At 45.8% G+C, this 72,089-nt stretch overlaps 3 protein-coding genes and 2 non-coding genes across 6 annotated transcripts; 2 read left to right on the plus strand and 3 right to left on the minus strand.

Moving 5' to 3' along the window:
* Positions 1-24,624: 24,624 nt before the first annotated feature.
* Positions 24,625-29,859, plus strand: LOC123102569 (eukaryotic translation initiation factor 5B). 2 transcript variants are annotated; one of them, XM_044523968.1, is made up of 7 exons: positions 24,625-24,915; positions 26,949-27,446; positions 28,151-28,757; positions 28,839-28,939; positions 29,023-29,103; positions 29,191-29,318; positions 29,391-29,859. In XM_044523968.1, exons 2-7 carry the CDS (start codon positions 27,018-27,020, stop codon positions 29,515-29,517), a joined length of 1,473 nt encoding a protein of 490 aa, XP_044379903.1. In that variant the 5' UTR covers positions 24,625-24,915; positions 26,949-27,017; the 3' UTR covers positions 29,518-29,859. The 2 variants fall into 2 exon arrangements, with proteins under 2 accessions (XP_044379903.1, XP_044379904.1); XM_044523969.1 differs by having other exon boundaries at positions 26,952-27,446.
* Positions 29,860-29,964: 105 nt separating this feature from the next.
* Positions 29,965-30,036, minus strand: TRNAP-AGG (transfer RNA proline (anticodon AGG)). Its single transcript has one exon. It is a non-coding gene; the product is annotated as a tRNA-Pro (tRNA).
* Positions 30,037-32,702: 2,666 nt separating this feature from the next.
* LOC123102570 (cytochrome c oxidase subunit 5C) lies at positions 32,703-33,195 on the plus strand. Its single transcript, XM_044523971.1, has one exon. The coding sequence runs from the start codon at positions 32,735-32,737 to the stop codon at positions 32,924-32,926; it is 192 nt and encodes a 63-aa protein (XP_044379906.1). The 5' UTR covers positions 32,703-32,734; the 3' UTR covers positions 32,927-33,195.
* A 733-nt stretch (positions 33,196-33,928) lies between these two features.
* Positions 33,929-35,308, minus strand: LOC100136996 (ocs element-binding factor 1). The gene has a single exon (XM_044523970.1). It carries the CDS (start codon positions 34,700-34,702, stop codon positions 34,229-34,231), a length of 474 nt encoding a protein of 157 aa, XP_044379905.1. The 5' UTR covers positions 34,703-35,308; the 3' UTR covers positions 33,929-34,228.
* Positions 35,309-58,644: 23,336 nt separating this feature from the next.
* Positions 58,645-58,742, minus strand: LOC123109131 (U6 spliceosomal RNA). Its single transcript, XR_006452427.1, has one exon. It is a non-coding gene; the product is annotated as a U6 spliceosomal RNA (small nuclear RNA).
* Positions 58,743-72,089: the final 13,347 nt, after the last annotated feature.

The following is a 72,089-nucleotide window of genomic DNA, read 5'->3' on the forward strand; positions in this document are numbered from 1 at the left end:
ACCGATTATTCGTTCTTGATCCGTACCTTGTTGATTTATTTCTCTACCTTAATTCTACGTGGCTTCTCAATTTATGGATATGTGACCATTTCAAGAGGAATGCATTCGTTCATTTTGTTCGGATGTGAAGACTATATGTTGCAATTTTCATTCCGTTGGATTCAGCTTCAATATTTATCTGTCAATGTGCTAATGGTGGTCAACCTCTTCAGGATGGCTCCTCCAACGCGCACGACTCCGAATCCTGATCCGCCACCACCTCCACCTCCTCCAGAGGCATGGCAAGCTGTGATGGCCGCAACCAATGCAAACACACAGCTGATCATGCAAATTCTTCAAGAGCGCAATCAAGGCAGTCAAGGGAATCAAGGCAGCAATCAGAGTCACTTTGCTACACTCAACCAGTTCCTTGCTAACGGGCCAAAGACTTTCAGCAATTGTGTTGAGGCAACCGATGCTGACGATTGGCTTGTGGATCTGTGTAAGCATTTCGAGTGCAGTAACGTCAGGCCTGAGGACTTTGTCAAGTTCGCTTCCTTCCAACTCAAAGATCAAGCTGCAGAATGGTTCCAGCAGTACAAGGACTCCAGAGGTGGACGTGTTATCACTTGGGATGATTTCCGTCGAGATTTCCGAGCTCATCATATTCCGCAGAGCGTGGTTGAAAGCAAGCGTGAGGAATTCCGCAATCTGAAGCAAGGCTCTTTGTCTGTCTATGACTACAACAAGTTGTTCCAGAAGCTCGCCCGCTTTGCCAAGCAGGACGTGCCTGATGAGAAGAGCATGATATATCAGTTCAGGGGTGGTCTCAGAGAAGAAATTCAGCTCGCTCTTGTCCTCTTTGAGCCCTTGAGATACGATGAGTTCTACAACATGGCACTGAAGCAAGAGGCTGCTCAGTTGAGGTGTGATGCTTCCAAGAAGCGAGTCAGAGATGTTACTCCTTCTTCCTCTACTCAAGTGGCCAAGCAGCAGAAGTTTTGGCTTCCTCCTCCTCCGTTCCGTCAGCCGTATCAGCAGAAGAGCAAAGGTGGCAGTGGTTCTTCCCACCCACCCAACCCTGGCTTTCAGAACAAGACTTCGTCTCAAGCTCCAAGATCGAGTGCTCCGTATCACCGTCCGCTTTCAGAGGTCACGTGCAACAAGTGCCAACAGAAGGGTCACTATGCCAACAAGTGTCTCAACCAGAGGCGTCTTCCTCCTCCTCCTCCTGTCAGATCGGCAAGTACAGCTGTGGTCAAGCATAACCCCAAGCATGCCAAGGTCAATTTGATGAATGCAGCTCAGGCAGAGGACTCGTCAGATGTGATCATGGGTAACCTTCCTGTTAATGATATTCCTGCAAAAGTTCTTTTTGACACTGGTGCATCGCATTGCTTCATCTCGAGACCGTTTACAAATAGGCATGAATTGGTTTCGCAAGTTTTGCCTAGTCCTTTAGCAGTTGTTTCTCCCGGTAAGCGCATGCAGGCTAACTCCATCGTTCCGGATGTTTCTATCACTTTGGGTGACTACAAGTTCTTGGCTTCTCCTACGGTTCTCGGTGACTCGGATATTGATCTTATTCTCGGAATGGATTGGCTTTCTAAGCACAAGGCTCAGCTTGATTGTGCAGCAAGGCAGATTCAATTGACTCATTCGTCTGAGGATGTAATTGTCTTTGCCGCTCGTGATGATACCATCCGTCTGTTTTCTCTCAATGAGAAGGGTGAATTGGATGCCATCTCTCAAATTCCAATCGTTTGCGAATATCAAGATGTCTTTCCATAAGAGCTCCCAGGAATGCCTCCGCACCGGCCAGTTGAATTCGTTATTGATCTTGAGCCTGACACAGAACCTGTGTGCAAACGTCCTTACAAGCTCGGACCTGAAGAGTTGAAGGAGCTGAAGAAGCAACTCGATGAGCAAGAAAGAATGGGTCTCATCCGGCCTAGTTCTTCTCCGTGGGGTTGTGGTGTTCTTTTTGTGAAGAAGAAGGATGGAACGGACCGACTTTGTGTTGATTACCGTCCAGTGAACAAGAAGACCATCAAGAACAAATACCCACTTCCCAACATCAATGAGCTGTTCGAACAACTCAAAGGTGCCCAAGTATTCTCCAAGCTTGATCTCCGTATGGGTTATCACCAGATTCGCATTCGTGAAGAAGATATTCCCAAGACAGCATTCAGAACAAGCTTTGGTTCATATGAATACACTGTCATGTCTTTTGGCCTCGCCAACGCTCCTCCGACGTTCTCTCGCATGATGAACTTCATCTTCAACGCCTACACCAATGACTTCGTTTTGGTCTATCTCGACGACATTCTGGTTTTCTCGAAGAACAAGGAAGATCATGCCAAGCACTTGCGTTTGGTTCTTGATAAGCTCAGGGAACATCAGTTCTACGCCAAGTTCTCCAAGTGTGAATTTTGGCTCGATGAGGTTCTTTATCTTGGTCATATCATCTCTGCCAAGGGCATTGCCGTGAATCCTGAGAAGGTGTCTGCAATTGTGAATTGGGAACCTCCTCAGAACGTGAAGCAACTCCGCAGTTTTCTCGGTCTCGCAAGCTATTGCCGAAGATTCGTTGAAAACTTTTCTAAGATCGCGAAGCCTCTCTCTAATCTTCTTCAGAAGCACGTCAAGTACGTTTGGTCTCCGGAGTGTGATATTGCTTTCAACACTTTGAAAGAGAAGTTGATCACTGCTCCAGTTCTGACTCCGCCTGATGAATCCAAGCCGTACGAGGTCTTTTGTGATGCCTCTCTCCAAGGTCTTGGCGCAGTATTGATGCAAGAGAAGAAAGTTGTTGCTTATACATCTCGCCAGTTGAAGCCTAATGAGAAGAACTACCCCACTCATGATCTCGAGTTGGCGGCAGTTGTGCATGCTCTTTTGACTTGGAGACATCTTCTATTGGGAAGAAAAGTGGACATTTTCACTGATCACAAGAGTCTCAAGTACATCTTCACTCAGCCTAATCTCAACCTCAGGCAAACTCGATGGGTCGAAATGATTCAAGAGTATAATCCGAGTATCGAGTATACTCCAGGCAAGGCCAATGTGATTGCTGACGCTTTGAGCAGAAAGGCTTACTGCAACAGTCTGATTCTTAAGCCTTATCAACCCGAGCTTTGTGAAGCTTTCCGCAAACTTAATCTGCAAGTTGTTCCTCAAGGTTTCCTCGCCAACCTTCAAGTCTCTCCTACCTTAGAAGACCAGATTCGCCAAGCCCAGCTTCTTGATGCTATGGTGAAAAAGGTGAAGATTGGGATTGCCAAGAGTCAGTCCAAGTACAAGTGCTACCGCCTTGATGACAAGGACACTCTCTTCTTCGAGGATCGTATTGTTGTGCCCAAAGGTGACCTCCGTAAAGTGATCATGAACGAGGCTCACAATTCTCTCCTCTCCATCCACCCTGGGAGCACGAAGATGTATCAGGACCTCAAGCAAGCTTATTGGTGGACTCGAATGAAGCGCGAGATCGCTCAATTCGTGAATGAATGTGATGTCTGCAGAAGAGTGAAGGCAGAACACCAAAGGCCAGCAGGTCTCCTCCAACCTCTTGCCATTCCAGAATGGAAGTTTGACCACATTGAGATGGACTTCGTGACTGGGTTTCCAAAGTCCAAGCGTGGCAATGATGCTATATTCGTTGTCATCGACAAACTCACCAAAGTGGCTCACTTTCTGCCTATCAAAGAGTCGATCACTGCAGCTCAATTGGCGGAACTCTATACCTCTCGCATTGTCTCTCTGCACGGTATTCCTCAAGTGATCTCTTCAGACCGTGGCAGCATCTTTACCTCGAAGTTTTGGGATTCTTTCCAGAAGGCCATGGGCACTAACATCCGCTTCAGCACAGCTTTCCATCCTCAAACAAGCGGTCAAGTCGAGCGTGTCAACCAGATTCTTGAAGATATGCTCAGGGCTTGTGTGATCTCCTTCGGCATGAAGTGGGAGGATTGTCTTCCTTATGCTGAATTCTCCTACAACAATAGTTTTCAAGCAAGTTCGGGCAAGGCCCCATTTGAAATTCTGTATGGCAGGAAGTGCCGTACCCCTCTCAACTGGTCTGAAACCGGTGAACGTCAGCTTTTGGGTAATGACTTAATCACAGAAGCAGAAGAAATGTGCAAAGTCATTCGTGATAACCTCAAAGCAGCCCAATCCCGCCAGAAGAGCTACTATGATAGTAAGCACCGTGATTTGGCTTTCGAGATCGGAGATCATGTTTACCTCCGTGTCTCTCCTATGAAAGGTACTCGTCGCTTCGGTATCAAAGGGAAGCTTGCCCCTAGATACGTGGGACCTTTCAAGATTGTCAGCAAGAGAGGCGACCTCGCCTATCAACTCGAGCTTCCTTCAAACTTTGCAAATGTTCATGACGTGTTCCATGTCTCTCAGCTTCGAAAGTGCTTCAAGACTCCTGACCGCACCGTCAACTTCGAGGACATTGAGCTCCAAGAAGATCTCTCTTATCGTGAGCACCCAGTTGCTATTCTTGAAGAGACTGAACGCAAGACTCGCAACAAGTCAATCAAATTTCTCAAAGTCAAGTGGTCACACCATTCCGACCGTGAAGCTACCTGGGAACGCGAGGATCACCTCCGTTCTGAGTACCCGGCGTTCTTTCAGTCCTAGATCTCGGGACGAGATCCTTTCGTAGTGGTGGAGTGTTGTAACACCCCGGATGTAACTTTCCCTATTTGTACTCCAACTCTTGCCGTTTCCGGCGTCAAGTTATATTTATTTCCTCGGGTTCGGGTCTTTGTCTCCGTGTGTTGTTTTCTTTGTCATGCATCTCATATCATGTCATCATGTGCATTGCATCTGCATACGTGTTCATCTCATGCATTCGAGCATTTTCCCCGATGTCTGTTTTGCATTCCGGCGCTTCGTTCTCCTCCGGTGGTCATTTCTAGCTTTCTTTTGTGTGTGGGGATTAAACATTTCCGGATTGGACCGAGACTTGCCAAGCAGCCTTGGTTTACTACCGGTATACCGCCTGTCAAGTTTCGTACCATTTGGACTTCGTTTGATACTCCAACGGTTAACCGAGGGACCGAAAAGGCCTCGTGTGTGTTGCAGCCTAACATCCCTCCAATTTGGCCCAAAACCCACCAAACTCTGCTCCATGTCCTAGAGCGTTCGATCACGATCGCGTGGCTGAAAACCGCACCTCATTTGGACTCTCCTAGCTCCACTTATGCCTATTTAAAGACCCCTCCGTTTTCGGATCTCCCCTCTCCCCGAAACCCTAAAAAACAGATCTCCGCGCGGCCGGACGTGTCCGCCCGCCGCCGGACGAAAATCCCGCCGTCCGCCGCCACGTGGTAGCCTCGCATTCGCCGCGCCCGGTCCCCAGTTCCCCGCCGCCGCCGGCCCGGGAGGCCCAGGAGGGGCCCCCGAGGCCCGTTGACCGCGCCGCCGCCCGGGGCCTTCGTCCCCGCTGCCGATCCGCCCCGCCGCCTCCTCAGCCGCGCCCCGCCGCCTCCTTTGCCGGCCGCCGCCGCACCGGGCCGCCGCGACCGCCGCCGCCTCCACGCGTCACCGGCCGTCGCGCATCCCGAGGCTCCCTGCCTCGCCGGAGCACCGGTCCGGCCTCGGATCCGGCGAGATCCGCCGCCTCCTCCTCCCCTCGTCAAGGTCCGGCCGCCACCGCGACATTTTCGGCCAGCTATAGTGCTCCCTCCGGCGAACATCGTAATCCGTGCAGATCTGAGATCTGGAATCTCGGTTGACTTTCCCTCCGAACCCTAATTTTTTATGCATACTTTGACCGGCTATATCTCCGCATCCGTAGCTCCGTTTTGGACATATAGTATATCGAAATGTTCGCCTCGATGAGTACATCATTTCATTCTATTGCATCATTTTCATTTGAGTTCATATTGATGCCCGAAATGCTGTTAGTAGGAGGCTTCGTGAGTTAATTGTCAGATCTGCTAGTTCATCTTAGACTTTTGTCATTTTTGCCATGTTTATTGTGTGCATGATATGCCTGTGAGTCCTTCATATGTTTTGTTAAGGATTTTGTCTTCTTTTTAGAGGTGCAACCCATGCATTTTTAGGATGTGTGTGGTGACTTGTGCAAGCTTGCAAAGTGAGGCACCCGGTAAATCTGTTTTCTGGGACTTAGTAGTTTTCACTAAGTCTGGGATTATTTAGTTCATGATGCCATATGTTTAGCATGTTTCCTAGTGATCCGTGCCTCTTTTGAGGATGATCAGTAAAGGAGTTTTGTTAATCATGTTATGCTCTATCCATCCGTGTCTTTACTTGCACTTATGGAGCACCCTAGCTTGAGTCAATCGAGCTCTACTTTTGCTTCGTTGTGAATCTGGGCAGATCGTCAACTTGTTTGCGATTTTGCCGATGTTATTGTAGTTGGCCCGTGCATGCTATGCCATAGTTCTTGCCATGTATAGCTTGTATTTTGTGCCTTCTTTATGGGTGTATGCTTGCCTTTCCATGACTTGCACCGTAGTGAGTGCATCGAGCTCATTTACATGCCTTCGTGAGTTATGTTTCAGCATGTCCCAGTTTTCACTAAGTCTGAAAACTGATTATGTTTTTGCTATGTTCGTGTGCTTGTTAGTATATTTTGTGATCCCTTTTGGCTCAAGGTCACTAAGGGACTTTTGTTAAGATTGTTGATTAGCTCCATGCCATGTCTTTCTTTGTCATGTTCAGGTCCTGTAGCATGTTGTTTTGCTGCTCCGAAGAGGGCTTTATGATCTGAAATTTCAGACAAGTGTTAATTTCACTAAGTCTGAAATCTGTTTTGCATTTGCATTTTTGCCATGCTTGTTTGAACCTCATAATGGATGAATTGGCCATGGCTCAGTGCTAGTCTTTTGTTAAGAATCTTGTGTGCATCCCTGCCATGTATTTTGGTGTCATGTTTGGGTGTTGTAGCATGTTCATCTCGTTGCATTTAGATGCCTACTTGCTGTAAATCGCAGACCGGTGTCATTCTTAAATCGCTTGCCATTTCCAAACCGTAACTCCGATTCCGGCGTTCTTTATATCGTTTTCAAGTGATTTCATCTCATCTTTCCAGTGGCACCCTTGGAATTCCAAGTTGAGGCCAGCTTCATGCATTTCCTGTCATATCTTGCATTTTGCATCCCGCATCGCATCCCGCATAGCATATCATCTTTGCATCGTGTTGATTGAGTTTGCACGTGGTTGATTGTGTCCTTGTTGCTTGTTTGTCTTGTTTGGGTAGAGCCGGGAGACGAGTTCGCTAACAAGGAGCCCGTTGAGTTTGCTCTTGAGGATCAAGTCAACTCTGACAACTATGCAGACAAGATGATCATACCCTCTAAATCACTACTATCTTTGCTATGCTAGTTTGCTCGCTCTTTTGCTATGCCAATGCTACGATGCCTCCCTTTTGCTTGTCAGCCTCCCAATTGCCATGTTGAACCTCTAACCCACCATTGTCCTAGCAAACCGTTGATTGGCTATGTTACCGCTTTGCTCAGCCCCTCTTATAGCGTTGCTAGTTGCAGGTGAAGATTGGAGGCCGTTCCTTGTTGGAACACCATTTATTTACTTGTTGGGATATCATTATATTGCTATGTTATCTTAATGCATCTATATACTTGGTGAAGGGTGGAAGGCTCGGCCTCTCGCCTAGTGTTTTGTTCCACTCTTGCCGCCCTAGTTTCCGTCATATCGGTGTTATGTTCCCGGATTTTTGCGTTCCTTACGCGGTTGGGTTATAATGGGAACCCCTTGATATTTTGCCTTGATTAAAGCTTTTCCAGCAATGCCCAACATTGGTTTTACCATTCGCCACCTAGCCTTTTCTTTCCCTTGGGTTCTGCAGACTCAAGGGTCATCTTATTTTAACCCCCCCCCGGACCGGTGCTCCTCTGAGTGTTGGTCCACCTGTCAGCTACCGGTGGCCACCAGGGGCAACTCTGGGCTGGCCTACCCGTACCTAGGACAATCTGAGTGTGCCCTGAGAAAGAGATATGTGCAGCTCCTATCGGGATTTGTCAGCACATTCGGGCGGTGTTGCTGGTTTAGTTTTGACCTGTCGAAATGTCTTGTTGTACCGGGATACCGAGTCTGATCGGTGTGTCTTGGGTGGAGGTCTATTCCTTCGTTGACCGTGAGAGCTTGTCGTGGGCTAAGTTGGGACTCCCCTGCAGGGATTGAACTTTCGAAAGCCGTGCCCGCGGTTATGGGCAGATGGGAATTTGTTAATGTCTGGTTATAGATAACTTGAATCTTAATTAATTAAAATCAAACAACTGAGTGTGTTACCGTGATGGCCTCTTCTCGGCGGAGTCCGGGAAGTGGACACGGTGTTGGAGTAATGCTTGCGCATGTTGTTCCCCTAGTTTTTCACGCTCGTGCTTTGCCTCCTCTTCTCGCTCTCTTTTGCGAATAAGATAGCCACCATATATGCTAGTTGCTTGCTGCAGCTCCACATATATTTGCCTTACCCCTCCTATAAGCTTAAATAGTCTTGATCGCGAGGGTGCGAGATTGCTGAGTCCCTGTGGCTCACAGATACTATAACTCCAGATGCAGGTCCAGGTGATTCCGCTCCAGGTGACGAGTACGAGCTCAAGTGGGAGTTTGACGAAGACTCTCAACGATACTACGTTTCCTTTCCCGATGATCAGTAGTGGTGCCCAATTGGGGGTGATTGGGACCGTTGTCGCATGTTGGGTTCTCTTTTATTTTGGTGCCGAAGTCGGGCCATGAGTGTTTGGATGATGTAATGTTATTTATGTACTTGATTGACGTGGCGAGTGTAAGCCAACTATGTTCTCCCCCTTATTATTCATATTACATGGGATGTTGTGAAGATTGCCTAACTTGCGACATATGCCTTCAATGTGATTATGTCTCTAAGTCGTGCCTCGACAAGTGGGAGCTATAGTCGCATCGAGGGTGTTACACTCACGGAGCCTCTTGGAGGCCAAAGGGGGTCATACCGACGTTGTACTGCATCATCCCTTCCTCTTTGGGGAAATATCGATGCAGTTTCAAGGGACATCACTCCTCTCGCAAGCATCCGCAACTGCAAAAGAAAAATTAAGATATATCTAACCATAGCATTAAAATATGGATCCAAATCAGCCCCTTCCGGAATAACGCATAAACTAGGGCTTAAACTTCCCTCACTCTAGCAACCAATCATCTATTTATTACTCCACAATGCCTTCCCTTAGGTCCAAGTATGGTGAAGTGTCATGTAGTCGACGTTCACAAGACACCACTAAAGGAAGCAACAACATACATATCATCAAAATATCGAATGAATACCAACATCACATGATTACTTATAATAAGACTTCTCCCATGTCCTCAAGAACAAAAGTAATTACTCACAAATCATATCCATGTTCAAGATTAGAGGGGTATTGAATATGCTTAAGGATTTGAACATTTAATCTTTCACCAAATTAACCAACTAGCATCAACTACAAGATGTAATCAACACTACTAGCAACCCACAGGTACCAATCTAAGGTTTTGGGACAAAGATTGAATACAAGAGATGAACTAGGGTTTGAGATGAGATGGTGCTGGTGAAGATGTTGATGAAGATTAGTCCTCCCAGAATGAGAGGATCGTTGGTGATGTCGATGGCTTCGATTTTCCCTTCCCGGAGGGAAGTGTCCCCGACAGAATGCTCCACCGGAGAGCAAAGGTGCTCCTGCTCAGGTTCCGCCTCGAGACGGTGGTGCTTCATCCCGAAAGTCTTCTCTTATTTTTTAGGTCAAAACCCCTCATATAGCAAAAGATGGGCACCGAAGACCAGCCGTGGGCCCCACGAGGCATCAGGGCGCGCCCAGGAGGGTGGTCGTGCCCTATTGCCTTGTGGACAGCTGGTGGCCCCCTTTGGTATTTCTTTGCTTCAGTATTTTTTATATATTCAATGAAAAACCTCTGTGAAGTTTCAAGTCATTTGGAGCTCTGTAGAATAGGCACATGTGTTGTAGCTCTTTTAGGTCCAGTTCCAGGTGCCGGTAATCTCCCTCTCCACGTAAATCTCGCAAATTAAGAGATAAAAGGCATTAGAATTGCATCATAAAGTGGAATAATGACCAAAAACAATATAAATAACAGTAGGAAAACATGATGCAAAATGGACGTCTCAGCCTCCATAATATTCTCCCGTAGATCAACTGCCCAGGTAAAATGTACTCAGAAGACAAGGTTTAGGGACTAACAACCCTGCCAACGTGAGGCATGGAACCAAACAACCTTGGCAACAAGACATGACCAGAACAGGAGTGTTAATGACTTGGACTCATGCATGCAAAGCTGACAGAAATACTCATTGGTCAGCCTCTTATTTGCAGGCAATCAACACACTATATGTGGTTCAGGTGAAGGAGCCATATGAAGAACTTGCACCTAGCAGGCGCCCAAGACGTCCAAAATGAGGACTTAAAGGTGGAGAGAGTCCTGCCTTGGAAGTGCAAGCTATAGTTTGAGCTTGTGGAGTAGGTGTTCTGAAATTCCAGGTGATGGAATCAATCACATCGTCTCTTAGCTGAATATTTATCTTCCAGATGAGCTTCCAGACCCAAATAAAATTCCTTATGATGTCAAATTTCAGGTCATGCCGCAGATCTCGAATCCAATTTTGCTCCCACAAGACACTTGTGTGAAATTACATTTAGTTGTATGTGAATAGAGCTTGTCTTTGTAGCGTCACTCTTCTTCTAATTCATTACTCCCTCCAATCCATATTACTTGTCGCTCAAACGGATGTATCTAAATGTATTTTAGTCCTAGATACCACTCGCGGAGCCCCCTGGAGGCCAAAGGGGTCATGACCCTCCTCCCCCCTCCAAGAGTGAAAATATTTTTTGTATACGTTTTCGATACATTTTATCAGTGAAGTATGTTGATTTTAGAGCATCAAATTGATTTACCGAAAGGATACACTGTCAGGACCCCGATCCTAAGTCACACCGATCTAGCATGTAACACATCATATCACTTTGCGGCCTCACGCACGGTATTCCCACGGGTGCCACATTACCTGGCCCGGGACCATTTGCGCTTTTGGCTCACGTATATGATAGTGCCGCTAGCATCCATATGACAAAGAACCCGGGCTGACATGGCTAGTCGTGAACCCAAAGTGGCACTAACTTATAGGGACAGGCATCCATGACCCAGCATCGAACGTGTCGGTCATCAGCGAGTGAATCCAGGCTGTAGCAACTGGGCTAGCAGGACTCCGGTGAACCGGGCTGTAGCGGGCTAACAGGACTCCGGAATTCATCGCGTGACATTTCCCCGAGGGGACAGACACAGGAACGAAGAAGGACACATGCCGGCCAGCCTAGGTGTTCCGGAGCAGTAGCGAGCTACCATGGCTCAGTGGAAACACTAGGAGACATTTCCCGGTAAGAGAGGCTACTAAGGATAAACAACTAGATAGTCAGATCCCACACATACCAAGCATTTGAATAACATACACACAATATGCTCGATATGTGCAAATACAACATGGCATCACAACAGGACTCTACAACTCAAGTATTTATTCAATAGGCTCTGAGGAGCGAGATATTACAAACATGGGTCTCATGACCCAACAATCAGAGCATACAAGTCAAAGCACATGCGGAAGCTTAACATGTCTGAGTACAGACATCTAGAAATGAAAAAGGCTGAGAAGCCTGACTATCTACCAGATCCTGCCGAGGGCACAAGATCGTAGCTGAGGTAACAAGCTAAACGTCGAAGTCCACGCGGTACTACTAGCGAGACTGAAGTCTCTCTGCAAAAACATAAATTAAGCAACGTGAGTACAAATGTACCCAGCAAGACTTACATCAGATCTATCTACATATGCATCATTATCAACAAGGGGGTGGTGGGGTTTAACTGCAGCAAGCCAGCTTTGACTCGGTGGCTAACCTGAACTACGACTGCAAGTAACTCTTTTGAGGTGGCGCACACGAGTCCACATATTCACCATATCAATACACCACTATGGATCCGCTCCCGTCTCCCTACGAGAACGCCATCCATAGCACTCACGCTTATCTTGCATATTTTAGAGTATCCACTTTCACTTGTCTATGAACTGTACAGGCAACCCAGAAGTCCTTTACCGCGGACACGGCTATTCGAATAGATCATATTAACCCTGCAGGGGTGTACTTCTTCACACACGCTCTCGCCACTTACCGCAATGTACACCTCATGTATCTCGGCAACCTTCAAGAGGAAGCCTGGCGAGGGAGTCGGCCACGACCTGACTAACCACACAAGTCTCTCGTCCAGGTTTATCGCCTATTCGGGTTCCATCCGCAAGGAGATCCGGCCGGGGTGTCGCTCACGGCCCCAAACGATGTGTGCAGGGTTCCCAAGTCCACCATCCGGGTGCCACTTGGTACACCGGGCCACTGTGCCTAGTCTGTCCCAAGCCCACCTGTACCGGGTGCCACTTGGTAGACTACTAACACTACCTACAAACACCAGAAACTAGTTGCAACTCCTGGACAGAGATCATGTTGATTAATAAGTCGAGAGGGGTCGAGTTACCAGAACCCAATGTGTGGTAGTAACTGGTCATGGATCACAAACACAGAACTCAGTTCCTGAAGACGGCTGCAATGAGACAACCCACCATGTACTCCTACATGGCCTCTCACCGCTACCTTCACCAAATCGTGTTCACACACTTAGCTCTCAACGGTAGGACATGTTCACACACCTGTGATTCATCCCCGATGAATCAGACCTGACTCAACTCTAAGCAGTAGCAGGCATGACAAACAAGCATGAATGAGTAGGCACAACAGGGCTCAAACAACTCCTACTCATGCTAGTGGGTTTCATCTATTTACTGTGGCAATGACAGGTCATGCAGAGGATAAAGGGTTCAACTACCGCAACATGTAATAGTTGAATCAGTGTTGTCCTAATGCAGTAAAAGAGAGCAGGAGCGAGAGAGTGGGATTGTATCAGAATGAACAAGGGGGTTTTACTTGCCTGGCACTTCTGAAGATAGCATTGAGTCTTCATCAGTGTCAACGATCACATCATCGGCACAACGTCTATCGAGGGGGAACAACACCGGCAAACACAGAAGAAACACGATCAATGCAATGCACGATATGATGCATGCTATGACATGGCAATATGAATGTGTTTTGGGCTAATGCACCTAGCTATGATTTAAATGAAGTTGGTTTGAATACATGATTCAAATTCCAACTCCATATATGATTATTTAAATGCCCTTTATTTGTTTTGTCCAAAACAGAGGACAAACATTGTTCAAACATGCATGAAAATGGTACAGATGGATTCCTTGAATTTTTCTGATAATTTTTCATATATAAATTATTTCATTCTGAGCTACGGTTGAATTTATATGATTTTTAGAAGTTTTAAACATTTCCTGGAAATAATAAATCATTTAAGATTTATTTAAATTCCAGAAAGGAATTATTGCGTCAGCATGACCTCATAGTGACGTCAGCAGGTCAACAGGTCACTGTCCGGTCAAACCTGACAGTGGGTCCCGCGTGTCAGTGTAATTAGTCTAACTAATTTTTAGTTAACACTAATCCTAACCTAACTAACAGGCCGGCCCCACCTGTCATGGACACAGGGGGGGTCCCGCCGTGGTCAAAATGGGTCAAACCCACCGGCGGCTTGACGCCGGCGAGGCTAGCCGCGGTGGCGAGCCTCGGGTTTTGCCCACAGGGCTCGGTTTGGCGCGCGGAGCACAGCTTCGGGACGCGGACGCTCGTCCGCATCCAACTATGGTGGTGGCGCGGCCGAGGAGTGGCCGTAGTGGTGCCGGCGACGAGCTCGGCGGCGGCCGAAGCTCGGGTGCAAGTGGGGATGGGGCTGTGGTGCGCAAACGAGCGCGGCGAGGTGCCATGGAGGCTCTACGCGATGCGGGGAGCGCGTTGGGCGCATGCCCGGGACCAAATGGTCACCGGAGCATCACCGGCGACGAGTGCGGGGGGCAGCGCGTGCGGTTGGATGTGGTGCGGCAGCTACGACGTGCGAGAGAGGGAGCGGAGAGGGGGAGCAGGAGCAGGAGCTCACGGCGGTTGCGACGAGGCGAACGGCGAGCTCGGGGAAGCATCGGGGCGAGCGGGGCGGCGAGGCGGATCTCCGGCGGCCGAGGAGGAGAAAAGCATCGGGGCGGCGCTTCGGGGCCCTTCCGGTCGTGTGGCTCGGTGAGGAAGTAGGGAGCGAGGTGGCGGAGCTCGAGGATAGCTCGGGGCGGCGCTTCGGGGCCCTTCCGGTCGTGTGGCTCGGTGAGGAAGTAGGGAGCGAGGTGGCGGAGCTCGAGGATAGCTCGGGGCGGCTCGGGGATGGCCGTGGCCGCGGTGGTGCACGTCGGCGGCGGTGGGCATGCTCGGCCATGGGGAGAGAAAGCAGAGGAGCAAGGGGGAGAGAGAAGCAGAGGAGCAAGGGGGAGAGAGAACCAGGGAGTGAGAGAGCGTCGGGGGTCGCGTGGCGTCGCGGAGGGAGTCCAAGGCGATGAGGGGGCAGCAGGAGGTGGAAGCAGGAGGTGGTGCTCGGGCGCGGGCGCGTTGACACGCCTCTGCCTACTGGCAGAGGTTGAAGACGGTGGGGAGCTGGGCTGGGCCTCAGCCGCATTGCTGGGCCAGGTGGGGCGCTAGGTGGGCTGCAGGTAGGTGGCCCAGGTAGGCTTCCTCTCTCTCTTGTTTTCCTATTACTTTCTGTTTTCTAGTTTTTGCTATTTGTTTTGAATTAGTAATAATACCAAACCATTTCATAAAATCCTGGAAACAATTATGGGTGCTTTCTGAATTATTTCAGTGACCCTTAACAATTTCCAACATTTATTTGAACATTTAAATTATTTATAGTATTTAAATGCCCAAAGTCAAATACAACAGGATTTAATTCAAAAATCCAGAATGGCCTAAAAATATGTGCATCATTTTTGGCAGAGGTTTTCACCTTTAACAAAAATAATGAACTTTTCTAAAGGGCATTCTGGGTTCATTGAAAATATTTTTATTTTGATCCTAATTGCATTTTATTTAGTGCTAGGGTTTGTCATCCCCATTTCAAGTTTAAAAGAAATTTAGACATGATGCAGCAACCAAGCTAGCCCAAGTGCATAGCAAGGCCAGGGATGTGACAACTCACCCCCACTAAACAAAAATCTCGTCCCGAGATTCAAGCGTAGGGTAAGGTGAAGGGGGAACGCAAACTAGCACAATCTTCACGATCCAGGTTGCACTTCAATTGAACGTTGATTCGTTCACCATCATTGTCTCGAAGTCTTGCTCTGAGAACTCCAACTATCATGACAACGAGAGGAAGGAAAACCCCTAAAAGAATCGTTCTTCTCGAAGGTCGAACAACTCAGGATTAACTCACGGAATGAGACATAGCAGCATCTCTTGAGCTGAGAGACGAAACACACCTCTAGCGGAAAGGAGTGGAACAAATGACGGAGGTTTACCAGGTAGACTACAATTCCACACTTAACAGGGTGGTAAACGGTTGTCAGCGCAGCGAGGAGTTGAGTTGCCATGATACCACAACGAGGCACCTTAGGGATGGTGACTCGTAGATATATCCCCTTAAGTGGCAAAAAGAATTACCTTTGATTCAGAGATCATTGAAACTCTTTAAACCAGCCTAAGGCAATTCTCGAGCGATCGTTTGGAGGGGGTCGGTAGAATGGCATACTCGGACTTGGATGATGTGGATTACCTTGTTGAAGACAACGTAATGGATGAATTTGCTTACCACCGGAAATGGAAGAGACCCATGGTAGAATGGCACATTGGTGGTGCAAGCTGGGAACAAAATGCAAATGCTGGGAATGATTCTGGTAACTGGGGAAGAACCCAACAATAGAGAGTGAATTCACTGTTTGAAAAGGTCATAGCATTGCCGAGGAAACTGAGAGGAATCCCAGTTAGTGCCGATGATAACATCCGTGTCAAGGATCCTGGCAACACAACATACTACCATGATGGTTAATGATGGGTGATGCAGATGCAAAGGAAGATAACACCTTCTCAGATTTCACCTTAGCGAGGCCAAGGAAACAAAATCTGGATGATCGACCGAGAGACATTTAGCACTCCGCTTCTAATGTTCTCCTTGATGTGCTAGCGTATCCCATTCATTGAAATGGTTTGGTATCTAGAACATCAAGTAAAGGTCGGACTTCAGGAACACAAAAATCCATAAGGAACAACTAGGGAGTAGATCCTACGAAATCCTTATGGGGAGGTGGCCAACTTCTTCTATCAAGATACTACAATAATAGGTCTTCCGGCTGGGTGTGTTGGCCCCGACATCCACCTTACCGGTTATCAAGGGACCAATATTATAGTTCTTGGGAAATGTTCCAACCATCATAACTGCCTAAGATTCAGATCTGGTTGGTGTCAGGATATTCCAGACTCATCGAGTCTAGGAAGAAAATGAAAGTTTGCAACACAAATCGACGAGATGATGTTGCGAGATTCTCGGGAAATGAACTACGATAGCAAGCTCCAAAACATGAGCTGGTTCTGCTACACATGTGTGAACACGCTGCCTCAGACAAACATGATCACATGGTAGTCTTACAATAAAACACTACCGAGTTCTGGTAGGGAACCATCACCGTGGATAACGAAGTCCTTGCATAAGTCATATGATTAGCTCTTATGAAGGAACTTCTTCTCCTTGAACAAACCAATCAGTGGCTTGGTGTGCTCGGGACACATATGGAATGAAGGTTGCAAGTCTCCAGACCACAGAATACTTCGCACGTGTGCATGACTGACTTGGGATGATTCCAGAGGAAGCAAAACTAACTTTCTCAAATTCACGGCGGCAACTTTCACCAAATGCACGTGTATAAGAGGAAGTCACTTCTTTCATCCGAACATATACCTCATGCATGGAACACGTAGGTAATGTTTACAAAAGTCTCCGACACTAGATGGATGTTCAACATGATCATGGAGAAGATAAAATGCTGTTGATGGGCTCAATAACAATTCATCCAGGTTTCCATAAAAATGTAATTCCATAATTATGAGAACAAGGTGATAGTATTGGTCAGACCAAAAGATATAATGGTGTATGCTCGAGGGACAGCCACGAGTAAGACAACATTACGAACATCATTGGTTCTGATTTGATTTAACGATAGCCCATACTCAAAGCAAAGGTTTTATAAGATAATAGGTCCAACAACTGATCACAGGGACTAATCAATGAAGATATCATCTTTCTTCAACTAACACACCAATACCAGGATATCCCTTGGAAACGACTAAGTTAGGTAAGCTTTTATCTTCCAACTCTCCAAGTTGTCGTTTAGCTTAACCAACTAGCTCAGGGGTATCCAACACGGATTCTTGGAGAAGGGGTGGTTTATAAGAAAACCAACTTGATCACGAGCTCAACATAACAGTCAGGTGACAACCTGGTGATACTACCGAGAAGATATTCAGAAAATCACGAACCACCGATATGCTACTAAACTCGAGAACAATCTTGCCTTTTAGGGCAAGACGATATGATCAAAAGAGCGAGGGACCGATACGATCCCAACTCATTGATTGAAGAGTGTACCCGGAAATAAGGACTAGGTAGCACAATCTATCTTAGAATGACGATTCGAGATCCAACACGCTAAGAATGAAATTATTGTCCATTAACTACCAAGCAACAAAGTTGCTAGGAGTATTGATTCCACACATCATAGTTCATCCGTCGGCATTCCGGTTGCAACAACACGGAAGCCGAGAAATGAATAATGATGGCGAGAAGTATCACTGCAACAAGAATTCATAAGAGGGTGTGCAATTCCAATGATATTCCTGATATAAAAATGGTAATACCTCAAGGTAGAACAGACCAGAAGCTGGATTGCAACTTGATCTGCGGAACACAACTGCTTTGACCCAATCCTGGAAATGGAAAAGGGTACTGGAGTTTGTTTCTCCTAGTTATTCCGGAATAGAATGGCTTGACGGACCACAAGAGTAATAGGCCTCGATAAACGAATGCACGCATACTCTTGACTATCAATTGATAGATGAGGGTCGGAAGACAACTAAGAGGGACAACTCAAAGAACATATAATTTTCTGAGTTATGGATGCATAGATTAGTATGTCGAACCAAGTTCAACATGTTTCTTCCGGATAACCCATGCAGAGAGGTAGAACTGGCAGATTCACAATATAGAATGGAGAACTCATCAAAAGCACTCTAGTTGTGATCTTTTGGTTCAAAAGAACTCATGCCAAGAATGGTTCATGGTATTTGGAAGAACGATATACCACGGACCTCGAGGACTATCGCAAAGGTTACTAATATCCTAAAGGCACTAGCAATTACTATCAACATGAAGTAAGTAGGGTGAATCTTGGGCTCAGAAACCCAGGAGTAGAATACCTACTACTAACTGGCATCACGGGATGCTTTCGAGAATGATAGCCAGAATCGTCACACTGGGAACACAAGGCATGACTGGATTACTAGGTGATACTCTAGACACCTAGGGTCATAATAATAACTCCAACATATATGTCAAGGCAGCAGAGTACCTCAACTCACCGATTAGTGTGGTTAATCTGGCCCAAAGGAACATCGAAACGGGAGGAAGGGATTTGCAAATTGCTTCAGACTATTTAGAAACCTGGGATGACTCGGACAGCATAACGGCTGTAAATGCTCGAAAAGATTTGAGACATGCTACAAAATGGTGGCATAACCACTTGATCATCATAATACCAAGGTTTGGAGATCAACAGTTAACATACAGAAGTAGTAGGAACTGAACTGAGACTTAAATCCAACAATCTTATAAATCTACGGATTACTAACACGTGATCCTAATAGAAATAAGAGTAAGCCTGGTTCCTTAACCCCGTAGGAAAGATAAGATGACTCAGATCAGAAGGGCATAAGGTATAAGGAGTAAAAAGAGCCTTACGTTCCATCCCACAATCAATTCCCTTATATAACTAAAGCATTTCTGGACTCAACTTCGACCAGTTTGGCTTGGTAATCCTACAGGCAGTCAAGCTCTGATACCAACGCTGTCAGGACCCCGATCCTAAGTCACACTGATCTAGCATGTAACACATCATATCACTTTGCGGCCTCACGCACGGTATTCCCACGGGTGCCACCTTACCTGGCCCGGGACCATTTGCGCTTTTGGCTCACGTATATGATAGTGCCGCTAGCATCCATATGACAAAGAACCCGGGCTGACATGGCTAGTCATGAACCCAAAGTGGCACTAACTTACAGGGACAAGCATCCATGATCCAGCATCGAACGTGTTGGTCATCAGCGAGTGAATCCAGGCTGTAGCAACTGGGCTAGCAGGACTCCGGTGAACCGGGCTGTAGCGGGCTAATAGGACTCCGGAATTCATCGCGTGACATTTCCCCGAGGGGACAGACACAGGAACGAAGAAGGACACATGCCGGCCAGCCTAGGTGTTCCGGAGCAGTAGCGAGCTACCATGGCTCAGTGGAAACACTAGGAGACATTTCCCGGTAAGAGAGGCTACTAAGGATAAACAACTAGATAGTCAGATCCCACACATACCAAGCATTTCAATAACATACACACAATATGCTCGATATGTGCAAATACAACATGGCATCACAACAGGACTCTACAACTCAAGTATTTATTCAATAGGCTCTGAGGAGCGAGATATTACAAACATGGGTCTCATGACCCAACAATCAGAGCATACAAGTCAAAGCACATGCGGAAGCTTAACATGTCTGAGTACAGACATCTAGAAATGAAAAAGGCTGAGAAGCCTGACTATCTACCAGATCCTGCCGAGGGCACAAGATCGTAGCTGAGGTAACAAGCTAAACGTCGAAGTCCATGCGGTACTACTAGCGAGACTGAAGTCTCTCTGCAAAAACATAAATTAAGCAACGTGAGTACAAATGTACCCAGCAAGACTTACATCGGATCTATCTACATATGCATCATTATCAACAAGGGGGTGGTGGGGTTTAACTGCAGCAAGCCAGCTTTGACTCGGTGGCTAACCTGAACTACGACTGCAAGTAACTCTTTTGAGGTGGCGCACACGAGTCCACATATTCACCATATCAATACACCACTATGGATCCGCTCCCGTCTCCCTACGAGAACGCCATCCATAGCACTCACGCTTATCTTGCATATTTTAGAGTATCCACTTTCACTTGTCTATGAACTGTACAGGCAACCCAGAAGTCCTTTACCGCGGACACGGCTATTCGAATAGATCATATTAACCCTGCAGGGGTGTACTTCTTCACACACGCTCTCGCCACTTACCGCCATGTACACCTCGTGTATCTCGGCAACCTTCAAGCGGAAGCCTGGCGAGGGAGTCGGCCACGACCTGACTAACCACACAAGTCTCTCGTCCAGGTTTATCGCCCATTCGGGTTCCATCCACAAGGAGATCCGGCCGGGGTGTCGCTCACGGCCCCAAACGATGTGTGCAGGGTTCCCAAGTCCACCATCCGGGTGCCACTTAGTACACCGGGCCACTGTGCCTAGTCTGTCCCAAGCCCACCTGTACCGGGTGCCACTTGGTAGACTACTAACACTACCTACAAACACCAGAAACTAGTTGCAACTCCTGGACAGAGATCATGTTGATTAATAAGTCGAGAGGGGTCGAGTTACCGGAACCCAATGTGTGGTAGTAACTGGTCATGGATCACAAACACAGAACTCAGTTCCTGAAGACGGCTGCAATGAGACAACCCACCATGTACTCCTACATGGCCTCTCACCGCTACCTTTACCAAATCGTGTTCACACACTTAGCTCTCAACGGTAGGACATGTTCACACACCTCTGATTCATCCCCGATGAATCAGACCTGACTCAACTCTAAGCAGTAGCAGGCATGACAAACAAGCATGAATGAGTAGGCACAACAGGGCTCAAACAACTCCTACTCATGCTAGTGGGTTTCATCTATTTAGTGTGGCAATGACAGGTCATGCAGAGGATAAAGGGTTCAACTACCGCAGCATGTAACAGTTGAATCGGTGTTGTCCTAATGTAGTAAAAGAGAGCAGGAGCGAGAGAGTGGGATTGTATCGGAATGAACAAGGGGGTTTTGCTTGCCTGGCACTTCTGAAGATAGCATTGAGTCTTCATCAGTGTCAACGATCACATCATCGGCACAACGTCTATCGAGGGGGAACAACACCGGCAAACACAGAAGAAACATGATCAATGCAATGCACGATATGATGCATGCTATGACATGGCAATATGAATGTGTTTTGGGCTAATGCACCTAGCTATGATTTAAATGAAGTTGGTTTGAATACATGATTCAAATTCCAACTCCATATATGATTATTTAAATGCCCTTTATTTGTTTTGTCCAAAACAGAGGACAAACATTGTTCAAACATGCATGAAAATGGTACATATGGATTCCTTGAATTTTTCAGATAATTTTTCATATATAAATTATTTCATTCTGAGCTACGGTTGAATTTATATGATCTTTAGAAGTTTTAAACATTTCCTGAAAATAATAAATCATTTAAGATTTATTTAAATTCTAGAAAGGAATTATTGCGTCAGCATGACCTCATAGTGACGTCAGCAGGTCAACAGGTCACTGTCCGGTCAAACCTGACAGTGGGTCCCGCGTGTCAGTGTAATTAGTCTAACTAATTTTTAGTTAACACTAATCCTAACCTAACTAACAGGCCGGCCCCACCTGTCATGGACACAGGGGGGGTCCCGCCGTGGTCAAAATGGGTCAAACCCACCAGCGGCTTGACGCCGGCGAGGCCAGCCGCGATGGCGAGCCTCGGGTTTTGCCCACATGGCTCGGTTTGGCGCGCGGAGCACAGCTTCGGGATGCGGACGCTCGTCCGCATCCAACTGTGGTGGTGGCGCGGCCGAGGAGTGGCCGGAGTGGTGCCGGCGACGAGCTCGGCGGCGGCCGAAGCTCGGGTGCAAGTGGGGATGGGGCTGCGGTGCGCAAACGAGCGCGGCGAGGTGCCACGGAGGCTCTACGCGATGCGGGGAGCGCGTTGGGCGCATGCCCGGGACCAAATGGTCACCGGAGCATCACCGGCGACGAGTGTGGGCGGCGGCGCGTGCGGTTGGATGTGGTGCGGCAGCTACGGCGTGCGAGATAGGGAGCGGAGAGGGGGAGCAGGAGCAGGAGCTCACGGCGGTTGCGACGAGGCGAACGGCGAGCTCGGGGAAGCATCGGGGCGAGCGGGGCGGCGAGGCGGATCTCCGGCGGCCGAGGAGGAGAAAAGCATCGGGGCGGCGCTTCGGGGCCCTTCCGGTCGTGTGGCTCGGTGAGGAGGTAGGGAGCGAGGTGGCGGAGCTCGCGGATAGCTCGGGGCGGCTCGGGGATGGCCGTGGCCGCGGTGGTGCACGTCGGCGGCGGTGGGCATGCTCGACCATGGGGAGAGAAAGCAGAGGAGCAAGGGGGAGAGAGAACCAGAGAGTGAGAGAGCGTCGGGGGTCGCGTGGCGTCGCGGAGGGAGTCCAGGGCGATGAGGGGGCAGCAGGAGGTGGAAGCAGGAGGTGGTGCTCGGGCGCGGGCGCGTCGACACGCCTCTGCCTACTGGCAGAGGTTGAAGACGGTGGGGAGCTGGGCTGGGCCTCAGCCGCATTGCTGGGCCAGGTGGGGCGCTAGGTAGGCTGCAGGTAGGTGGCCCAGGTAGGCTTCCTCTCTCTCTTGTTTTCCTATTACTTTCTGTTTTCTAGTTTTTGCTATTTGTTTTGATTTAGTAATAATACCAAACCATTTCATAAAATCCTGGAAACAATTATGGGTGCTTTCTGAATTATTTCAGTGACCCTTAAGAATTTCCAATATTTATTTGAACATTTAAATTATTTATAGTATTTAAATGCCCAAAGTCAAATACAGCAGGATTTAATTCAAAAATTCAGAATGGCCTAAAAATATGTGCATCATTTTTGGCAGAGGTTTTCACCTTTAACAAAAATAATGAACTTTTCTAAAGGGCATTCTGGGTTCATTGAAAATATTTTTATTTTGATCCTAATTGCATTTTATTTAGTGCTAGGGTTTGTCATCCCCATTTCAAGTTTAAAAGAAATTTAGACATGATGCAGCAACCAAGCTAGCCCAAGTGCATAGCAAGGCCAGGGATGCGACATACACACTTGCGCGTGCAAAGCTAGCTACCTAAAGCAGCTAGATTGATTTTTTTGTGTGAGTCGGTCCTGTTTTCAACCATATTCTGCTTTTGGTTCAAATTTTATTCTGGAAAAGTATTCCTTCCAACCGACTGATTTCTCAGCAAATCAGCCGCCTGCTGCGCCCTCCACGTGTCCAGTCGGACCCATCCACCTCCCGCACAGCCTTATCTCCTCAACAGCCGCATATTTTTTTCTTTCGTTTCCTCCGTCTCCTACCTCTGTCGCTATTGTCATCCCCACCCCTCTTCCTCTCGGCTCCCTCTCTAGCATAAGGTCGGCGAGCACCGGAGGCCAGGACCACCGGAGCTCTCTCCACCTTATTTCCCCAACAGCCGCTCCCTCTCTCTCGTATCCCCCAATTCCTCCACCGATGACGCAACATCGAGACACCACCGGCCACCAACGATGCAAGGGGATGAAGAACGGTTGCTTCCCGTTCCCGACCACCGGCACTACAAATCTGTTGAGGCGGGTTCGGGGCTGTGAGTCGGGGATGCGGGCTGCCTCGTCGATGGGCGGCGGGGCTACAATTGAGCGAGCGTGCCACTGCATGGGGACGACGGAGCTGCAGCGCAGGTTGTCGGCGGAGGAGCTGCAGTGCAACGGCCATGGTGTTGCGCGTCGGCGGTGGAGACGCAGCGCAACAACCATGGTGTTGCGCGCCGTTGGCGAAGCTACAATGCAACACGAGGTGAGCGACGGAGTTGCAATGCCATGGGGTCGTGGTGTTGTGCACCGGCGGAGGAGCTGCAACGCAACGCGCCAGTGTTGCTATGCAGAGTCGCCGGGGGCTGCCGGGGTTGCTATGGAGAGTCGTCAGGCGGCCGATGTTGTATTGGAGCATCGCCGGAGGCCGCTGGTACTGCGATGAAACATCACCGGGCTGCCGGTGTTGTATTGGAGCATCGCTGGGACCATCGTGTGCCGCCCGGTGCTGCGATGGAGCTCCGTCGGATGCCCATCGGTGTTGCATTGGAGCTTTGCCATGCCGCTCGGTGCTGCCATGGAGCTTCCATGGAGGAGTAGCTCCACCTTGCACGGGACTGCCATGGAGCATCAAGACAACAGGGGGAGCGTGGAGCAGCAATGGAGAAGACAACGGGGGTAGCATTGTTGAGGGAAGTGTGCTCCAGCTGTCACAGATCAGACGCACACGCTGACTTCATCGAACGGTCGCCAAGGCGGTTTATAAATCGTGTCCATCATCCGACTTACGCCTAGCAGCGGCCTTTTATTCTCCTCCCTCCTTAACTGTGTGTCACGCTTTGTCGCTGCTAAATACACTCATTTAAGAAATAAGTAATATGGATCGGAGAGAGTATTATTTTCAGGTTGCTATTAGCTTCTTGTAACTCCCTATCCAAACAGAAAATATAATAATTGTTTGCAATGGTTTCTTTTTCTCGGGCACAGATAAAGATGAGATCTTCCGGGTGGAGAAGTTTACGAAGCTCCCAAACGGGCCCTGCCCCTGCCCCTGCCGCTAGCGGTTGAACCCGTGGAACTTCGTCTTTCTCGTCTCCCCCAAATCGACAAGCAGGGCGGGCGGAATTCCAGGGCGAGCTCCTCGCCCCTCCCCCTCCCTCCTCACTCGGCAAGTCGCCGGCGCCCAGCGCCCAGCGGCCAGGCCGTTGCCCCCGGCCCTCCTCCCGGCCCCAAATTTCCATCCCGCGACGCCGACTTCCCAATCCTCGGATCTCTCGCCAGCCGTCTGGTCGCTCCCAAAGTGGTAAGGTCTCATCCGACTTTCTCTTCCTGCCAAACCCTCTCCTCCCCTCCCGTCTCGTTATTCATCATCTGCTCCCCTACCCGCGGAAGGTTTTGGTAGCAGTCGCTACATACATGATACACCTTGTTCCTTGCGTTTCAAGGGGCTAGGGCTAATGTAATTTACCAACAAATCTAGGTGCGTATGCTGCCTTGGCGAGGAAGTATTTAGAAACGACCTTATTACAAAATTACGAGTGTATAAACAGGCTGCTAGTCCTGATCTTCAGGAATTCTCGTCGGCTGATAATATTTCTAGGTTGTCCAAGGATGATCATCTTTGGGGTTTCATTCTTTGCTAGGTTGTTCACGAATTGAATTACTGGCGATTGATTTGTGTGCAGTAATATAGTTTTTCTGTTTGACTTTGATTCAAGTAATATAGTTTTATGTTCTGCACTGCAGTTAACTCGCCAACCATTCCTATTGTGCTTTAGCACCGTAATTTTTGCCCATAATTCAGTTGTGTTAATCAGTACAAAACTGCCTGATACCTATCCATTAGGTTATTATAGCTAACCACCTGATGCTGACTGAACTTGATATTACATTATTGTTGCAATTGTGAAGAAGATATGTTACAATTGTAAAGTAGCTAAAAAAATTAATTGTTGCATTTGTGAAGAAGATATGCTACAATTGTAAAGTAGCTATAAAACAATTGTTATGCTGCTTTGCGGAGGAAGTATTTAGAAATGACATTATTACAAAATTAAAAGTATCTAAAATCTAAACAAGTTGGTGGTCCTGATCTTTAGGAATTCTCTTCGGCTAATAATATTTCTAGGTTGTCCAGGATGATCAACTTTGCGGTTTCACTTTTTTGCTTGTTTGCGAATAAAATTAGAAGTGTCTAAACAAGTTGCTTGCTAGGAATTCAAGGATGATCAACTTTGGGGATTCATTTTTTGCTCGGTTGTTCATGAATTGAATTTCTGGTGATTGATTTGTGTGCAATAATATATTTTCTGTTTGACTTTGATTCAAGTAATTAGTACCATGCAGTACAAATATCATAATTTTTTTAATTGAGACTATGACCACTTATTCGTGAGACTCGTCTTCATCCTTGAGGTTGAGGGAGGAGAACATGAGCAGGGAGAGCATCGGATTTATTCTACTCCAAATCTCCAACTCTAACTAAGTTTAGCGACATGTTCTTAAATGTCTTTTTAACATTGTTGCTGACTTGTTGTGTATCTCAGTTTTACCACCAGCTATTGTTATGTTTTTGCATTGCAGTTGTGTTAGTTCAGTTACCTGATACCTATCCATTAGGTTATTAAAGCTAACTACCTGTTGCTGACTCAACTTGATGTTACCTTAATTTTTCAAATAGAAATAAACTCTAGTTTAAAGATAGGTGATGGTAATAAATTTCTAACCGTGTTCCATGTCGTGTAAAGATTTATTTAAGTTGCGTACGCATAACAGTAGCTATTAACATTGTCTGGCCCAACTCTTGGAGTGGTCCTTTCACCTTGGCCATTCTCATTTTCAAATGCCACACTTCATGGAGGTGTTCATCATCGCTGCTTGGAACGTTTGGTAGCTAAGAAATGCAAAGATCTCTGACATTGTTGTCCCTGACCTTACATCCTGGAAATCCTACTTAAGAATAGCTAAGGCGCCATTCAAGGTTTGGGTTTGCTCTCTAACCTGAATCTTATCTACATAAGTTTTGCTATGCTTTGGATAGTTGTTGTGAACTCTTACTGTGGGGCCTCCCCTAGAGTTTTTAGTCCAAAAGAAAGGTGACGAGCCATTAAAAATAGTATTAAAAACCATATGTGTACTGTTATTATTCTTGTAAATTAATAACCTTTCCTATAAGTACCATTATTTTTGAGCTTGCAGCATTGTGGTGGTGCCAGCTTCACATTCTGTAGTCATAAGATGCATCATGCAATATATTTTCCCAACATTTTTTACTTACACTCAACATTTCCAGTAAAGACATGCCTTTTGTTTATGTGTGTTGTCTTATTTGGTTAGAAGATCCACTGGACCAGCACAACGAGGAGACCCAGGCCAGAGAGCAATCCTGCTGTGAAGTAGTCATCTATGTCATCTAGGAGTAATTCAAAGAGGCTGCCCTCAGATGACAATGTTGCCTCTGACGGAGGACTCCGACGTCGAGAGTTTTATCTGAATGGACCTTCCCTGGACCGTGCTTCCAAGCGTATCACCGAGGGTGTTCTGTCCCCTCCCAACTTGAAAAACTCACATAAGAGCAAGGGGAGCCACCAGTTGCATTCTGAGGCATCAGGAAGTAACTCAAGAAAGGGTGAAAGCAATCATGGGATACATGTGTCAGCAGGGAATGATGATTTGTCAACCACGCAGAAACCAAGGAAAGTGAAGCTCAAAATTGGTGGAATCAGTCGGACCATACCGGCAAAACCAAACCCTGCTATACCAGATTCCAGGTCTTCAGCTGCAAAGCCTACACGGCCAGGAGATTCATCGCACCGGCAAAAGCATGGTAATCAGGTAAACAACAAGTGATCATATCTTTTGTTTCGTAGTGTACTTGAGACCTGAAAAGAAGGATCATTTTGAAGAAGAAAATTTGCTAGCTTGCTAAATTCAAGTTCTGCAACGAAAACTGGATGGTGTTATTAGGACATACACATGCAGTTTCTATCGAGATATTTCTTTTATCTCATAGTCTTGGCACTATACCTGTTCTGATTATACTCCCTCCATTTTATTTACTCTGCATATTAGCTTTGACTGAAGTCAAAGTTTATAAAGTTTGACCAAGTTTATAGAAAATAATGCTCCGTATAAACTTTCACAATAACAAATACTCCCTCCGTCCCGAATTACTTGTCTTAGATTTGTCTATATACGGATGATCTGTATCTAGACAAGTTTTAGTGCTAGATACATCCGTATCTAGACAAATCTAAGACAAGTAATTTGAGACGGAGGTAATATATAAGATGCGAAAATATATGCAATGATGATTCTAATGGTACTTATTTGGCACTGTGGATGTTAATAAATTTTTGTATAAACTTAGTCAAAGTTTACAAAATTTGACTTGAGACAAATCTAATATGCAGAGTAGATAAAAACGAAGGGAATATTTTGCAAGTCATGATGTTATGTTGGTTCTATGCATGTCCTGTCCCTTTATTTGCTTTGCTATCCATAATTGATACCCAATTAAAACGATAAATTACTTTCAGACTGAAGGTGCCAAAGATTCAAATAGGTTGCCCTCTTCTCAAGACAAGAAAACAAGAAAGCTTTGGAAAATTGAAGATACCTTGACTCCGGAACAACCTGCCAAAGTTCAGAGAGAAGCGTCTTCGGATCCTGTCCGGAAGAGTAGAAGGATTGCTAAGAAATCCAACATGGACAGTGAATTAGATGAGGAATATGGTTTAAGTACTCCTGAAAATCATGGAGCTTCTAATGATAATGAGGGTCATATTCGTGAACCTAAAAACAAAGGAGGGAGTAACCCTAAGAAGAATGCCTCGAAGAAAGACCGGAGCAGGAGCACAGTTTATGAGGTTGATAATGATTTTGTTACACCCCAATCAAATAGAGATGGCAAGAAAAGGTCAAGAGATTCTACTGATGCTGATGAGGATAATGCAGAAGAGGAGCTGGCCTCTGATAATGATCTTGAAGCTGAAAACAAGAAGCAGAAAGCAGTCACTGAATTGTCTGCCAGTGTTAAGAGTGAACCTCTCACAACGCGTCGCCGAGCCCTTCAATCATGGATGGATGGGAACAGCAACAGTACCATTGAGTTCCCCGATGGTTTACCAGCAGCTTCATCAAGAAGTACATACTACCTTGTTGCCTATTGTAACTTGACTGAAGTCTTGCGCTGATTTAATTTGAAACATTTTTCTGTGGCTCCAGGCAAGAAGGAAAAGCTCTCTGATGCTGAGATGCTCGCGAAGAAGGCTGAGGCTGCTCAGCGGCGCAAGATGCAAGTGGAGAAAGCCACTAAAGAAAGCGAGGTTGGAGAAACATTTGCTTGATTTCTTTTAAACTTCCTGGAGTAGGTTCAGTTCCTAGGAGTTCTTAAAAGTGTTAACTGCAGGCTGAAGCTATAAGGAAAATACTGGGCCTGGACACCGAGAAGAAGAAAGAAGAGAGGAAGCAGAAGGAGCGAGAGGAGAAGGTCCATTGCATCATTTGATCATATGCCCATGACACTCGCGTTTTCTACTACCATTATCTTCTGACAGAATCATTCCTTCTTACTCAGGAGAAGGCAGCCAGAGCGCAAGAACTCGCCAGGAGCTCCATCCGGTGGGTCATGGGGCCCACAGGCACGGTGGTCACGTTCCCTGAAGAAGTAGGCCTCCCCAGTATCTTCAACTCCAAACCCTGCAGGTAACCAATCCTCGCATCCCTCCCAAATGTGCGCCTCGGATAACATCGTCTCACTTTGCCTTCATCACCTAGCTACCCTCCGCCGCGTGAGAAGTGCGCCGGACCGTCTTGCACGAATGCGTACCGGTACAGGGACTCGAAGCTGAAGCTCCCCCTCTGCAGCCTGGAGTGCTACAAAGCTGTCCGCGGGAGCGCTTGATTTTGAGGACGCCGGGGTGGCGTCAGAGGTCCCTATTTTCGCAGCCGCATTCATTCATGCACCTTCACAATAAGAGAGGACGGCCAGTCCTGACGATGCAAATTTGTTGGTTGGTCGAATAAGCGAGTTACAGAATAGTTACACATAGCTCTGTGGGTAAAAGATTATGTGTACTGCACCAGTTTGTTTTACTACACCGTTGAGATGTACTGAACCAGTGATGTTACCGGATGGTTTCTAAGTATAGATATTACACATACATATAGAGAAGGCAGCAGACAAAGATAGCTTCATTTTTCCTGGCGACTTTTCGTTTTATATAAACCTTAGTGAGTTGGTGTCTGTATTTTGGAAGCAAGAAACAAAAGGCACAGACAAATTTATTGCTGCAAATGTGAAGGAAATTTGTTACGATGGCGAAAAAAGCTAAAAGAAATAAAAAAATTGGGGGCATTCCGAGAATTGAACTCGGGACCTCTCGCACCCTAAGCGAGAATCATACCACTAGACCAAATGCCCTTTGATGAAAACAAAGGTTTATAATAACTCTAACGTAGGTGGTTGACTGGTGGGCATGCCGATGGACCCTCCACTCGCTCAGAGCCTCAGAGGCTCAGACCACCCGTGTGGACCGGGCCCGTCCGCGAATCTCAGCCCTTAAATGGGCGTTTCCGCAAAAACGCCATCCCCGTAACAAATCGAAGAGTGGGTCTCTCTCTCGCGGCGGCGCAGGCGTCTCTCTCCTTCTCCTCCGGCGGCGGCAAGGTCAGACCCCTCTTCCCACACCGCTCGAACCTGCTCCGTTCAATCGATCCCTCGGGTCTCCGTGTCCTGGCGCACGGCTAGGCTCCTTCGTGGCCTTCTCGCGGATCGGATCCTAGGTTTCCCCCCTCTAATTTGTTAGGAACCGTTCCAGATCTGGTCGCTCGGTGCCTGGATGATCCATTTCGCTGGGGCTGTCGACGGCATCAACCGACGGGCTAGAAATTTGGGATGTTGCGCGATGATTTAGGGTAGCAGGATGCGTGTGATTTGCGAGGCGGTATTATTATTTTTTTCGTGTGAATACGGCATATTGTTCGTAACCACGGCGTGCGCTGCCCACATGCGGTGCGAATTTTTGGCCATGTTTTTGTTCATCATAGACTCGTGATTTGAGGGCTGTGCGATTTGGATTGGGAGATGGTAGCTAGGAAAGAAACATCGTTTGCTCCAATGAGATGTGAATATGTATGTATCAGATGATATATCTGGGACCTAGGAGGTATCTTTTGGCGTCGTACCATAGCTGCTGCCTGTGGATCGTTTGGCTCAGTGCTATCCCTGACTAGCTCATGTTCAGTTTTGATTTGAGGGCCATGCGATTTGGATTGGGAAATGGTGGCTAAGAAAGAAACATCGTTTGCTCCAATGAGATGTGGACATGTATGTATCAGATTATATACCTGGTAATTAGGAAGTATACTTTGGCGTGGTACCATAGCCGCTGCCTCTGGATGGTTTGGCTCAGCGTAATCCCTTACTAGCACATTATATGTTCACTAGTGTGTCATCTTTGGTTTCACATATGAAGTTAGGTGTGCCTTCTATTGCACTGTCGCAGCTTCTAACATCCCGTATCATTATCAAACTCTGTTATCTTTTTGCTCAGCAACCTGCATCATGTTCATGATGGTGTTGTGACTTGTGTAGTTCTCGACTTTGCCATGCACATGAATGAGTGGTGTTGCAGGACTGTGCTTTTATTATTATTCTAGTTAATTCATATTCTTAGAGCACCAGTAATTTCTCTCTGCTGCACTTAGCACATTACAATTATACATTTTCCTCTCATTTTATGTCAGCATAACTCTTGTAAGATTTTTCAAGTATCTTAGCGACTGTCTTATATCTGCATATGTTTTCATATGTGTAACTGTTGTGCTATCCGCGCTAACATTATAGGTTTTGTGAGGTATCACTATTGCGAATAACCTGCTGATATGGCGCTCTATAAAATGCCATTAATCTATGTGAGTGGGGTTCCAGCTGGTGTTGTGGTATTAGTTCCTTTATGAACGTATCAGCACAACCATATTGCCGTGTTGGTAGAGCTCATCTGTGTTGATTACTTGGTTTGGCTTATATACAATAGTATATGTTAGCTAGATTCATGTCCTTTCAGTATCCCAAAGCAGAAAAGTTCTTTTACTGATGAAGATGCTTATGTTCAAAGTAACCCCAAGTGCAAACTTATCATAGATCTCATCAAGTATACTTTCTGTGGGTATTTTCTTTGATGGAAAGGATTTTTTTTAATTTTCTTAGTGATTTCTTGAATTTGAGTGAACCCGGTCTTGACTTATCTTGTAGTTTGTCTGTAACTTCTTAAATATGCATTGTGTTGAAGAAAATGATCTGTTGTGGCAATTATGATGTTATTGTCCATCTTCTTTTGGCTGAGTGCTTCGTATGGAACAATGCATAATTTGAGTGGTGATTGTTGGATTTGCTAGGATGTTGATAATTTATGGTTAATCTGATGATGGGTGATAAGGAAGTTCCTCCCAACTAATTGCTTTGCCTCATTTATGCTTTGTTGACTACGACGCCTGTGTCCTCTGTGCATGAGTGGCAGGTTAGGTGAAGGGTACACTGCATACATTTTTTGTTCTTGAAAGAAGCAATGATTGATGCTGAGGACCATTTATTGTGTCACATTTTTTCCCTGCTCCATCTTAAGATGCCTTTTTAAAAACTTGGGCGGTGGAATAGTATGATACTAGGATGTGCAAAAGCAGGGAGTTGACTCTTTTTGCAACTACTATTGTTCTCTAGAGAGGTTTTGATGAGTAGTTTGAGGAATCAGAACCTGTTCCTCACACTCTACTGTTTGTGAATCATGCTGGTTTAACATAGCTGGGTCCACTAATTTTACAACTCAAAATCTTGAAATTCTTGATTCACATTCTAGTTCTTCCAGTCTCAACTCGGTTATGTCTTGAAAATTTGTACAGACTTGTTTTTGCGCAATTAACCCAAGTGACCTTTGAACGCTTGAAAAATCATATATCATGGCCTAATTGTTTTATGTTGTTTGCACATGCATGCCTGCATTTATTTAAAGTATCTTGCTGCCTTGGTGAAGATATGCTGTCACCATGTTCCCACTAAATCAGCTCACAGAATCTTCTCATTTTCTGCAGGCATTTTGGCATCTGAGCCCAACAGCTAGCAGATGGCAGGCGGCAGAGTTGCACATGCGACCCTCAAGGGGCCGAGCGTGGTGAAGGAGATCTTCATTGGACTCACCCTTGGGCTGGTTGCTGGTGGTATGTGGAAGATGCATCACTGGAACGAGCAGAGGAAGACGCGATCCTTCTACGACATGCTTGAGAAGGGGCAGATCAGCGTCGTTGTCGAGGAGTAGTTCTGAAGTGCTGAACCAGAAGTTCTACATCTCGAAGTCTTTTGTCATTTTGGTTTTGCCAGTAATTTCTGAAACTCTCTGGAGAGCATGACAGAGTGATTGCTGTGGAGATTGTCATGAAAATAAGCACACCACCATTTGAGAACATCGAACCATTTTGAATTTGCTTTTTGTCGTATCAAATATGTCTTGTCTCATATGTGTTGCAAACCAATTCAGCGATTGGAAGGCTTCCCTCTGACATGAATATGATTTAGATTTCACTGTCATCCTTTTGGAAGTGAGCTAACAAGCTACTCCTTATGTTTGATATTATCATGAATGGAACAAGCACCATCATTATGACCTATAACTGGTGCTCTTCTATCTGGTGATGTCATTTGGTTCGGTCAAGATAAGTTTTTAAGGTTTTCCCTTGCCTTTCACCGTCGTTTTCGTATGCGGTCACGAGTTTAGTTTTCTGATGACGGATCTCGTTCTGCTTGCTTACGCTACAGTCATTAGCCATTATTGCGTGATTACTGATCAAAGGTGCTGATGTATACGCTGTTTCTTCCCTGTTGTAACACATATCTTGATGGTTGCGACATGGATTGTGACCTAGTGGTACCATTTGATTCTTGTCACCTTGCTTTTGCCTATGAAAAGGTTGGAATAGATGCATGCAAGAAAATAAAACAACATAGAACAGAGAGCTGTCGGACAGAATCCAGGAGGAACCTTGAAGCTGAAGATCTTTCTCTGCTTTTGAGCACTTGGTGTTTCTCTGCACTCAAGCTGATTCGATGCCTTCCACCTTACTTGTGATTTGACATGAGCCCACAGATTTACACAGACTTGGTGTGGGCTAAAAAAACCATGTGAATCTGCGAAACTGGCCAAACTGTTCTTCATTCAATTCAACAAGAAACCAACATCCGGTGACTGTTGTAAAATCTGATCAAACACTTGAATTATTACTTGGAACACTGCAGAATTTACACTGAACACTGGAACCAAACATAATAACATGACATGGTAATAACATTGAACAGAATTATCACAAATTCACGATACATAGAACACAACCATACATATAATTAACCCTTATTACTGTTACATTACATAGGACACGGAGGAGGAGGACGACGACGGACACTTACTGAAACATAATAAACACAACATATAGCAGCAAACTACGCCTTGGTAATAATCCTCAAGGCAGCAGCCAAGTAGAGTAGATCTTCTTCCTCTTGCCAGCCACAGCTCAGCTCAGCTCCTACAGGGGATCCTCAATTATTGACCCAATCATCACCGGATCGATCAGTACTGGAGCATGTGCGTGGCGGTGGCGGCGATGGGCATGGCGGTGGCAGGGTACGGGGTCTGCCACGGCCGGAGCAGGGGGTCGTCAGGCGGGCACTCCTCCTGGATGTCCATGGCGACGCCGCTGAACTCCTCGACGACGCGGAGCACCTGGTTGACGGAGCGCAGCCGGTCGCCGAGCTCGGCGGCGCGCGCCCGGAGCACGGTGTTCTCCTGGTCCACGCGCACGAACTGCCCGGTGATGTCGTTGGCGCGCGCCAGCACGCGCGCGTTCTCGGCCTTGAGGCGCGCCACCTCCTGCACCAGCTCGTCCAGGTGCTGCTGCTTCCGCAGCCGCGACCGCCGCGCCGACTCCCGGTTCGACAGCCGCCTCTTCTCCCGCCGGTTGTCCCCGGCCGCGAACGTCGCCCCCGAGTCGCCGTCCGAGCCCGACAGCCTTCCGCCTCCCGGCGACAGCGACGACGACGACATCTTGGCACCGGAATCACTAGTACTTGGCTACTACTGCTGCTGATGATGATGCTGCTGCTACGGTTCTTATTTATCACTTGTTGACGCAGGAAAAGGAAGCAAGAAGAACAAGAAGAAGGAGAAAATAGTTTACTGCTAGCGACGGCGGATTTTAGAGGGCCAATTATGAGATCACATAAAAGTAGTAGAGGAAGACGACGGAGAAGGACTGGAGGAAGCAGCACCGGCGCAGGTGAGTGGCGATCTTCATAAAGCTCAGAGATTGCGCCTCAGCATGCCTGGACAAACCATGGCCAGCAAGAACCTCCAGCGCAACAAAACCCAGAGATTTCAAGCGGAACAACAACCCACCCTCTCCCCCAGATCTGGCCTAGCCTGTCCTACCAAGAACAGCAGCTCCCTCAACCCAAAGAAATTCTTCTTGAAAGGAGAAAGAGACTGGGACGAGGATTTCGAGGCCTGAAACCGACGGTGGGTCAAGAGGGAGACTCGGGCTAGCAGAGTGGTGATGAAATGGGAGCTCGAGCTTGGATGGTGTGGAGAGCAATGGCAGCCACCCAATCGGAGGAGGAAGAGGAGGAGGAAGGGGGAGGGGATCAGGTCAGGGCGGAGGGGTTATTTATTGGCGGGGAAAGGACACTCCTGTAACTTCACACGCGAGGGCGTTCTGGTAATCCCACCCGAGGGTGTTTCCGTAATTCTCCGAGGCCACGGCAACGGCGTATGTGCATTCTAGATGGACGGAGAGGGTAGAAAGGTTGGAGGAATCTTTGCTGGTCCGGTGCTGGGTGGCTCTCCGTGGCCCTCTCCAGATGGGATTTTTCTGGAGTTGCTTTTCCCCAAAACGCTAAGCACACAGCGGGCGGCGTGCCACCGGTGCCGATGGTGTGCGCTTGGCGTTTGTTTCCGGGTGTTGGTGGTTGCCGTGCCGTGTTTGTTTGAGGGGTCGTCGTATTATTCATGTTTGTTTTGACAGGTGGCTCGCATTGTAATTTTGGATTTATTTTAATTTTAATGGAAAAAATGTGTATTTAATTTTAGTGGAAAACACTTTATATGCACTGGCTTTTGTCCGGATCAAACACGTGGATGCTACGCCTTTAACTACACCGTCCATTACAAAACCAAGGTTTCGAGAATCTGATGTGCTTGTTGGCATTTTTAAGGTTGATGGCTGACGTGACGTGTATGATTTTACTTTTTAGTGAAATACATTTTATATACATTGGCGTTTGTCCTAGTCCAATACGTAGGTACTACGCCTTCAACTATAAGCCGTCCATTACAAAATCAAGATTTCGAGAACCTGATGTGTTTGTTGGCATTTTAAGGCTGATGGCTGGCGTGACGTGTTTGATTTTACTTTTTAGTGAAATACACCTTATATATAGGGGCTTTTGTCCTGATCTAATACGTAGGTACTACGCCTTCAACTATAAGCCGTCCATTATAAAATCAAGGTTTCGAGAACCTGGTGTGCTTGTTGGCATTTTAAGGCTGATGGCTGGCATGACATGTTTGATTTTACTTTTTAGTGAAATACACTTTATATACACCGGCTTTTGTCCTAGTCTAATATGTAGGTACTACGCCTTCAATTATAAACCGTCCATTACAAAATCAAGGTTTTGAGAATCTGGTGTGCTTGTTGGCATTTTAAGACTGATGGCTGGCGTGACGTGTTTGATTTTACTTTTTAGTGAAATACACCTTATATATAGGGGCTTTTGTCCTGATCTAATACGTAGGTACTACGCCTTCAAATATAAGCCGTCCATTACAAAATCAAGGTTTCGAGAACCTGGTGTGCTTGTTGGCATTTTAAGGCTGATGGCTGGCATGACGTGTTTGATTTTACTTTTTAGTGAAATACACTTTATATACACCGGCTTTTGTCCTAGTCTAATACGTAGGTACTACGCCTTCAATTATAAATCGTCCATTACAAAATCAAGGTTTCGAGAACCTGGTGTGCTTGTTGGCATTTTAAGACTGATGGCTGGCGTGACGTGTTTGATTTTATTTTTTAGTGAAATACACCTTATATATAAGGGCTTTTGTCCTGATCTAATACGTAGGTACTATGCCTTCAACTATAAGCCGTCCATTACAAAATCAAGGTTTCGAGAACCTGGTGTGCTTGTTGGCATTTTAAGGCTGATGGCTGGCATGACGTGTTTGATTTTACTTTTTAGTGAAATACACTTTATATACACCGGCTTTTGTCCTAGTCTAATACGTAGGTACTATGCCTTCAATTATAAACCGTCCATTACAAAATCAAGGTTTCGAGAACCTGATGTGCTTGTTGGTATTTTAAGACTGATGGCTGGCGTGACGTGTTTGATTTTACTTTTTAGTGAAATACAATTTATATACACCGGCTTTTGTCCTAGTCTAATACGAAGGTACTACGCCTTCAACTATAAGCCGTCTATTACAAAATCAAGGTTCCAAGAACCTGGTGTGCTTGTTGGCATTTTAAGGCTGATGGCTGGCGTGACATGTTTGATCTTACTTTTTAGTGAAATACATTTTATATATACTGGCTTTTGTCCTAATCTAATACGTAGGTACTATGCCTTCAACTATAAGCCGTCCATTACAAAATCAAGGTTTTAAGAATCTGATGTGCTTATTCGCATTTTAAGGTTGATGGATGACATGACGTGTTTAGTTTTAAGCATATGACATTGTATCTTGTTTCACAAGGTTGTCGCACTTAGATATTTGGATGCTCCTGAGTTTGAAAGAGATCTTACGTGTTTTACATTTAGAAGCAAAAATATTCATTTAGTGGAGACGGATGACGGTATTGTATTATGGTTCCACACACGATTTGTGCTAGAATTTTGGACTTGCCTTTTTTTTGCAGAAAATTGAAGTATGTGTTTTTTAAGTAAAACATTTGTGTATATTAATGACGGGGTTATACATGTTTGTGTGTGGGGGGGGGGGGGTGGAAAAATCATTGATTTTTTTTCTAGCACTAAGATTGAAGAAAGTATAGTCATCCCTCCTCCCCAACCATTCATATTTTCTGTTTTAGCTTCTACCATTCTCGGCTAGTATCGCCGCTGATATATACATTAATGTCTATAGATCTAACAGCTAGATGTCACGCTCTAACTATAAGATAAGATTTTCTCTTTAAGAAGTTGCTTCCCAAAAATGAAGCCCACAACGGATGGCGTGCCATAGGTACCATGCATGATGAGTGGCTCTGGCGTTTATGAGGTGTTGGTGGCTAGCGTGGTGTGTTTGTTTGATGGGCCCCGGTGTTGTATAATGCTTTGATAGGGGGCTTGCATTAGAAATTGGTTTTTTCGGCACCGTTCTTTCGTCGAAATCTATGGTCTTTCAAGGAAACTTTGAAATGATTTGCAACAAGCTATATTGGGTTCCCTTTCTTGACACCATAGCGACATGAATAGAAAGTCGAAAAGGAACCAAATAAGGGTGGAATCGATGGCATAAATCAACCCCAAATTAGACTGGCAAACAGAGAAAATCCACCACTATTTTCACCACAAAATCAGATCAGGCAAGAGGGGAAATCAACAGGAGAAGAAACCACACGAACGCCCTCTTCTTTCCCTACGATGTCTCCCTCTTCCTCAGTGTGGACCACATCAGCGAATGTGTGAGGCCAAGTTGGCTGGCTTTAAGGTTTAAACAAGGTATAGGCAAACCTGAATCACCACCAGCTCCTTATTGATGCTGCTTTGACCTATGCACGACCACTACTTTTCACTCCTCGTAGTCCCCTGTAGCCTAGGTTGAGTGAGAGAGGGGGGATTGGATGTAGAGGCAAACCTGCACCACCTCGAGTTCCTTGCTCCTGCTCCTCCATTTGACGAGCCTCCCCTAACCACCGACTTCGCTCGCATCCATCACTCCACCTCCCGCACGCGCCATAGCCTCTGTGGCCTTCTGCTCCCGCCCGGACCTGGTCGCTGCCATAGGTCCCAAGCAATCGAAGGTGTTCATCCATGATGATGAGGGGGGCGATGAAGGAGGAGGACGAGGGGGCGATGGAGAAGGAGGGTGGGTTGTGGCGATGAGGGACTGGGGTAAGAGGGGTGCAGCGGCTGTGGATTGGGGTTTGTGTAGCGCCCATCACGCGCGTCTTGTGTGCCAGTGCATGTGACGGGAGGAGTGGATTGGTGAAACCCTCTTGCACCTGCCTCATGGCTCACCCAACCAATCCACGTTGGGAACGAGCCCACCGGTCATAGGCCTGGAAAAACAACTGTGAAGTGAAAACCAGATTAACCACAAGGTGAATATCGAACGGAGGAGAGGAAGCAGTTGACCAAAATGATGATGATCCAACGGCCATAAGCGGACCAAATCCGGGGAGCAAAATAAGATGCATAAAAGATAAACATCACATGCAATCAAAATATGTGACATGATATGGCCATCATCATCTTGTGCTTTTGATCTCTATCTTCAAAGCATCGTCATGATCTTCATCGTCACCGGCTCGACACCTTATCTCCATTGTTGCGTCGAGGTCGTCACACCAACTATTACTTCTACAACTATCGCTAACGCATAGTGATCAAGTAAAGCAATTACATGGCGCTTGCACTTCATACAATAAAGAGACAACCCTAAGGCTCCTGCCGGTTGTCGATATTACAAAACATGATCATCTCATACATCAATATATATCACATCATATCTTGACCATATCACATCACAACATGCCCTGCAAAAACAAGTTAGACGTCATTTACTTTGTAGTTGCAAGTTTTATGTGGTTGCTACGGGCTTCTAGCAAGAATCGTTCTTACCTATGCAAAAACCACAACGGTGTTTCATCAAGTTTGTTGTTTTAACCTTCTTCAAGGACCGGTCATAGTCAAATTCGATTCAACTAAAGTAGGAGAAACAGAAACCCGTCGGCCACCTTTATGCAAAACTTGTTGCATGTCTGTCGGTGGAACCGGTCTCATGTGCGTGGACATGTAAGGTTGGTCTGGGTCGCTTCATTCCACAATACCGCCGAATCACAATAAGACGCTGGTGGTAAGTAGTATGACTATCATCGCCCACAACTCTTTGTGTTCTACTCGTGCATATCATCTACACATAAACTTGGATCGGATGCCACCGTTGGGAAACGTTGCATGGCAAACAAAAAAAATCTACGCACACGCAAGATCTATCAAGGAGATGCATAGGAACGAGAGGGGGAGAGTGTGTCTACGTACCCTTGTAGAACGTAAGCGGAAGCGTTAAACAACGCGGTTGATGAAGTCGAACTTCTCCGCGCTCCAACCGATCAAGTACCGAACGCACGTCACCTCCGCGTTCTACACACATTCAGCTCGGTGACGTCCTCCGCCTTCTTGATCCAGCAAAACGGCGAGGTGGTAGATGAGTTCCAGCAGCACGACGGCGTGGTGACGGTGATGACAAAGTGATCTCCGCAGGGCTTCGCCTAAGCACTACGAAAATATGATCGAGGTGTAAACGGTGGAGGGGACGCCGCACATGGCTAGACAATTGTCTGTTTGTGTGCTAGGCACCCCCTCCCACATATATATAGGTGTTTTGGAGGGAGGAGCAACCAAAGGGGGCGCCCAAGTAGGAGGAATCCTACTTGGGGTCTCTCCCAAGCCGCGCCCTCCCCTGCCTTGTATAAGTGCGGGGAAAAGGCAGGGGAGGGTGCCCCCCTTTCCTTCCCTACTTGAGGAGGGAAAGGAAGGAGGGGCCTCCCCTCCCCGTTCCTTCCCCTAGGGCCTGTTGTCCAAGGAAGGGGTGCACCAAGGGCTGATCTGCCCCCCCCCCCCTTTGGCCCATTGGGCCCATACACTTACCGGGGGTGTCCGGAACCCCTTCCAGTGACCCGATGACTATCTGGTGCACTCCGAAACTCTTCCGGTGTCCGAATACCATCGTTCTATATATCAATCTTTACCTCTCGGCCATTTCGAGACTCCTCGTCATGTTCGTGATCTCATCTGAGACTCCGAACAATATTCGATCACCAAATCATCTAACACTATATTGTCAACGAACGTTAAGAGTGCGGACCATACCGGTTCGAGAACTATGTAGACATGACCAAGACACCTCTCCGGTCAATAACCAATAGCGAAACCTGGATTCCCATATTGGCTCCTACGTATTCTATGAAGATCTTTATCGGTCGAACCGTTATGACAACATACGTAATTCCCTTTGTCCATCAGTATGTTACTTGCCCGAGATTCGATCGTCGGTATCTTCATACCTAGTTCAATCTCGTTACTGGCAAGTCTCTTTACTTGTTCCGTAATACATCACCTCGTGACTAAACTCCTAGTCATGTGCTTGCAAGCTTATGATGTGCCGAGATGGCCCAGAGATACCTCTCCGATACTCGGAGTGACAAATCCTAATCTTGATCTATGCCAACTCAACAAACACCTTCGAAGATACCTGTAGAGCATCTTTATGATCACCCAGTTATGTTTTGACGTTTGATAGCACACAGGATATTCCTCCGGTATCCGGGAGTTGCATAATCTCATAGTCAGAGGAATATGTATTTGACATGAAGAAAGCAATAGCAATAAACTGAACGATCAATATGCTAAGCTAACGGATGGGTCTTGTCCATCACATCATTTTCCTAATGATGTGATCCCGTTATCAAATGACAACACATGTCTATGGTTAGGAAACCTTAACCATCTTTGATCAACGAGCTAGTCTAGTAGAGGCTTACTAGGGACACGGTATTTGTTTATGTATTCACATATGTATTTAAGTTTCCGAGCAATACAATTCAAGCATGAGTAATAAACCTTTATCACGATTTAGGAAATATAATAATAACCAATTTATTATTGCCTCTATGGCATATTTCCATCAATATCATCGGTAGGTGTGTGGAGATGTGTCTCCGACAGATCTGTCCTTGGTGGATTTGCTCGGATCTGGTCGTAGTTCGTCTACGTTCATGTGTTTTCAGGTTGGATCATTTCAATCTACGCTACTCTTCATCGGCGGCGGTTGCTTTGATAGGTGGCTTGCATTAGATTTTGGTTTTCTCGTGCTTTTGCCGGAAAATGTGTGTATTTATTTTACAATGAAGATGTCATATATACATTGGTTCATCTCGGGGTCTAACACATCATACCTTGCTCCAACTATAAGTTGTCCATTACAGAATCAAATGTGTCGAGAATCTGATGTGCTTATTGGCATTTTAAGGGTTGGTGGCTGACGTGTTGTGTTTGGTTTTAGGGATATAATGGGGAGGGGCGTTTTGGCTCTCAGGAGCATGTGTAACGCGAAAAAATAGTAAATGTTTTCAAAAAATTATGAAATTTTTTGTGGATGTTCGTGTTAGTGTCGCAAGCATGCTTGACAATTTTCACGGGAAACGGATCAGCAGTGTTTTGTCGGTGAAAAAACAATTTTTGGGTGACATATGGGGGGTAATATTTGGTGTTCAATTTTTTTTTGCAAATGCCAAAATGCTTAACCTTTTTGCCTCAAAATTTGTAGATAGCATTTGGATGTGACTTAGAACACATAAAATTTTGTCTTGATATTTATGACATTTCAAAAATTATTTTTGGGCCCGGGGAGCACGTGCTCCTGAGAGCTGAATTGAATTTTCGGGATGTAACGTTGTATCTTGTTCACAAGGCTGACACATTTAGATATTTGGACATGCTCGACTTTGAGAGAGATTTAAGAGTTTTACATCCAGAAAACAGAAATATCATGGTTCAACAGACGGTTTGCGCTAGAATTCTGGACTTCTCTTTTTTCTGGTGGAAAATAGACATATATATTTTTAAACCGCTGTGTACATCAATGACGGGGCTATGTGTAGCTTGGGGGAGGAGGGGAGGGAGGTTGAATAAATCATTGAAGTTTTTCTCCATGGCTTCAAAAATTTCACGTGGGCTTAGCATTTATTTTTGAAGAAAGTATAGTCATCCCCTCCCCAACCATTCATATTCTCCGTTTTTGTTTTCACTAAAATGCTAAGCCCACGCATTCAAAAATAAATGCTAAGCCCATATGGGTGGCATGCTATATGTATCGGGTGCGTGATGATATGGCTCTTGGCGTCTCCGGGGTGTTGGTGGCGAGCGTGACGTGCTTGTTTGATGGGCTGAGGTGTTGTATAATGCTTCAACATGTGGCTTGCATTAGAATTTTTAACTTTTCCTGTTTTCGATTGTCAGGAAGCGTTTCTACTCCCTCATAAGGGAGCCGCGTTGGATTTATATTGATCAGGGCGCAAGGCCAAGCTTGGGGTACAAGTTTGGAAACCTACCGATCTCTAGGATTCGGTGGTTAAATGAGATATGAGATAAGAGAGAGAGAGAGAGAAAGAGGGGTTTAGTTGAGATTACAAACGTATTACACATAAACTCTAACACCTTCCCTTAATCTCAACTATCCTAGGTTGATATTCCTCTTGAACTCTTCGAATGGCCGAGCTGGTAACGCCTTGGTGAACCCGTCTGCCACTTGATCTTTTGATGGAATGAATCTGATATCCAGTTTCTTCTCTGCAACTCTTTCTCTTACAAAGTGAAAGTCAATTTCAATGTGCTTAGTTCGACCATGAAAGACTGGGTTAGCAGAGAGATAGGTGGCTCCCAAGTTATCACACCAAAGACATGAGACACGATGTTGTTTAACACCCAACTCATTAAGCAAGGATTCAACCCAGATAATTTCAGCGGTTGCATTTGCCAGTGACTTGTACTCAGCCTCAGTACTTGACCTTGACACTGTAGCTTGTTTCCTAGCACTCCAAGATATAAGATTAGAACCAAAGAATATAGCAAAACCTCCAGTTGCCTTCTGTCATCACTACATCCTGCCCAATCAGCATCAGAGAAAGCACTCACAAGAGTAGAGCCAGAACGTCTAAATTGTAACCCAAGGCTCACAGTATGTTTGATGTACCTGACAATCCTTTTTACAGCTGTCTGTTGGGGAACGTTGCAGAAAACAAAAATTTTCCTACGGTTTCACCAAGATCCATCTAGGAGTTCATCTAGCAACGAGTGATCGGATTGCATCTACATACCTTTGTAGATCACGCACGGAAGCGTTCAAAGAACGGGGATGAGGAAGGCGTACTCGACGTGATCCAAATCATCGGAGATCCTAGCGCCGAACGGACGGCACCTCCGCGTTCAACACACGTACGGTCAGCGTAACGTCTCCTTCTTCTTGATCCAGCAAGGGGGAAGGAGAGGTTGAGGAAGATGGCTCCAGCAGCAGCACGACGACGTGGTGGTGATGGAGCTGCAGTACTCCGGCAGGGCTTCGCCAAGCACTATGGAGGAGGAGGATGTGTTGGAGAGGGAGAGGGAGGCACCAAAGGCGTGGTTTTAGAGGCCCTCCTTCCCCCACTATATATAGGGAGCCTAGGGGGGCACCGGCCCTAGGAGATGCAATCTCCTAGGGGGCGGCGGCCAAGGGAGGAGTCCCTCCTCCCCAAGGCACCTCGGAGGTGCCTTCCCCTTTTGGGACTCTTCCCTTCCTTAACCCTAGGCGCATGGGCCTCTTGGGGCTGGTGCCCTTGGCCCATACAGGCCAAGGCGCACCCCCTACAGCCCATGTGGCCCCCCGGGATAGGTGGCCCCACCCGGTGGACCCCCAGGACCCTTCCGGTGGTCCCGGTATAATACCAGTGACCCCGAAACTTGTCCCGATGCCCGAAATAGCACTTCCTATATATAATTATTTACCTCCGGACCATTTCGGAGCTCCTCGTGACGTCCGGGATCTCATCCGGGACTCCGAACAACATTCGGGTTACTGCATATACATATCCCTACAACCCTAGCGTCACCGAACCTTAAGTGTGTAGACCCTACGGGTTCGGGAGACATGTAGACATGACCGAGATCGCTCTCCGGTCAATAACCAACAGCGGGATCTGGATACCCATGTTGGCTCCCACATGCTCCTCGATGATCTCATAGGATGAACCATGATGTCGAGGATTCAAGCAACCCCGTATACAATTCCCTTTGTCAATCGGTATGTTACTTGCCCGAGATCCGATCGTCGGTATCCCAATACCTCGTTCAATCTCGTTACCGGCAAGTCACTTTACTCGTACCGTAATGCATGATCCCGTTACCAGACACTTGGTCACTTTGAGCTCATTATGATGATGCATTACCGAGTGGGCCCAGTGATACCTCTCCGTCATATGGAGTGACAAATCCCAGTCTTGATCCGTGTCAACCCAACAGTCACTTTCAGAGATACCCGTAGTATACCTTTATAGTCACCCAGTTACATTGTGACGTTTGGTATACCCAAAGCACTCCTACGGTATCCGGGAGTTACACGGTCTCATGGTCTAAGGAAAGGATACTTGACATTGGAAAACTCTAACAAACGAACTATATGATCTTATGCTATGTTTAGGATTGGGTCTTGTCCATCACATCATTCTCCTAATGATGTGATCTCGTTATCAATGACATCCAATGTCCATAGTCAGGAACCATGACTATCTGTTGATCAACGAGCTAGTCAACTAGAGGCTTACTAGGGACATGTTGGTGTCTATTATTCACACATGTATTACGATTTCCGGATAACACAATTATAGCATGAATAAAGGACAATTATCATGAACAAGGAAATATAATAATAATGCTTTTATTATTGCCTCTAGGGCATATTTCCAACATTGTCCAGTGTACAGAAGTAGGTGCATGCAAATACTGACAAACCTTATTGACTGCAAATGATATGTCTGGTCTTGTAAGTGTCAGATATTGCAAAGCTCCTACAACACTCCTGTATCTTGTGCTTTCTTCTTCTTTGAGCGGCTCACCTTCAAAGGCTGAAAGTTTTTCTGAAGAAGACAATGGAGTGGGTGAAGGCTTACAGTCCTTCATTCCCATACGAGCTAAAAGTTCAATAGCATATTTTTCCTGGTTCAGGACTATACCATGTGGAATCTTCTTAACTTCAATGCCTAAGAAAAAGTGCAAATCACCAAGATCCTTCAAGGCAAACTTTGATCTCAAATCATGCAAAAGAGCATTAGTGGCATCTTGTGAAGAACTTGCAACTATAATATCATCAACATATATCAGCACAAATATGACTGTGTTTGCCTTGTTATAAATAAAGAGTGACGTGTCAGCTTTGGATGCAACAAAACCAAGACACCTCAGCTGAGAGCTTAACCTTGAGTACCATGCTCTTGGGGCCTGTTTTAGGCCATAAAGTGCCTTGTCAAGCTTGCACACATAATGAGGTGTTTTCTTATCTGCATACCCAGGTTGTTGTTTCATATAAACCTCCTCTTCCAGAACACCATGCAAAAACGCGTTCTGAACGTCTAGCTGCCTCAAGCTCCATCCCCTGGACACAGCAATAGATAGCACAAGCCTAATGGTTGTAGCCTTGACAACAGGACTAAATGTATCCTCATAATCTAATCCATACCGTTGTTTGAAGCCTTTTGCAACTAACCGTGCCTTGTACCTGTCAATTGAGCCACTGTCTTCTTTTTGATTCTGTACACCCACTTACAATCAATAATATTTTTACCTCTCTGTGCAGGTACAAGATGCCATGTCTTGTTCCTCATAAGTGCTGAGTATTCCTCATCCATTGCCTGCTTCCACCTCACATTTCCAAGTGCATCTTCTACTTTTGTTGGTTCTCCTGCAATACACATCATGCCATATCGTATTGTACCATCAGTTCGAACCTTTGGATTTTTTATACCTTTCTGCAGGCGAGTGGTAACACGTGATGTCACCACCGGTTGAGACTGAACAGGCTGTTGCACAGGAGAGGACATGGGGGTTTCTGTCGCAGAAGATCCTGGAGATGCACCTGATTCGTTGCTTTGCGCAGGAGATCCGATCCCAGACTTTGTAACCTGCTGTGTGGCTACACTTGTACTGCTGGAGCCAGTTGCCGCAGAGTCTCTTGCCGCAGAAGATCCTGCATGCAACTCCATGCGCATGCGCGGGCTGGATCCCGAGCCGACCGATGGCTGTTGCGCGGTCGTTGTCGCCTGCCCATGCATGGGACGCGGGTCCGCCGTGCGCGCGCGATCCAAGGCGGATCCCCGCACCGATCCCGAGGGATCCTGTCACACTGGCGTGGCAGGCTGGGGCGGATCTTCCTCGTATTCAGCGACGGCTCCGTCTTCTTCCTCCACATGCAACCTCCGTTTTGCGCAGGATTTTGATCATTTTCAACTCTGTTTTCTTCTGTATTTTCACCATGGACCTGCACATGAGTAGACGCAACACCAGAACTGGTTGAGCAGCCATAATGGTCAGTACAATTGTAGCCCCCTTGATCAAAGGACCGGAGATTAGGAGGAAGAAGAAGAATGTCTTGTTTTAGACGAGCTCAGGTGTTTGGATGAAGAGACTCAAATGGAAAGACAGATTCGTCAAAAACAACGTCTTGTGATATATAGACCCTGCCAGAGGTGACATCTAGACACTTGACTCCTTTGTGGAGAGGACTATACCCTAGAAAAACACATTTTTTGGAACAGAAAGCAAGCTTGCGGGTATTGTATGGTCGTAGATTGGGCCAACATGCACAACCAAACACTCGAAGAGATTTATAATCTGGACTGGTGGCAAAGAGACGTGTGATGGGTGTTTCAAAATTAATGACCTTGCTAGGGAGCAAGTTGGTGAGATATGTGGCAGTGAGGAATGCTTCATCCCAAAATTTGAGTGGCATAGATGCATTGGCAAGTAGGGCAAGACCTACTTCTACAACATGGCGATGTTTTCTCTCTGCAAAACCATTCTGTTGGTGTGCATGTGGACATGCAATGTGATGAGAAATGCCAAGTTGCTGAAAAAAGGAATTCAACTTCCTGTATTCACCCCCCCCCCCAATCAGTTTGCATAGCAATAATCTTAGTATTCAGTTTTCTCTCAACAAGATTTTTAAAATTGGAGAAGACTTAAAACACTTCAGATCTTTTCTTAAGAAGATAGATCCAAGTAAACTTGCTAAAGTCATCAATGAAGCTTACATAATATGAGTATCTACCAACTGAAGTGGGAGCTGGTCCCCATACATCTGAGAATACAAGTTGTAGGGGTGCAGTGGAGATGCTAGTAGACACAGGATAAGGTAACTGATGACTTTTAGCTTGTTGATATGGATCACAAACTGACTCAATACTAACTTGATGGGAGTGAGGAAGTTTATTTTCACTAAGAACGCGTTTAACTATAATTGACGAAGGATGACCTAATCTACTATGCCACTGATGATGAAGGCTTGATAGCCGCAAAAGCTTGTTTATTCAATGACGATGATGAAGAAGATATGAGTGGGTAAAGTCCTCCCACACATCTGCCCTTAAGAAGTATTCTCCTCGTGGCCAAGTCCTTGACAAGAAAGAAATAAGGGTGAAATTCAATGAGGACATGGTTATCACGAGTAAATCGATGAACAGATAGAAGATTTTTTGAAGCTTCAGGAACATGAAGGATTTTGTTTAGATGCAGATTTTTATTAGGGGTTCTAACAATTGAATGACCAATATGATGAACTTGCATACCAGAACCACTCGCTGTGTGCACTTGATCATGTCCGTGATACTTGTCCCGGATGGTCAGCTTGTCCAGCTCTCCGGTGATGTGGTGAGTGGCGCCGGTGTCCGCATACCAGTTCGTGTCAACGCCGTAGGAATCGGTGACCATGTTGGCCCCCTTATCCTCAGGCTCATCTTCGTCATACCTGTGCCAGCAGTCACGGGCGCCCCCTGGATGGTGCCTGTGACAGATCTGACACTCCGGATAATCACGAACCTGCTGCTGCCATTGTTGCTGTGGGCGGCCACGGCCACCGCCGCCGCCGCCGTTGCCGCCAGATGGACTCGGGGAGGGGCGCCTGCCTCGGCCACGACCTCTACTGTAGCCGCGACCACGCCCCCTGTTGTAGCCGCGCCCGCGTCCCCTGTACGCCATGTTCGCTGAGGAGTTGAAACCAGCATCGACGCCATCGCCTAGCATCTCCACCCGCTGATCGAACGCCGCGATCTGGGCGAAGAGATCGTCAACTGAGATCGTCGACTTAACTGCACCGATAGCCGCCACGACAGCGTCATAGTCTCTGTCGAGACCCGCAAGCACGTAGTCGACCATCTCTGGATCAGAGACAGGGCGACCCGCCGCGACAAGCTCATCCGCCAGGTTCTTCATCTTGGCGATGTAGGAGGTGCTCGACATGGATCCCTTCTTGGTGTTGGTGATGGCAATCCGCAAGTTTGTGATGCGAGATTGGGACTGCGAGGCAAAAATAGTGGTGATAGCAGTCCAAAGATCAAAAGTTGTCTCCTTACTCGTGACTTGGGCGAGAATCTCTTTTGACAGAGAATTCAGGAGATAACTCAGGACCTGCTGGTCCTTCGAGACACATTGCGCATACAGAGGGTTTGGCTCCTCTGTTGTGGTCTTGTCCGCCTGCTGCTGCTGCACTGTCTTCGGTGGCGCAGCGTCGGATCCATCTAGGAGGCCGGTGACTTGCGCTCCTCGCAGTCCCGGCATGACCTGGGTCCTCCATAGGATATAGTTGGTTCTGGTGAGTTTCTCGGCTGGTGGAGCACCAAGGTTGATGGCGTTGGTGGCCGAGGAGGACATGGTGGTGTGGTGATCGTGATCTGGTGGTGGTGATCGAAGGAGAAGCTTTTCTGGCTAGATAGATGGAAAGAGGTTGGCTCTGTATACCATGTCAGGAAGCGTTTCTACTCCCTCGTAAGGGAGCCGCATTGGATTTATATTGATCAGGGCGCAAGGCCAAGCTTGGGGTACAAGTTTGGAAACCTACCGATCTCTAGGATTCGGTGGTTAAATGAGATATGAGATAAGAGAGAGAGAAAGAGGGGTTTAGTTGAGATTACAAATGTATTACACATAAACTCTAACATCGATGAAAAATATGTTTATTTATTTTACAATGAAGACGTTTTTCTCTAGGTCTAATACATGCATACCTTGCTCCAACTATGAGTTGTCCAATATAGTACCAAAGGTGTCGAGAACCTAATGCGCTTATTTGCATTTGTAGGGTTTTGGTGGTTGAGGCTAAGTGTTTGGTTTTGGGGCTATAACATTGCATCTCATTTGATAAAAGGTTACCTCACTTTGGCGTGCTCGAGTTTGAAAGAGAACTTATGTGTATTCTACATGCAAGAAACAAATATATCTCATTCTCTGCTTTCGGCGAAATCTAAAACCATTGTTCGACTAGAGAACCAGACACACTGATCTTGTTCTCATGATGAAGTGGAGGCTTTGTATTATTTATCTCTTTCTCCTACCACTCAATCCAGGGCTAAATTGAGTAAAATCAAATCTGGCCTTTGCAAGGAATTGTTCTATCTTTATATCAAGAAGATAATTTCATGCGGGCATGGACCACCGGCCAATTCCAATAATTAGTCCTTGGGGTGAACATCAGATCGCTTTTATTATTCACTTGATTTTACCCGTACCACTTGCGCTCGTGAGCTTCTCTGCTGCTTCCGAGAATGCCCCTGCGGGGAATCTTGCGCTTTTCCCAAAAGTGCAAATCAGAACCAACCAACTAACCCAAGTCACAAAAGGCCATTTTCCTTGTACTTGATTTGATATTTCTATTTTCTCTTTCATGCTAAGTTACCTCTCGCATGAACGTGCCTGGGGCCCATGAACCCAGTTCCCCCCAACATTCAAAACCCCCAATTTTTCTCCCTGGTTTTTATTTCAAAACACTTCTACTTTTTCTGGATATTTTCCAAAGCTAGTTTTTTTTTTGACGAATTTCAGAGAAGAAACCACCTCATACGAATATGACCTTATTATGAATATGACCGTCGTAATAAGAAAACTCGCATGATATATTTGCTTCCAAATGTAAGTGGCAAAGAGACGACATGCATGTCGACATGCAAAGGATGAAGACACACCGAGTAAAATAAAAGCAGTACATCAAGACAAGTGTGTAGTGCATGTTTTATATCGTAATTAACCCAGCGTGTAGTACATTGTTGACGATGATATTTTTGGACCATATCATTGGAGCAGTTCTAGCATGTATCCCGTGGATTCAATGCATCTTCCAGGTACTAAAGTACTCCCTATTCAAATTGAAGAGTTCGAACTTGTAAAACACATTTAGGGGACAAAGAAATCGATGGCTGAGACTCGAGATGAGATCATGAGAGGCTGGATGTGCTTGCACCGTCCAGTTGGCGCGAGGATGACACATGGCCAAAGGTACTTAACACTGATTATGGCAGAAGGAACGAACTAACTTTCAGCAGCAAAAAAAAAAGGTCACACCAAAAGGTTAGCTGTATAAATAAATAATAACTGTTATGTTTGTTATCATGTACTATGAACATTTATGTGATCTTTCTAATTGACTTGTTTGGCCCATAGCACTAATATACTGATCCTTCTACAACCAACGTAGACAAATTTTTGGAACAAAACCCATATAAGAAAAACAGAAACATCACACTCATTCCTCCCAAATATTCCATATTAGAAAAGCAAAAACCAGAAACCATGAGCCACATTTCTCCCAAAATTCAAACCCACCATTTTTCAAGCCCGGAAATTTCTTTGGATATTTTCAAAACCTGTTTTTTTGCTAAATGTAGAAAAGAGATCGTCTCATACATACATGATATCCTTATGAAACTGGTCGTTGCAACAAAAAACACAAGGCATATTGGCTTCCAAATATAAGTGGCAAAAAGAGGACATGACGACATGCAAAAGATTGAGACGTATGGAGATTTAAAAAAAAAATAGTACATCCAAGACAAGTGAGTAGTACATTGTTTTATGTCCTAGCCCAGCGTGTACTGCATTGTTGACGATGATATTTTTGTACTATGTCATTAGGGCAGTTATTACTATCACGTATATCTAAAGTACTCCCTTTGTTCCTAAATATTTGTCTTTTTAGAGATTTTAACAAATGACTACATACGGAACAAAATGAGTGAATCTAGACTCTAAAATATGTCTATATACATCCATATGTAGTAGTCCATTTGAAATATCTAGACAGACAAATATTTAAAAATGGAGGAAGTATTTCCTTTTCAAATTGAAGAGTTCGAACTTGTAAAACACATTCAGCCGACAAAGAAAACAATGATTTTTTTAGAAGTAAATTGATGGTTGAGGCTTGAGATGAGAGGCAGGATGTGGTTGCATCGTCCACTTGGCGGAAGATATATGGCCATGTGTATTAAGGTACTTAGCACTGGTTATGGCAGATGGGACGAACTAATTTTCAGCAACAAAAAATGTCACATCAAAAGGTTGGATGTATAAATAAATAATAACTATTGTGTTTGTTATCATGTATGGACGTTTAGGTGATCTTTCTAATTGACTTGTTTGGCCCATAGCAGTAATATACCACTACTACTACTACTTCTACAACCAACGTAGAAGAAATTCCGAACAAAACCATATAAGAAAAACAGAAACATCACACTCACTTCATCCCAAAAATTTTGCTAGTGGTTTCACGTGAGGTAAAAACAAAAAACAAAAAAACAAACCTATGCTAAAATATCTTCCCCTAAGTCATGGCGATTTGGAAAGCCGTATGATGGTGCTAGAGTGAGTCCACACTATGCTAGACCCTAGACAGTATGTGAGCTGGATTTGTTTCTCTTATTGATTTTTCCTCTAGAGAAAAAAAAGAGGGGGGAAAAACAAGACAAACGTGGCCACCTCAATTATCATGTAGGAGTACTATATATATACAGGGCATTGCATGTTTGGGCCTAACATTGTGGGTTCCACCACTGCTGAATGTGCCCCCTGCATGATTGGCTATGGAGCAAAACATATATTTTTTCTACTTTGTACACATCACTTATTTAAAAATAAAATTTATGTGTGGTACTGGTTCCCCGCAGTATTTGTTTTTTGATAATATTCTCACAATAATATTATCTTATGAGATAAAAAGTACCCCATCTATTTATTTTTACTCTGTGTATTAGGTATGTCTTAAGTCGCCTTTTGAAGTCTGACCAAGTTCATAGCAAAGTATATCAAACATTAAAAAAAAACAAATCAATAGCGTTAGATTCATCATGAAATTTACTTTACTACTGTATGCATTTGATATTGTATAGAAGTTGGTAATTTTTAATTAAAATTGGTCAAACTTTCACAAAGTTTGACTTAAAACAAAACTAATATCCGGAGTAAAAAGAAATGGAGGGAGTACTATTACTTCCGAGCTTGGCAAAAAGTGAGTACTCGAGAATATTAGCCCATATCTAAATTAAGTATATGTAGTAGATGTTTCGTTTCTGTACTGTACAATATTACATTCTTCATGTGAATATTTTCATGGTGGATGTTATCATTCCTGATATATAGGTGGCAATTAGTTAGCATTTTGTCATTTGTTCACATGATGGCTGATTCCTACAAACCAATATTATAATCCAAATATTTTTTTGTCAAAAAGGAAGATGATTGTTCATATATTCATAGGGAACTTTCCTTACCTGCATAAATGGCGGACACGTGTCTCTGGCTCTTGTACATGCAAGAACCAAAACTGCATTGTTTTTCATGGCATTCTCTCCTAATGTAATACAATCTTTTGTTGTATGTGCATAATATAATAAACTTACAAGCTCGGTCGGTGGGCTTCCACCAATGCAGATGCATGCGCGGCCACATGTTCCTGTCATAGAAAAATGCTGCAAGGTTCTCAGGTATATTCCGCAAATAACGTTAGTTTTTCTGTACCTGTCTGGAAAAGTGTGTGCCTCCTCGTGGTCTGCCTAAATCGATTGGCGCACAGACGAGTGGCGCATTTTTGCAAAATGGGTTACTTTCTGGCGGCGTACATCTTGCAGCATGATTGTGCAATTTTAATCAGGTAAAATGTACATTGGCTCATGCCCATTATGATCCGACTATGAGAGAATGTGATACTGAGACTAGGAACCCACTACAGAGGTTATTTAGTTATTTTACAGCATTATGAATTCGTTTACAAAGGAAAAGAATGAAAAAGACATATAGGCATCAGTTCTGAAATGCACGAAACAGGTGCCAGTATCATAATTGGTGTAGTCGACGTTTATTTGACCCTCGTCGCCTTATGTATGAATATTTAGGTTCGCCGTATAAAAATGGCGAGAGAGTAGATTTACCATCAAATGTAGCTCCAAGTTCTTATTGAAGTGAACTGGTAATTAATCATCAAAATTAGTATGCATTGCAAACCATGCGAATGCGTCAAGCGTGTGTCTCAATCAACAAGCAGAAAAGAACTGAGGAAGTATCTCACCATTCATCTGTTATATGTACAGTATAAAACGGAGACCCGTACTGACAAGTTGTTAAGTACACGACACATGTTTCACCATCTTCAACATAACATCTATAGGGGGGCGATCGACAAGCAGAAAATAATCATGAAGTATTTCACTACGCCTCATACAACGAAAAGGGGCCTTTGTATATACAAAGTTGTTACTTATACATGGCACATGTTTCACCATCTTCAACAAAGACAAGACAAAAAGAATACTAGTATCAGATATGTATGCGCCTTACATATTAGCGGCCAATTGTCTTGCTTTCGTTAAAAAGGAAACAAACTTCGCTTACATCGTTTATTTTTCAACATATTTGAGTTTCATTAATTAACTGTCGGCATGAACTTTAGTCAAATTACATATTTTTGAAACTTTAAATTTGTCATACTTAAGCAATATTCGTGGATAAGGATTGATTTAATAAAATTCGATCCATTATCCCTCCTGTCCTCCTTTGTTACTATTAGTTTCGCGTGATCTAAGCGGTGGCTACATCGGTCAACCCAAAACAGTTTGGTGTTAGAAAAAGATAAGACCAAGAAGAGAAAATGCCTGGAGAAAAATAAAGGTAAAGCAACAAAGGATTATGCATTAGCATGAGTGTCCCAATTGACCACCAATTCTCAAGACTAAAACTGCACCAGTGGGTTATTGTTTACTTTCCCTCTGAAATTGCTCTACCAGCTCCTCCAACTAATTTCCTCTCATCGCCACTAGGAGCACTGCAAGTAGCTCTTCAGGTACCACAGTATGTGAGCTTTTTTCTTCCTAATCCTGGCACGCCACCAATTTCTGCATGCATGAGTCGGCCCATGCCCCACATACAGACACACAGTGTACAGAAATTAGTTAATTAACAAAAGAGGGAAATCCAGTTAAGTTGATTGAAATGTCAAGGCGGCATATACAAGTGGAGCTGGAAACTTCCGAGCAATCAGAGTTGAGAGCGTGCCACACCTCTCCTCCGCTAATTAAGTAGTAGCTTCTTTTGACTTAATTCAGATCCTATGGTGCGTCCATCACTCTAAAGTAAAGGCATTTGTGGCTCTCTTTGCGTGATGCTGAAAAGGAGCTTTGCTAAGCAGCCGGTTTTCTCCTCTCTTTCTGCCCTCCACAAACTGCTTTCTAATCACCACATTAGACACAATACAACCCTAAAAATAGGGTCAGATGACAACATGTTAGAACTTAGAACAGTGACCACAATCTCCATGAAACCAAACTAATGTTATCTTTTGGAAAGCAGCTCGCCTAATTCCCCCACCTCGCCTTTCTAGCGTTTCTTAGAACACTGATCACCACTGGCTAGATGCGCAAAATCTGCATTCGGTACTAGCTCATTTTGTGCCAAGACCAAGAAACTAGTTCGTTTTGGATGTCTACAAGCAAACTACATAGTAGCTACCAATGGAAATTTATCTATGCTTAACTACCGGGCGGCATAATGCGATAACCTAATCGATGGAAAATAAAAAGAAAGCTCTACCCAAAAGACATGACTAGTTCTTCTCCTAGAAAAAGGGCCCAATTAAGAAGTGGGCTAGGTAATTAAAGGATGCTAGGAAAGCCATGCGGGCCATGGCTTGTCTAACAAAAGCAGCATCATAAACGTGCTTGAATAAACATCCAGTGGCCACTTTGGCAATGTCGTCGAAGTGCTCTGGTTTCTTTCAGTTGCGCAGTGTCTAGCCTTTGTGGCCACGTTTAAGCTAGGCTAGGTTAGGTTTAACTTGAGAGAAAGGATCACTGTGTTGGGAGCATTCTGGCTCTAGAGGGCGGCCCCATGGCCTCCGGAATTTGGTTCCAGCTGGTGTACGTTGGGTCCGGCCTGCGGTATTTTGATTGTGATGGCGAGGGTTCCTCCAAGTGCAGGTGCATGCACCCATGATTTTGACAGGCAGCCAGCCGACCTTGTGTGATTTTATTCGATTCTTGGAAGGGTGGTCGAGTTGGACCAACGATGAGGTCGACAAAACGTGGGCTGTGAGCGAGGATGAAGTTGTGAATGTTGGAAACAATACCTGCATATACTATCTGTAATTTTATCTTTATGATTCCAAGAGCTGGTATTGGTTAGGACTACCTAGACTACTAGTATGATGTAATATCTTTTTTCTTAATTGATATATAAAATTAATCGTAGAACGATTGTTCTACAGTCCAGGTTTCAAAAAAAGCATATACTAGCTAAAGCTCAGTTCCCAGGTTAACATACGTATCAAGTTCTAACTGACTATACTGACTTTTTTCTGCGAGGCACAAAACTGACCTTCAGTTAGAAATTAATAACAAGTTATCATTTGGCATATTTTCCATACATACAACAAAAATTATGCCTCCAACGAAACAAATTTGTTGATCACGAAGAGATAGCTCACTAGCACGGGAACCTATCTTCTATGGGGAGATGGGTTAACAGACGGATCGTCACCATCGACTCAAACATTAATAGGACTGAGGGTATACTCTATGCATGAAACAGGGTCTTGTCCTGCTTCATAAATAAAGCACGAAGAACGTACATGGCTAAACGATACAAGGTAGTAAGGAAGCCCTCTTACAAAACAGACCGGAGATAACCAGACAACAATAGGTATACTCTCTAGGTAAGAGAAATACTTATGAAAACAAGATCACTTATAAACCACAGTTGCAAATAAATATAAACTTTAAAGTGGGTGTATATGTCTTCTACTCCGTCCAAATCGCTGAGAGGACACCCAAATTTCTGATTCATGGGTGAAGAAGAAAAGTTATGCCTAGCTATCATGCGAAAATGATCATTTCTCTCTTTCTTATTTGTGAGAAGGCCAAATATCATATATTAAGTAGCAAATACCCTTAGAAAAACATCTTTACAAAAAATAAAAGATACCTCCAAAATTTTGGGGGTGCCGAAGTCTTCTTCCTCGTGCATTCATTGGCAACATGACATGAGCAAAGCTCAGTACCGCATTTGGGCCTCCGTCTGAGCGGAGTAAAGTTGTTGAAACCCATGACAACTTTTAGAAGCAGCGGTTAGGAAGTAATAGATGTAGATCGATCATAAGAAGCTAGTGATCGTGATCTGCATAGCAAATCGTCTCCGCGGAGAAGAAAATGCCGAAGAGGGCATGCAGAACACCCTCAGATGCGGCCATATGGACTCGAGGAATACTAATCTCACACACTCCCTGACTATACTGAGGTTAGTCAACCTTCGGCGGTCAGGATTGGAATTGGAGAACCACGACGTACAACCATGTTGTCAACTCCGCAAGATAACGCCACCAAATAGACCTGCAAAAGGAAAAGTTAGACTCAAAGAACCAGATCTGGGGACACACAGTCCTCCACATGCCTCCCGATGATACGAAGAAGCACAACTGAAATGAGGACGAGGCGGGGAGACCTTATTCCATATCGACAACGACACCAACGTCTCGCCACCATTGATAGGAGAAATATCTTAATTTATTTCTAACCCTAAGACCGCCAAACCAAATTCGTGGAGTCCCCGCCCGATCCCATCGTCTGAGCGACAAATGGAGGGGAAAGCCCCTCGCTAGGAAGTAGAGGAAGATGAGCCGCCGCCGGCTAGGTCTTGAAAGTCAGAGGAGGAAAAGAACAAGTTGATTGCCTGTATGCAAAAGGACCATTTCAGCACAACATAAGGGTAGGAACGTGCGAGTCTATACGAGTGAGGTTTTTGGCTATTGGACGCCAGTGAACCCGGTCTTTAAAAATATCATAAAGGCTATTTAAAGTTTCAAAAAAATCTACATCTATATGTAAATGTTTAAAAAATGTCACAAAGGCTATAGAACTTCATCTTTTAAGGAATAAAATTTCATTAAAATAGAAGAATTGTATGCTACAGAGAAGGACAAAATCCTGGCCCAAAACAACAAAATGTTGGCCCATTTTAATCCACGTATTTGTCTCTTTTGCAGACACCAGATATGAAAATGTACATTGATGAAAATTTGTAAGCCTACATACTACACATCTAAATGTATATGTACACTTATATTTAGAGTTTTTGGAGCTATGAAAATAATGTTTTTGATTAGGAAAAAACATTTGCCTAATGCCCCGACGGTTTTCTTGACATCGATATACATGAATAGACAAATTATAGATCATGAACAAAAGAAAGGTGGACATTGGCAAATTATATAGATCGTGAACAAAAAAGGTGGACATAATGGATGTAAGAAAGGTAATTACTTTTATCAACATAAAATAAGCTACATATTTACACATTGTATAATTTGTGAAAATACTACAAGAACGAAATATAGATTATATTCCATGCCGTCATAAATATAAATATTCGTATAAATAGTATATTAGTAAAAAGTAATAATAATATCCATGTGCAAAAGAAAACAACAGGGATCAAGCATATGTCGAATGAAAAAAGATAGACAAGGACGTAACTGCAAAATGTGCAAGCACAAAAGCAAAGCAGCCTCCTCAAGGGCTTCGTTGGGAGGAAAGGCACTAGCGGAAGGGCCCATCTGTAAGACAAATGAGCTCGGAAAGCACACACGAGAAAATACCCGGGGCTGACGTGCGAGATGACAGGGACCAGCGCGCAAAATCTCGAAAAAAATTGAACCATTTCTCAGTTTGTGCGTGTCATCCTTCCGCAGAGGCCATGCTAACCTGTATCGTTCCAATTTTATCGACTGACCCCGAAGGGACAACAAGGTTACAACGCTGAGGCTTATAAACCGGTCGGCACGTCTCTCGCTGGGCGAGGTGGTACTAAACAAGGGTGCTGTGCTGCGTTCCGCAAGCGCCAGGAACCGCGGAACCGCACCAAACGGTAAGTGGGCCGCATCTGCGTGAAAGCTAGATCGTCAGCTTGTGAGCCCAATATCTTTCTGCGAGGAGTCGGCCCAACTATACGAAGCGAGCTGGAAACACATATACGGACTGCTCGTGTCCTTTTTTCTTTTCGAGGGTACGCTCCCGTTCTACATTCATTTATGTTTTCTTTTTTGCGAAATCTACATTCATTTATGTTGATCTCAAAAACTCTTTTTTTTATGTTGATCACAAAACAAAAATTTCCCATGCTTGTCTCAAAAAATATATTTATGTTCCATGCAGGATTTCTCAAAAACCAAAATTTTGTTCCATAAAAAAAAAGTGTTCCATGCAGACTGTTACTTCGGACCCACCTCCTACGTACGGAGCTATGTTTTCCAGGCGGTGCATCCTTTGGGATAAACCTTTGTTCCGTGCGTGAATGTTAAAAATCACGGAGAATCCAATCAAAATCCATCCGGAGGCATGCACCTCGTTATCACAGAGATGATAAATCTGCGCCTAGCAACAGTTTTTCTCCCACGAAAAAGCAACTGTTTTTCTCTCATGGATGCAGCGCCGGTGATCTTGAAATTTCAGTCTAGTTTGCCTTTTTGGCTTTTGCTGCCAGTGGTATTTTGATTTTGATTGTGATGGTGAACCTCAAAGTGACCAAGTGCATGCACCCTTTGGTTTTGACAAGCTATCCCAAGTCAACACACCTCCCACGAGCTTCACTGGGTACGTGCAAAGATAATCGAATTGGACCAATGTAGTTGACAAAACGTGGGCTGCTAACTAAAATAAAGTTGCTGGATTCTTTTTCTTTCTTTCTGTGATTTGAGGTAGTTGCCACATCAGCCATGTGATGCTGAAAATATCTTTAGGGCATCTCCAACACCGACACTTAAATCGGGCACGACATCAGTCCATGGGCCGGACTAGTCCACGAACAAGAATAAGGAGTTTGCCGTCCAATCGCATCCTCTAAATGTTCGTACAGACCCAGAAAATTTGAAATTCAAATACATAATGACCGATCACAAACAAAAAGAGGACGATCTTCGTAGTTTTTACATGACCAATCACAAAAGTATCTCAGTCGTCTAAAAAGTGGTTTTTTTGCCCGGCGGACCAGCTATCCGAGCTTATGCGCTCACTCTGTCGCCGGTTACTCCTTGTCATCCGCTTCCTTCTTGGCAGCCTCCTTCTCCGCCGTTTTCAGCTGCTCCTTCAAGCGCTTCAACATCCTAAAGGTGGACGGCTTGCACGATCATCCTTGCATCGTCATCCAACTCCTCCATCTTCAAGATCAACATCTTCGAGTCCTTTGAGGCGGTCGCGGTCTCAATTCTTCTCTCCGAGCATGATCTTCTTATCTCCGAGTTTGAGCTTCTTCTTGGCCGCCGCCATCAACATGTCAAACCTCTAGGCGATCTCTTTTCCTCCTTGGCGTTCGAGCGCTCAACACATATCTCTTCCTTCTTCGTCAAGTGAAAGATCGTGGATGTCGCCTAGAGGGGAGGGGGTGAATAGGCGCTTTAAAATAATTACGGTTGAGGCTTGAACAAATGCAGAATAAACCTAGCGGTTAATTTGTCAAGCACAAAACCTACAACAACTAGGCTCACCTATGTGCACCAACAACTTATGCTAAGCAAGATAAACAACTAGGTGATAGCAATATATATGACAAGAAACAATATGGCTATCACAAAGTAAAGTGCATAAGTAAAGGGCTCGGGTAAGAGATAACCGAGGCACGTGGAGACGATGATGTATCCCGAAGTTCACACCCTTGCGGATGCTAATCTCCGTTTGGAGCGATGTGGAGGCACAATGCTCCTCAAGAAGCCACTAGGGCCACCGTAATCTCCTCACGCCATCGCACAATGCAAGATGCCGTGATTCAACTAAGGGACCCTTGAGGGCTGTCACCGAACCCGTACAAATGGCAACCCTTGGGGGCGGTCACCGAACCCGTACACTTTGGCAACCCTTGGGGCGGTCACCGGTACCCATCAAATTGCTCTGGGCGATTTCCACAATCTAATTGGAGACCCCGATGCTTGCTCGGAGCTTTACACCACAATGATTGAGCTCCGAACACCACCAATCGTCTAGGGCGCCCAATCACCCAAGAGGAACAAGCTCAAGGGTACCAAGCACCCAAGAGTAATAAGCTTCTTAACTTTTAACTTCCATGTATCACCGTGGAGAACTCAAACCGATGCACCAAATGCAATGGCAAGGGCACACGAAGTGCCCAAGTCCTTCTCTCTCAAATCCCACTGAAGCAACTAATGCTAGGGAGGAAAATGAGAGGAAGAACAAGAAGGAGAACACCAAGAACTCCAAGATCTAGATCCAAGTGGTTCCCCTCACATAGAGGAGAAAGTGATTGGTGGAAATGTGGATCTAGATCTCATCTCTCTTTTCCCTCAAAAACTAGTAAGAATCCATGGAGGGATTGAGAGTTAGCAAGCTCGAAGAAGGTCAACAATGGGGGAAGAACACGATCTCAAAGGATAAGGTTCATTGGGGAAGAAGACCCCTTTTATAGGAGCTCCCGAATCCAACCGTTATGTGCTCAGCCCGCACACGAGCGGTACTACTGCTCCACGAGTGGTACTACCGCTGGAGGAGTGGTACTACCGCTTAACATGGTCAATACACCCCAACGAGAGAGAAAAACACGAGCTGAAAAACTGCCAGAGAGGTAGAGCAGTATGAGTGGCACTACCGCTGTAGCCAGCGGTACTACCGTTGGCCGCAGTTGTACTACCGCTTGGCCCAGCGGTACTACCGCACAAGAGCGGTACTACCGCTCCTACTGCCGCTCATACTGCCGCTGAACCCGACACGAGAAGAGCAGGACCCAAAATCGAGGCGGTAGAAGAGCGGCACTGCAGCGGTACTACGGCTGAGAGCTCCAAGTGGTACTACCGCTTGGGCTCGCGGTACTACCGCTGGGACCAGACAAAAGCCACTCTCAAGAAACAAGAACTGCCATAACTTCTTCATACGAGCTCCGAATTGAGCAAACTCAAGCTTGTTGGATACAAGACGACGAGTAGCATCAAAACAACGGCAGGGGAGGAATGCCTAACAAAAAGAGGAGTGAAACCTCCAACCAAGAAGAACCGACAAAACCTCCAACATCGAAAACATCATAGAAGAAGCATGTGAACTCCGTTTTCGATGAACTCGAGCTTGTCATCAAGATGGCCATAAGCTCTAAGACTCTCAAAGAGAACCAAACAAGAACCAAGAAAGATGATGCAAGGATGCAATGGTTTGAGCTCTCAGCGAACGAAACGATCAAGCTACTCATCGAGAGCCCCCCTTGATAGTACGACAATTGATCCTATAACCCGGTCTCCCAACTACCCATGAGACCGGTAAAATAGAAAACCTATCAAGGGCAAACCTTTGTCTTGCACATAGTCCACTTGAACTAGATGATGACGATCTTGACTTCCTCAAGTTGGACCACCTTTCTTGATTGCGTTGGCTTGGTGAAGACTAGTAGATTTCTCCCCCATACTCCACTATGGGTGAGCAACTCTTCCGCACATCTTCACACGTCCATTGTCACCACAATGGACGGCAAGCTTCAAGCACTTGATCTCTTCGTGATGCATCACTTGAACTTTCACACGACAACCTAACCCCACACAGAACTCTCACGAAGACCATGGGTTAGTAAACAAAGCGTAATTGACAATGCTTACCATACCAGGGGATCACTTCATCCCTCAGTACATCTTGTATGCTTTGTGTGTTGATCAACTTGATTCATTCTTGACTTAATCTTGATCAACCTTGAATCTTTCCAATTCTCTTCATTTGGATGATGTCTTGAAGGTAGACATGAATGATCACACAATCTTCTTCTTCAAGACATGCTTGCAATAAGCTCAACTCTCACATGACCAATCTTTGGATAATTCCTTGAATAGCACCTTGGTTGGCACCAACTCTCCTTGAAACCAACACATGTACTCCAAGAAAAGCCTATGGACAAAACCTTCAAATATAACTCAAGGCAACCATTAGTCCATAGAGATTTTCATCAATTACCAAAACCAAACATGGGGGCACCGCATGTTCTTTCAAAGTTATCACCGAACCTCTCTGTAATCTTGGTCGTCGCCCCTTCTTGCTTCTCCTTCTCCTACTCCCACTTAATTCCTCGGGCCCCTTTCCTAATCTTCTTGGTCGGCTCTTTTGTTGGTTCTGTTGGATCATTCGCTTACTCCTCGGTGTCGATGCCTGCCCACTCAACTTCAAACAACAATGCACGAGGACGAGGTTCCTCTTCTCCACCTTCAGAAAACAAGTTGCACACATGAGAAGGCTATAAACAAAAGCATTGTCAACAAGCTGCATATCCTGTAAAATGACCAACACATAAAGCATATTCGGCCAACAAATTGCATCTGGCCAAGTGATCAACACATAGAGCATATCCGGCCAACAAGTTGCATATATGGCCAAATGATCAACACATAAAACAACTGAAAGGATCGATATGGTTGACTAGAGGGGGGGTGAATAGGCAACTAACAATTTTTAGCTTTTCTTTAACAAGTTAAAGTTTGCATCGAAATAGGTTGTCTAGAAATGCAACTAGGTGAGCAACCTATATGATGCAACGAGGATAGGTACACAAGCAAGCAAGAGATATAAAACAAGTAAGCTTGCTTAAATAAAGGCACGAGATAACCAAGAGTGGAGACGGTGGAGACGAGGATGTGTTGCCGAAGTTCCTTCCCTTTGAGAGGAAGTACGTCTCCGTTGGAGCGGTGTGGAGGCACAATGCTCCCCAAGAAGCCACTAGGGACACCGTATTCTCCTCACGCCCTCACACAATGCGAGATGCCGTGATTCCACTATTGGTGCCCTTGAAGGCGGCTACCGAACCTTTACAAACAAGGTTGGGGCTCTCTCCACAACTTAATTGGAGGCTCCCAACAAAACCACGAAGCTTCACCACAATGGAATATGGCTCCGAGGTGACCTCAACCGTCTAGGGTGCTCAAACACCCAAGAGTAACAAAATCCACACAAGAAAGTATGGGGGAACCAAATATCCTTTGGTGGAAGTGTAGATCTAGGTCTCCTCCTTCAATCCCTAGCAAATCAACAAGTTTGAGTGGCTAGAGAGAGAGATCGGGCAAGAGAGCTTGAAGGGCATCAATGGTGGAGTGAGAGAGGTCAAAGGTAGGAGTGGTAGGTGGGAGAAGCTCCCTTATATAGTCACCCTCAATTTCCAACCGTTACTGTGATTTTAGCACTGCAGCGGTACAACCGGTCCTCGTCCCGGTACAACCGGGACTCACGGTGTATCTGCAGAACCCTACCAAGCGGTACAACCGGACCAGGGGGCGGTAGTACCGGCTAAGAAAAATAACCGGACTAACCGCCTGGCCACCGCACAAACACCGCATCAAAACAGGAGCTTGACCGGTACTTGGGCGGTGCCTGGCCGGAACAACCGTATGGCCTTGAGCTCTTGGGTGGCTAAGTCCTGAGCGGAAGAACCGCTCGGACCACCGGTGGTACCGGTCATCGTGGAACGACCGGACCAACCGGGCCACTACCGCCCAAGAACCGCATCAAACCAGAAGCGAGAGCGGTACTTGAGCGGTGCATGGACGGAACCACCGCCCCAGCTGTTGCAGAGCATGGTGGCGGTACCACCGCCCGGAGGCAGCGGTACAACCGCTCAAGCACAGCTGGTGAGCGACAAGACCCAGCGGTACAACCGCTCCAGAGAGCGGTACAACCGCTGGGCAGAAACAGTGAGCAGAAAAGAAAAGAGGGGAAGAGGCAAGGAAAACTCTCTCTCTCACACACACCTGAGGAAGGCAAAGAGAGGGTGAGAAAAGTGTACGTGAACTGATTCCCCCAGAGCTTCCTAATGAGGATTCCCTCTTGATAGTACGGGTACTCTACGACCAAAGAAAATAAAACCGTAGAGGACACGTCTTCGATCTTTTCCTTCGAGAGGTAATAGCAATCCGATGTAAGCCTAAGCATCGAGAACCTGAAACATAAAGCACACGTTTAGACCACCAAGGGTTGTCATCATCATCCAAAACATAAAGTAGGGAAATGCCCTTTCAATCTCCCCCTTTTTGGTGGATGATGACAACAACACGATTTGCAAGAGATAAGTCAATGAAATCTAGACGGAACTCCCCCTGAATGTGTGCCCCAACAAGTACTAGCTGTTAGAAAGCATGGGCACACTTTCAGGACTAGACTCCCCCTAGATTTTATAGACTCATCACTCTGAGCTCAAAAGGATAGACAATATAATACTTAGAGGCAATAATAATGATAAAGACCTACGAACAGAAAGGTAAGCAAGTCTAGCAAGTCTCACACACAGCACGGAACGAACAAGTCCACAAACAAACACAAAACACGAGAACAAGAGAAAACAACCCAAGCAAATCCCCGAGACCTATAGAACCCTCTCCCCCTTTGGCATCAAGACACCAAAAAGGAAAAGAGCGAAGCTAGCGACCCAAAGCTCAGGCGTCCTCCTCTGACTCCTCAGTCGCATCTGGATCTTCATCATCAGAGTCGTCATCGTCGTCGTGATCAGATTCTTCCATGGCATTGTCCGCTGCTGCAAACGAGGATGATGGCTGGGGAGGGGCTTCATCATCAGTCCAGGTGCTATGGGTAGAGATCCAACGCTCCTCTGGGGTGATGCTCTTCTCAGAGCCACTCTGAACCTGCATGTTGAGGTGCTTCATCATTGCAATTTGGCGACGCCGTGCAAGCTTCTCATTGACATGTGCCTCATACATCTTCTTCTGGATGTCAGCCTGGAGACAAAAGGTCTTCTTCACCTTGGCAGTAAGTTTGGCCACCCACGAAGGCTTGGCCCCTGGCTCCAGCTCAAAGTCCTCATCGTCAGAAGTAGCATAGACTCTTCTTCTTAAGGAGCTTGACCTCATGAACAGTGAGGTTGTCTGGAGAAGTGAGGAGCTCTCCAGGACGACGAACAGCCCACACAGAGTTCAGAAAGCACATGACAAACGGAGCGTAGATTGGGACTTTACGGTAGATGACCATGTTGTACATCTCATGCCACAGCCAATTGGACACATCAAACGTTGCCCCTGTCCCCACCATGGTCTTCATAGCAACCATCAAATCAACCAGATAGCCATGAATCTCATCTTGATTGCCCACCTTGGGCAAGAGCACATTGCGGAACACTCGGTGCATGATGTCATAGACCTTCTCCAAATCCTTGGATTCTCCAATAATCCCACGGCCCCTAATGTACAGAGGGGCAAGCTTCTCCTTAGGCATGGACTCAGGAAAATCATGAGGGCGAATGCCACCCCTTCCTTGCAGACCGGTATCCTCGTACCCAATAGCATTGCAGAAAGCCCTCCAGGGAACGTGAAACAATTCATCGCGACACATGAAGGTGAGAGTGCGCGCATCATCTTCTCCAAAATGAACCGTGGCATAGAACTGATGGATAAGTTGAACATCAAAGTCACAGTTGACTGACATGATCTTGACAAGATCAAACTCCTCGCAGAGAGCTAGTGCCTCACCAAAATACTCCATGTTGTTTCTCCAATGATCAAAATCAATTGTCCACTGCTTGGCATATCTGTTCTTGTTGTGCTCAAAGAGTTCATGAACAATCCGCACTTGCATCTCATTCCGGAACTGAACAGTGGTCCAACGGGGAGCAATGGGAACCTCATACGGATTCTTTGAGCGGTAGGCTTCCCAATCCTTGGCTTTCCAACGATGCAACGGCATGACAACACGTTGCTTAGCAGCTGCAGACTTTTCACGGCGAGTGGGCTTGGTGGGAATCACAACTTCTTCATCATCTGACACAACCGGTCGCAAGGTCCTTCGTGCCCTCTTCTTGGTCTTGCGAGGAGCAGAGCGAGAACTAGAGCCACCTGAACACACACACGAAAAGAACACACAAAAACCCAACAAGGATGAGAGGATTGCACCCACTAGCAGAAAAGGAACAAGTTGCAACAACAGAGAAGATAGAACAGTGCTTAGTGGTTGATATACTCCGGTTGTACCGGATCTTCCGCCGGTAGTACCGCTCCAGCGGTTGTACCGCCCGTAGGGGCGGTAGAACCGCTGACAGTGACACTACCAGGGAAGATAGATCTAACCGAGTCATACGAATCACACAAGTAATATTCCGAATTCTAAGTGCTACAAACAAGACAGGAGGCTAACAAAGAACTCTTCTAAGCCATAGAACGAACACTAAACGCGGAAAGATGGGAAAAGCCCTAGGCAAGGAATAACCCTAAACAAAAAAACTAGAGGCAAAGAGCACGAGGCAATACCACCATCCATGGGAAGAGATCGGAAGGCCTCCACGGAGAGAATCCACGGAGAGCCAAGGATCCGAAGCGCGAGACGCACTCCGGGGCAGGGGTAGAGATGGCCGGCGGCTAGGGCAAGAAAAAGAGGAACGAGGACGAAGGGAAAAAAGACAGCCCTTCAGCCCCGTCGAGTATATATAGGCCCGTACGCACGCCCCGGTAGAACCGCTTAGGGGAGCGGTTGTACCGCTCGTCTGGTACAGACCGGTGGATGGAGGCGGTACTTCCGGTGCCTGGAAGGCAGCGGTAGTACCGCACGGCAACAACCGGTAGTACCGGACGTGGGTTACCGTGGGAGTGTGCGGTGGAACCGCCCAGGCACCGAACGGAAACCCTTGGGACAGCACAACCCGGTACCAGCGGTAGAACCGCTCGTGGTACCGGTTGTACCGCCCGACCACCTAAGCCCAAGCCAAGATCAAATGAGTGCAATCCGAAGGGAGGAAGAAGGGGCACAAAAACAGGAGAGAAACAACACCTTAGGAGAACCTAACACAAAGAGCAAAGAGAGAAAGAGAGAAAACAACACGAGAGCAGCAAGGCTAACTTCAACTCCCCGAAGAGAGGACGGTGGCCGAGGCCACCTATGTTTGAGTCAATTGGTATGGCACCGCGAAGAATTATCCTTGGGTCCATGACCAAAACTCGTCTTTGAAGCACAAGTACCATCAAATATGGCTAATGTGAAAGACACAATCAATTTATGCATAATGGGGGGAGGGAGAGTTCATTGAGAGAACAACACTCCCCCTATGTCCATGCCTACACCTAAACTAGACAACAAGTTGAGCGTGGTAGGGTGTGCAAGGGTTCAAGCCACATTGCTCGAATCAATGATATTTAGCTCATGCCTTAACTCGCGAAATCTTGCTTCATCCAAGGGCTTCGTGAAAATATCTGCAAGGTTGTCATGAGTGTTGACATAGTTGAGCTCGATCTCTCCTCGTCTAATGTGATCCCGGATGAAGTGATACCGGATCTCAATATGCTTCGTCTTGAAATGTTGCACCGGATTGAGAGAGATCTTGATGGCACTTTCATTGTCGCACCAAAGAGGCACTTTGTCACAAGTGACACCGTAATCCTTTAAAGTTTGCCTCATCCATAGGAGTTGAGCACAACAACTACCGGCGGCAACATACTCCGCCTCAGTGGACGAGAGAGACACACAACTTTGCTTTTTGGAAGACCAACTTACCAAAGAGCAACCAAGGAATTGGCACCCTCCGGAAGTGGACTTCCTATCCACTTTGTCTCCCGCCCAATCGGAATCCGAGTACCCTACAAGCTTGAAGTTTGATCCTCTGGGGTACCATAGGCCAAAGTTTGGGGTATGAGCCAAATATCGAAAGATTCGTTTGACCGCCACATAGTGACTTTCCTTAGGTGCGGCTTGAAACCGTGCACAAATTCCCACACTCAACATGATGTCCGGTCTAGATGCACAAAGGTAAAGCAAGGATCCAATCATGGAACGATATACCTTTTGATCCACCACTTTACCATTGGGATCTAAGTCAAGTTGGCACTTGGTGGGCATTGGAGTGGAAGCCGGCTTGACGTCACTTAGCTTGAATCTCTTGAGCATGTCTTGAGTGTATTTGGATTGATTGATGAAAGTTCCTTCTCTTCTTTGCTTCACTTCGAACCCTAGAAAGAACTTCAACTCTCCCATGGAGGACATCTCGAACTTTGAGGTCATGAGAGCGGCAAATTCCTCATTGAAAGCTTTGTTAGGAGAACCAAAGATAATATCATCAACATATAATTGGCACACAAACAACTCCCCTTTGACCTTCTTAGTAAAAAGAGTGGGGTCGATTAGCCCAACTTCAAAACCACGGTCTTGTAACAACTCGGTAAGGTGGTCATACCACGCACGTGGGGCTTGTTTAAGGCCATAGAGCGCCTTATCGAGTTGATACACATGATCGGGAAAGTAGGGATCCTCGAACCCGGGGGGTTGCTTGACGTAAACCAATTCATTAATGGGACCATTAAGAAAAGCACTCTTCACATCCATTTGTTGTAACTTAAAATTATGATGAGAAGCATATGCAATTAACAAGCGAATGGATTCAAGACGAGCAACGGGAGCAAAGGTTTCACCGTAGTCGATACCCTCGACTTGGGAGTAGCCTTGTGCTACCAAACGAGCCTTGTTGCGAATGATAATCCCATGGGCATCTTGCTTGTTCTTGAATATCCACTTGGTTCCAATGACATTGTGGTTCCCCGTTGGCCTTGGCACCAATCTCCACACTTTGTTGCGCTCGAAGTTGTTGAGTTCGTCGTGCATGGCATTGAGCCAATCCGGATCTTCTAGCGCCTCATAGACCTTGTGGGGTTCCACACAAGAGACAAACGCGTGATGCTCACAATAATTTGCTAATTGTCTACGAGTGCTTACCCCCTTTCTTAAGCTTCCAAGCACATTCGTCATGAGATGATCCTTGGTGGAGAGCTTGGATGCAATCTTGGCGGCACGACGCTCTAATTCCTCCTCGGTGGTGAGTTGAGGAGCGGTTACTTGATCATCTTGAGCGCCGTCATGAACTTGTTCTTGATCTTGAACTTGCTCGGGGGAGAGAACTTGACCTTGGGCATCACTTGGTGTGTCAACACCGTCTTGAGTATGATCTTGCCCTTGGTCTTGTTCATGAGGTTGAGGGCCTTCACTTTGTTCTTCGGAAGCGTGTGGGCCTTGGGTTGGTGATGGCTCCACTTGAGTGGAGCATTGTCCTTCTCCTTCGGCCACAAGGGGTTCCTCAATGGGTAGGATAAAACCAACACCCATTCTTCTTATGGCTTGAGGAGGAATTTCATCACCTACATCACAAGTGCCACTTTGCTCCACTTGGGAGCCGTTATTCTCATCAAACTCCACGTTACACGTCTCCTCAATAAGTCCCGTGGATTTATTGAGGACACGGTAAGCATGAGAGTTTGTAGCATAACCAACAAATATGCCCTCATGAGCTCTAGCCTCAAATTTAGACAACCGAACACCTTTCTTGAGAATGAAACACTTACACCCGAACACCCGGAAGTACTTGAGGTTGGGCTTGTTACCGGTGAGTATCTCATATGGAGTCTTGTTCAAGCCCTTGCGGAGGTAGAGCCGATTGGATGCATGACACGCGGTGTTGATGGCTTCGGCCCAAAAGTTGTACGGAGACTTGAACTCCGCCATCATGGTCCTTGCCGCATCCATCAACGTCCGGTTCTTCCTTTCCGCAACACCGTTTTGTTGAGGGGTGTATGGTGCGGAATATTGATGCTTGATTCCCTCATCACTAAGAAATTCATCCAAGGTGTAGTTCTTGAACTCGGTGCCGTTGTCACTTCTTATTGTCAAGATCTTTGCATTGTGTTGACGTTGTGCTTCATTTGCAAAGTCAATGACGGTTTGTTGGGTCTCGCTCTTCCTCTTGAAGAAATACACCCACGTGTACCTTGAGTAGTCATCCACAATCACCAAGCAATACTTCCTACCTCCAAGACTATCGAAGGATGGAGGCCCAAAGAGATCCATGTGAAGGAGCTCCAAAGGCCTCTTTGAATAAATGATAGTCGTGGGAGGGTGAGCCTTCTCATGTAGCTTTCCTTCGATACAGGCACTGCAAGCACGATCTTTAGCAAAACTAACATTCGTTAGTCCACGGACATGGTCCCCCTTGAGGAGACTTTGCAAAGATCTCATATTGACATGGGCTAAACGGCGATGCCAAAGCCATCCCACATCAACTTTAGCCATTAGGCATGTCGCGGTCTTAGTGGGTCGCTCCGAAAAGTTAATCACATATAGACCGTTCTCGACATGCCCAACAAAGGCTACTTTAAGAGTCTTGCTCCACAAGAGGGCCACGGTATCGATATCAAAGAAAGTGGCAAAGCCCATGATTGCAAGTTGACGAACGGAAAGTAAATTGTATGCAAGGGACTCAACAAGCATGACCTTCTCGATCGTGAGATCATGAGAGATGACCACCTTGCCAAGTCCCAATACCTTAGAAGATGAGGCGTCACCCCACTCGACATTGGTGGGCATAGATGGAACCTTGTGCACGTCCACCACCAAGTCCTTGCTTCCGGTCATATGATTTGTAGCTCCGCTATCAAGCAACCATGATCCACCACCGGAAGCAAACACCTACAAGAGATCAATGCTTGGTTTTAGGTACCCATTTTGTAATGGGTCCTTTGATGTTAGTAACAAGGGTCTTAGGAACCCAAATAGACCATTCAATGTATTCATGAAGAGAACCAACAAATTTGGCATAAACATGCCCATCACTAGCACGGCATAACACATAAGAAGGATTAAAATCGCCGGCTTTGTTGGGAGGGGTGACATTGCCCTTCTTGACATTATTCTTCTTCTTCTCCTCGGGGGCACTCTCTCCCTCCCTCACAAAGGTTTGCATGAGAGGAGGAGGCCGTTTGGTCTTGTCATTCTTCTTCTTGTTCTTGGAGTCGGGGACGTACCCAACCCCTTCCTTGGCCACACCTCCCTTTTGGTTGGTCAAGAGATCGTTGAGGTTCTTCTTGCCTTGTATGCAAGTCGCAAGACCTCTCTCAAGTTGCTCCTTCAACTTAGCATTTTCCTCAACAAGATGTATATGCTCACAACACGGGTTAGTAGCATTTGCATTATCAATTAAAACCATATGAGGAAAAGTTGCTTTCTCCTTAGTTAGCTTCACTTGGAGTTGATCATGAGACTCCTTGAGACTAGCGTGAATACCCTTCAAGGCCTTGTGGGCCTTGTCAAGTATATCAAACTCCTCTTTGAGTCTAGCAAGATCAACCCCGAGTTTGGCCTTCTCGGAAT

The sequence above is a fragment of the Triticum aestivum genome, chromosome 5A, assembly GCF_018294505.1.
Source record: "Triticum aestivum cultivar Chinese Spring chromosome 5A, IWGSC CS RefSeq v2.1, whole genome shotgun sequence".
Lineage (NCBI taxonomy): Eukaryota > Viridiplantae > Streptophyta > Magnoliopsida > Poales > Poaceae > Triticum > Triticum aestivum.

Coding starts and splice junctions, on each gene's coding strand:
- LOC123102569 (XM_044523968.1), top strand. CDS start 27,018: ATGTCATCTAGGAGTAATTCAAAGAGGCTGCCCTCAGATGACAATGTT. Junction 27,447..28,150: donor GGCAAAAGCATGGTAATCAG/GTAAACAACAAG, acceptor AATTACTTTCAG/ACTGAAGGTGCCAAAGATTC. Junction 29,319..29,390: donor TTCAACTCCAAACCCTGCAG/GTAACCAATCCT, acceptor TTCATCACCTAG/CTACCCTCCGCCGCGTGAGA.
- LOC123102570 (XM_044523971.1), top strand. CDS start 32,735: ATGGCAGGCGGCAGAGTTGCACATGCGACCCTCAAGGGGCCGAGCGTG.
- LOC100136996 (XM_044523970.1), bottom strand. CDS start 34,702: ATGTCGTCGTCGTCGCTGTCGCCGGGAGGCGGAAGGCTGTCGGGCTCG.